This window comes from Platalea leucorodia, assembly GCF_965183815.1.
Source record: "Platalea leucorodia genome assembly, chromosome: 16".
NCBI lineage: Eukaryota > Metazoa > Chordata > Aves > Pelecaniformes > Threskiornithidae > Platalea > Platalea leucorodia.
Window position 1 is genome coordinate 7,716 of NC_138838.1, and position 70,304 is coordinate 78,019.

Sequence of the window (70,304 nt, forward strand, 5' to 3'; positions counted from 1 at the left end):
CCACTAAGCACCAGCCTCCCGTCCGCCTTCCTGCCAGGCGGCACAGGAATCCCTGCAGCAGCCTGATGGCTGTGGGCGCATGCATGGGGACACGGGGATAGCAGCCGGTAGGGAAATTAGGGCAGGAGAACAAAGGCTCCACGTCCCCCGCTCCGCCACCTCCTTTCCTGACTGGCCGAAACGCCCAGATGGCTTGGTAACCCTCTGGGCCTGCAAAGCTCCCCAGGCGGCCACCAGGCCCCTCCATGGCAGCGCTCTGCAGACCCCCATGGCTCGTGCAACAAACAAGCCACCATGGCTTCCTGGACTAGGCCCTGCTCACCGTCTCAGGTGTCTGCGACAGTGTGATGAGGCCTCTGAGCACCAGCGAGAGCAGCACCACGCTTGGACGCCTCAGGTACCGCTGGACTTTGTAGAGGCTAGCAAACTCCTCTGATTTAATGTCACTGGAGGCCAGCAGCTGAAACAGAGATGGCAGTGAAAGAGTGGCAGAGCCTGCAGAGCTCCCCGCACCCTGCGGCTCCTGCTTCCCACTGGCAGCTCAGGGCAAGGGCACCAGGGCCAGACAGCCCGTCCTGGGGGCAGCTCTGCCCGTGGAGGGCCGCTTGGCATCCCCGTGCCCTGTGCCTCGCCGCACACCACACGGTCCTCTGTGCCGGCTCCTCCTGTCCTCTGAGCATCGGCAGCCTCTTGCTCTCACGCCTCTGAGGAGCAACCCAACAGCAAGAGCGGGCACAAAGGAGGCACGACACGTGAGTGGTGACAATTGTCTTCTGTCCCCAACCTTGCAGCCTGTTCAGCCTGTGCAAAGGCCACGTCTCTGCCCCTGACCCAGCCCTTGCCCTGCCCCAGCCTTCCAGTCTGCAGAGCAGGGCAGGGGGGTGCAGGCAGGGGGGAAGCAGAGAGCCGCCTGGGCAGGCAGGGGCTGCCTGGGCTTCGTGTTTGTGCACCGGGGCCCAAGCAGCGTGGGGTGGCCCTGCATGGCTGGCACAGGGGAAACCTGCTGCTGGGCAGGTCCCTGCTGGCCCTAAGGGGCTCTGTCCCTGTGTCCTGGAGGAGGTGACCGTTTGGGGGCAGATGGGAGGAGAGGGCTGTGCCTGTTTTCCTGGAGAGGCAGGCACAGCCCCGAGGGTGAGCGAGGACTGCTCTGGTCACTCACAGCCAAGTGATGGATGCAGGCGTCCTCTGTGCTGGAGCTGAACACCCTGCGCAGCCACTGGTCCTGGAGCTGGCTGAGCAGCTCCCTCAAGACCTTCTTCACGGTGTGGGGCTGGGAAAGCATCACGTCCCACATGGCCAGAGCAGCACTGCAGGCCCAGAGCGCTCTGTCAGCAGGGCTGCCTCGGCCACCACACTGTGCCCGGGCCAGCCCCACAGGACCCAGGCTGTCCTGGCCCTTCCGAGCCCTCGCTTGGAGTGCCCGGGTCCCTGCCTGGGCAAGGAGGAGGGGGCTGAGATAGTCTTCCCCATGGGGCAGGGAGGAACCTCGTGGCGGGGCTCCGGGCTGCCTTGGCCAGCTTTGGCTACTGCAGGCCTGGCCCATCCGCCAGGGCTGGAAAGTGGGGTGGGCTGGAGGGCCCTGCTCCTCGGGGAATGTCCTGCGCTTTCCCCTGGCTCCAGCAGCCAGAAAGTCTCCAGGCCCCTCTCCCCACACGGCACAAGCCCACGGGGGCTGTTGGGCTCAGTACCTGTCACACGATGGAGAGAGCTTCAGCAGGCTCCTGACCACTTCCCTGGGGCACTGGTCGGTCATCAGGAGAAGCAGCAAGTCCAGGCTCTGCCGGGCTGACGCCGTGTGGATGCACTCCATGTTTTCATAGATGCACCTCACGATGCCTGGCACCTGGAGGGCACACAGGTGAGGATGGTGCTGCCACTGGAATGCAGCCATTTCCTCCGCTGCCTCTCAAACTGATGCTCTTCCCATCCTGCTCTGCTGGCTTCAAATGGCTTCAAGGTGCCTGAGGCACCTGCATGAGGGAGGGAGGGAGGGAGGAACAGGGCCTGAAAGGGCTTAAGGGCAGGGCAGCCACAGGCTGCTTACCTCTGTCAGCCAGGAGGCAGGCTCTCTCACAGCCACATCCAGGATGCTGCTCGCCTCCTCCTTGTCATAGACGCTGGAGTCTCTCATGGCCTCAATGGCCACGAGGACGACGTCTGTCTTCTCAGAAGGCTGCAGGTACTTTCCAAACGCCTATGGGAGGAAGGAAGGCGGGGAAGACATGGCACACCGAGCGCCCTGATGGTGCTGCTTAGCTGAGCAGTGAGAGCAGCTCTGGCAAGACATGGCCCGGCAGTGCTGGCAGCGGTGCCCGCAGGAAAGCTGGAAGCAGGGGCTGCAGTACTGCGTGGTGGAGGAGAAGAGAGGGCCCTCAGGGTGAGGGAGGAGGGTTGCGGTCGTGAGCACAGCGTGCCGGCCCTCCAGAGAACCAGGGCTTGCTGGTGGCCAGGCGGGCTGGAGATGCTGCTGGCACACTGGAGTGCAGCCCTTTCTAGTCCCTGCTCGGGGACAGCAGCAACCCTCTCACCAGGGACAGTGAGGCCATGCCAGCCTCGTTGATTCTGGATCTCTTTGCTCACACAAGTCTCCTGCTGATGCCACGCACAAGAGGCCCAGCAAGGGAAGAGCTCATTACCATTGCAATGTTGCTGGTGCTGGGCAAAGAAAGACAGGAGGTGTTCTCAGCTTCCCATTCCCTTTGACGCCACGGATGCTCTCGATTATCCTCTGGCAGCGTCGTGCCTAAACAGGAGGGGATCACAGACAAGTGGGCAGGACAAAGCGTCTTTGCCAACAAGCTTAGCAAATGGTGAAAAGAGCTTTGAACTAGGAATGGCTGAGGAAGGAGGTTACGACCCACAGTCAGGGGAGGAGGTGGTAGGCATGGGTATAAAGCAAAGGGTGACGACAGGCGAAGGGAACCAGCGGGACCTCAGGGACGATGGAGAAGGAGGAGAGGCACCTGCCTTCAAGCGTATGTGTGCAAACGCTCATGGCCTGGGAAGCTCAAAGGAACTAGAACTCTGCCCGCAGTCACACAACTAACACGTTGTTGGAATAACTGAGATGCGAGGGACAGAGAAGCCGGCAGGCTTTCCTGGACAGCCTCCAGCAAGCACAAGAATGGTCCGTTGCAACACTCAGGGCAACAAGCAGGCATCTGAGGAGATGCCTGCGTGTGGAGGGACGGAGCCCACCACAGCTCCTCTTACGTTTTTGCCACAGGATGAACCTGAAGAGGTGATGAGGAACATCCAAAGCCCCCCAGCTGATCTCCCAGCTCGTGCAAGTGCGGCAAAGGATGAGATGCCCCAGCAGCTGCCCCAGGATGGGGATACGGATCTCTGTCTGGCAGGCACGGCTGTCATCGTCTCCTACAAAGGTGCTCCGGACCTGGGCAAGGGAGGCAGGACAGGGAGAAGGGCTGAGGGGCGGCAGCTGCGACCCAAGAGTCTGCCCGGGGAAGGATCCCCGGGGAGTCACAGCTTTGGAAGGCCCTCCCAAAGCAGCCAGCTGGGCAGCAGGGCAGGGCGAGCTGCTAGGCCTGGGCTCCCGCCATGCTCCTTGGGCAGTGCTGTCCTGCACAGGACTGGGGGCTGAGATGGCTCCTGGCAGAGGGGGAACTGGGGAGAGAAGAGTATGGGAAAAAGAAAGAAACCAAGAGCCTGGCTCCAGGGCAGAGCCTTGCTGAATGCCTCAGTCGGTGCCCAGGCTTGCCTCGCAGGCATCTCTGAGCTGCAGGCTGCTCTGGTGTGCAGGCAAGGGGAGAGAGCGTGGCTGGAGGGTGTCTGGCTCCTTACCTTCACTGAGGAACAGCTGGCCAGCAAATCGCTCAGCCTCCCAATCCTCCCCACAGCCCTCTCACACGCAGCTGCACTCTGGCAGTTGACGAAGGTCTGGGAGGAGAGAAAGTGCTCACGTGCCCTGGGAGCTGGTGCCCGCACCAGTAGAAGCAGCACTGCTGAAGTCCTGGCTGGACTCACGCAGTCCTTGTGGCCAGGCAGGTGGGCAGATGGCACCCCCAGGGCAGTGCCTGCTCCCTTCCGTGCCCTCCCCACAACACAGCCCTGTGTCCCCTCTCCCATGAAGGCTGGGCTCTTGGGCAGGAGCCTGCCTGCGGGGTCTGCAATGGGGCAATGGGGATACGGCCCCCTGGGAAGCCAGGAGTACAGAGCTTCAGGGCTGGGCTCCCTGTGCAGGACAGGCAGGTCTCAGTGGCTCTCTGCCCCAGTCAGATCTGGGGAGGAATGCACGAGGGACGATGAGGCAGGGGAAGAGCAGCACCAGCTGCCACCGCTGCGCTGCCTAAGGAGAGGGCTCAAATGCCTCCCACTGCTTTGGTGCAAGGAAAGCTCTGGGGACGGAGCTGGCCCAGAAGTGCCATGGGCAAGGCTTTGCTGTGACACAGGAGGAGGCTGCAGAGGGGAAGCGACATTGAGTGCAGCCAGGGGACACGGGGCTCCCAGAAGAACAGCCCCTGCGAACCCCACTCTTTGCCAATGCCACACCTGTAAGATTGTCTGCAGCTCTGTGAAGCCAGGGGCAGGAGAGCTGTGCACCAACGTCCACAGCATGGTATCCATGGTATCCAGGGTCTGCAAGGAGGACAAAAGGTTGTGGCAGTCTTTCTGCAGTCCCTCTCAGCCCCGGAGATGGATCTGAACTCCCCACGCCAAGGGCTGGGGGTGAAGGGATGAGGGTCGGAAAGCAAAGCTGAGACGCTGCCCTGCCTTGGATCTCCGGGTTTCTCTCAGCACACGGCGGCCAGGGAGCAGCCCAGAGGGACTAGGGACTCCTGCCGCTCAGCCAGCACTTACCTTAAAGTAGAGAGTAGTGTCCAGGTCCTGCATGTCCGGTTTTGGAGGAAGCAAGAAGACACTCCTGAAGCAGGCCTGTAAGAGGCTTTTCTTTTTGCCCTCCAACACCATCTCCACTTTGCTGCAAAGAGAGAGAGGGGCCTGTTGCACACTGGTGCTGGGCGCCTCGATGCCTTGGGCAGGTGGCCACGGACCTCTGGAGCAGGGGTCCCCGAGAGGGATGGAGGGTGTGCAGGGAGCCCTGCCAGGAGGCACCTCCTCCCTCCCCAACACGGCCTGGGCCAAAGGACAGTCCTGGCAGGTAAGCTTCCCGCCTCCCGCTTTGGGGAAGAGCCAAGGCATGGCAGGCAGCTGCAGGATCCCTCTGGCCTCCCCTGCGCCCTCCCAACAAGCCGCGAGCAGGGCAGAGCAGAGGCCCTCTGACGGCACTACTGGACTCTGCCTGTTGCGGGACGGGGAGAGGTGCCAGCCAAACCAGGGGCTGGGCACCTACCTCAAGGCGGCGATGGCAAGCATGGCTTGCTGCCGCACCGCTGTGTGCAGGTGGTTCCTGGGCTCTTCTTCCAGCCGGGATGGCACCTGGCAGCCACCAGCAGCCAGTGCCAGCAGACCCAGCACCAGGCGGTGGGGCTGGCGGAGACCCTCTGCCCCCGCCCCAGCACCAACCCCAGCGTGCCCCCTGTCACTCCCGGTGGTGGGGTCTCTGCTGGCAGGGCTTCTCAGCGGCACCGGAGTCCCCTCAGGGCAGCTCTGCGTCCCCTCACACTTGTCCCTGCCCTACCCCTGCCCGTGCACTGCCCGCACACTGTGCCGGTGCCCAGGGACCTTGCCCCCGTCCCCAGACCTGCCGGCTGTCCCCTCACCTTGATATTCTCTGCCAACTCAAATCTGTGGCAGAACGCATTCAGGCCCTGTGACAAGCCCTTGCGCCTGGCAGCTTTGCACAGGGTGCAGATGGTCTCTAGGAACTGCATCCTCTGGGCCTCCTCCTGGCAGCCGGGGGACAGAGAGACAAACGAGGAGCGTGAGAAGGTAGACACATGGCCAGCAGCACTGGAGCCCTGGGGCTGCAGTGCTGTGCAGGAGACCTGGGGGGGGAGCAGCTCTGCCCAGCCACCAGACCCCCAGCAGCCCCGGCAGCAGGCAGCAGAGCCGGTGGCACCGTCAGGAGACCCAGGCATGGCTACCATGGAAATGGCCGCGCTTACCTTTTCTGAGCTCTTCACAAAAGCCTGGATGAACTGCATGGATTCTTTTTCCTCTTGGTACAGAGATCGCCAGCTGGACGCACCAGCAGGGGCACCTAGTAAAGGAGGAGAGCAGGGAGGGCTGTAGAGAGGGGCTGAAGGCAAATGCGAGGAGACGGAGGAGCTCTGCCCTCCGTCCAACCCCGTGCCCACTCCCCTGGCGCAGTCTCCCCATGGGTGTCTGGCCTGGAGGGTGCGCGGCAGATGGGCTGCGATGCTGCAGCGCAGTGCGGCACAGAAAGCCACAAGTGCACCGGGCTTAGGAACTCGCTTGCAGACAGGCTGGAAAGGTGCCTGTCCCCCACCACCGCTGCCTCCTGCCAGGCCAGCTGCCTCTTGCTGCCCATAGCCCAGAGCAGGAGCCCAGTCCCCTCTGCTCTCTCCCGCCCTGGGGGAGGCTGTGCTGGGGCCAGCTCCCAGCCCCGAGCAGCATTCCACCAGTGCCGTGCTCCCCGCCCGTGGGACCCCCACTGCCGCTGTGCCCGGCAATCAGGACCCTGGCGTCGATCAGGGTGCAGGCCCCAGCCCTGCCCAGCCCGGCGGGGCCCCTCACTTACCGGTCTGCAGCAGCCTGGGCACGCACGCCTGGTGGGGCCTTGGAGGAGAGCTGCTCTCCTGGGGAGCCCTCTTCTCCTCCCAGGCCACCCTGGGGCGGCTGGGGGGTCTCTCCGCCATCCTGCGGGACGTAGGAAAGGGCTAGGGGTGGGGAAGGGGGAAGCTTTGGCAAAATGCCTTGGCACCGCGGGGCTGCCGGGGAAAGACGTGGGCTGTGCTCAGGGGCTCCTCGCCAGCTCCACGCTCCCACCCTGTCCCGTCGCCGTCCTGCCGGACGCTGTGGGGTGGGGGCGTGACCGCATTGACCATATGCAGCGCTACAGGGTGTCACAGAGGCGGGTCACAAAGGGCACCACTGTGACCTGCCACCCAGGCCGGGAGGGGCAGGGTGTCCTCTGGGGGGTCACGAGGCCCACTCACCCCTGGGCACTTGGGTCCTCTTGGGGTGCCCCAAGCCCCACATTTGCCCTCCTGGTCCCTGCAGACCTCCCTGTTGCTCTCCAACTGGCCCAGAGCCCTGTGTTCACGCGTCCCAGCGTGCCCCCAGGACCTTCCCTTCCCTTCTGTGCACTCCAGAGCCCTGCTTCTCTCCCTTGGCAACGTTAGATTTAGTCAAACTTAACACAAGTCCTAGTTTTTGTCGCTTCATCTCTTCTCTTCCTCCTACCAAACAGGAAGAGCTTATGCAGAAAAGAGGGAAAAGAAAATGAAGCATCTTCCACGGAGTTTGCCCTTTTAGGAGTTGGGAACCTTTCACAAACGGAGATTGCTCTCTTGCTGCTTTTCTCTTGGTCTGGTTTTGGACCGTGAGCAAGAAGCCCTCCTCATTGCGCTGGTGCTGGCTGAGCACCATCTCCAACGCTCCATGGGCATCTTCGGGGCCACTTCTCCTGCCTGATGGCCTGCTCCCCCTCCCAGCTTTCAGAACGGTGGGAAGGCCATTGCTGTGCGGGCTGCACAGAAGTTTTACAATTGGAGTCTTTTGGCCTGTGGGGAATGGTAGCTCCAGGCAGGGCTGTCTTATGCTGGGTTTTTAGCAATGTGGAAACTTCTCCCCTGCAGCACAGCAGGAAATACCACTTTCTGCTTTCAGCTCGCAGCTGCATAAGAAAATGCAAGGCTAGGATCCTGACCGAGTGTTTCTATCCCAACTGACTTTTGATGTTGCTAAGGACATTTACCAATTCCTTTGGAATCTCATGCTAATCTTTCATCATTCCCATGAGGATACGACACTGGCCACAGCGCGGAGTTCCCCACAGATGTGACGAGATGCTCTCTTCACATTTCCACCATTTCTGGCATCTTACAATTCACAGCCTTTCCTCCGTTCTCAAAGTCTCTTTCAGCAAAAAGCTGTTTACACCTGCTCCTCTCCTCTGATCCTTGTTTGGTGTTACAACTGTCGACGGAATGTTAACATGCTGTATTGCTTACCAGATGCTATCAGAAGAGGAAACCGGAACAAAATATGCTCTCTTTCCTAAACTGTCTTAACATTTTCCACCAGTCCCCTCCTCTACAGGACGCCAGACAGAGAGCTTGAAGGGCGGTTCAGCAATTCTTCTTCTTTAAACATACGGATCTCGTTGGGATCCAAAGGAAAGGTGGCTGATCTGAACAGCATCGAAGCCGCTCCTGATTTGTGCCTTTAGAGATTTCTAGAGACTTCTAAGGTGGGCAGCAGCGAGGACAAACGCTATTTGATGATGTCTGCAGTCACAGATCACAGAATCACAGAATGGTTGAGGTTGGAAGGGCTCAGCCACCAGAGCTGTGCATTGATTTCAGGTGGTGTAGACTGGCCTCTACTGGTACGTCAACACGCACATCTTTGCCTACTCCGCAGCTACGTGCAGTGCAAATCAGTTTTGTTGCAGTAAGATGCAAAAAGAGCAAGTCTTCATGGCTACAGCGCAGTGTCAACCATCAAGAAAGCACAATTTAGCCTGAAGACAGTGAAGCTCAATTGTCAAATGCCACCTTAGTCTCTTCAACGTCACTACTTCTTTGGCAACCTGTCCAGGATGCAAGAGACTTGCACTGCAATCCGACATACCCGACTATTTAACCAACACTTCTAGCCAGATGTCCTAGCAAAATTTTGCACATACCTCTAGCTCTAAGCAAGGATAGTGACCGCATGTCAGGAAAAATCATACCTAAAAGCTGCTCAACTCAGCCTCTAGGAATTGGACTCAATGCCATGACTCGAGGAAAGATACCGACAGCATTACTAACAGAGAGCTCTCCAGACTCCTGCCCGAGTGATTTGGGGGGATAGAAAACATCAGCTACCCTGACTGTTTTCTTCACAAGTTCTTCTTTTATTGTTTTGAAAGAACCATTTCTCATTATTCCGCAGGTGTCCATTAGCATCATTCCTCTTCTCAAGGTCCTTCACCAATTTAAGGTTTCCTTACAAACAAGTCTCATCTTGTAATTCCTGAGAAAAGTTCAACAACGTCAACAAAATACTAGCCAAAGCCACCAGTTACCAGTCCAGGTTACAATCACCTTATCTCCTCCAAAGCGCTTTGAGGTAATGGTTACAATCCAAAGAGGCAGACACAGAACATCCAGCAGCTGCACCCATTCCGTTTCTAGCCTCTCGCGGCTGCCAGGAGGTGAAGGATGTCATTGCAGAGAAGCTTTAGGAACAGAGACCCCTGTTCCTTCACAACTGCTGCCAAATTAGAACTGTCAGTCAACTGTCATCTCTGCCACAGTGGAGCGAGGAACCTACATAGGAAACTCCTGTCCCTGCTAATCCCTTGACTCAGCCAATCCATCTAACGACAGAGACGTGGAGTGCCAATGCTCCCGATTCTTCTAGACAACCTGCTTCTCCATTTTGGGCGTGTAAAGCAGTGACCTGGAAAACGAACCTCTATGCTCCTTTTGAATCTTTTTATATTCCGTCCATTCCGTAGCAAAATCATCCGTGAACTCATCGAGAATGGACTTTTTCTTTTCCCGGTTAAAATAAGCTTGACATCATAGCTTACAATCATAGTTTGGGATGTTTACCATACACAACAACAAAGTGTACTGGAAAAAAATCTTTATATGTAATTAGGGTTTCCTCAAAAGGCGTTCATTTTTCAGAGTCCTCTTTTCAGTCATGTACTGGAGTTTTATTTCAACTCATCTTCCTGCAAGCACAGATCCCCTTTCTTAAAGCCAAGGCAAATTAAGCCATTTTAAAATTAATTACCACTTGTACTCTCCACAACTCTCTGTGCATACTCATTTCATTCTGAATCAGCTGTTGGCTACGTTCTGTGTTACGGCCTCGTTTAACAGGTTACAAGTAGCACTATATTGAATTGCTGCAGAATACTTACAGTTCGCAGCCTGGTCTGCCACCTGCTGAGCCAACTGTACTGGCTCTCATGGCATGACCTGTAGGAGAGGGGAGACAAAAAAGAAAAGAAATCCCATGCAGTTTATCTGAAGATTATTCTTTTAAAGAAATTCTCAAGTTATCATTACTTACCAGCTGTGGGTCTTGATTGTCCTTGGGGGCCCAGAAGACTTGGTAATGCTGGTTGCCTTAGTACAGGAACCTGACAGCCCTTGTCAATCAATGCAAACAAACAGTTGGAAAATAAGCTCTACTCAAGTGCAAGGATCACTGCATACGTTGAAATAACACTTCCCTTCTCTTCCAACAAACTGCTGACTGACAGAGAGGAAGATTTAGAAAGTTGAGCAGCAGTCACCAGAGCAGCAGGAGGTGTAACAGTCATGAGAGGTGGTGCAGGTGGTGGCGGTGGCGGCTGCTGCTGCTGTTGCTGCCGAATCTGCTTCCGGAGCCTTTTTGTGTAGCCAGCTCCATTTCTGAAGTTGTTCACAGCCTGGAGGCAGGAAAGCATTTGCAAAAAGGTAATATGAAACTTCAGCAGATGCAGCAACAAAAGCCTCCACGGAGTAGACTTACTTGTGTACTCCTATCAATGCTCTCAATCCTAAAAGAAACCAGCAGACAGATATATGAACACATCACGTTAAACGCTGACATTAATGATGGGTAACTCAGAGTATCTGTATTTCAAGTACCTCAGTGTTAACACCGAACCTGACAGTGAGGCGAGCCTGTTAAACAAATGCGTGACCTGAATTTCCCAGATGGTCTCTCAAGAGTTGTAAGCTTCTGTAACAACAGATAATGTATTTGAAAAGTACATTTAGCCTTACTCAGTTTAGCCTTGCTTAAGGAGATGTAAATTAATATTTTCTTCCCTTTCAGCTTTGTACAAATAGACTTTTCTTACAAACAGTTTACGTAAAAGCCATCGTGTTACCTGGCGTAGGAACTTGTTGGCAATTAAAGCCTCAGGAGAAAGAGCTGCCTGATGACACGTTGGGCAGGTATGCTCCTCAGAGTCCAGTCATGCTGTTCTAACACCTGTGTATAAGTAGAACCATCAAAATAGGTTTTAGCCAAACTAAGGACATTTTGGGCATTCTAATCGCTTATAAAACCACGTCGATGATTAATGGGTGAAGACGGTCTTGAAGTGAGAGCATGAAGCTAGAAATGTTCAACAGTGTAAAAAATTCATTGTATGCGGCAAATAACTCCACAGTCTTGGTATTTCACTGCTGTAACATTTGAGGATGCAGAGTAGGCTGTGTCTTGATGTTTCCACCAGTCTTTTTTCCACTATCTAGAACAGTGAGAAGTCACCAACCTCGAGGTTAATGAAGAAAAGTCATCTCAAAAAACCATCAGTGGGTTTGAGTTCCAAAGGTTTTAACCAGCTCTCCCGTGCAGAAGAATGTGGATTAAATGCCTAACTCTCCGTCTGTTGCAGACCACAGTAAGGCACCAGAGCTGGCTCTATAGTTCTCTATGAGAGAAAGGGCTGTGGACAAACTCAATGCCTTCCATAGCGAATACTGTAATCACCTGCACACTGATGCACTCTTCTCAGAATTGTCCTTCTGCACGTCAAGAGGATGTAACTAGATACGTAAAAAGGGAAAAAAAGCTTTCTGCCTTCTTTTTTCCTTAAAGAAAAAGTTAGAGATTGGGAAAAGAACCCTTTTCCAAGCTTTGGATTTTATCAAAGGAAGATAATAGATGGAATTCCTACCAATGGTGTGCAGGGTCATCCATAAGGAAAGCAATACAACCCATCAGCCCACGAGTCAGACGGGTACGGAGGGAGGGCAAAAGGAAGAAGGATGACAGTACATCAAGGGTGCAGAGAGGATAACGCGTGCTTGTCCACCTTAAAGCCAGCACCTACAGAGAGACCACCGCCATGGCCTCCATACAAGGACGCAGTCCATTCCACTTCCCACCCACCACCAAGCTCTCCCGTGTTCGCACTATACATTTTTAAGGCATTTTAACTTCTGTGTCTAACAGAAAACACCTGGCTAAGCCTGGCTGCCATCAGGGAACACCCCAGAATTCACTCTAGATTGTCAGCACACCAACATTCAGGGACGAGCACCAGCCACGTCCGTTGCCTTTGGGCATTCACAAAATCCAAGCCTGATGGTGAAGCCGTTACTGCTTACCTGTTGCCAGCGTTAGCAGCAGAGCCCTCTGGCTCTCCAGCCCTCACTTTCCCACTTTCTATCCAGGAGTGAACGGCTTTCTTAACTACTACCTTAACGGCTCTCTTGCCCGTGCTCCTTTTCTGTCTCGCTTCCCACCATATCACTCAGGGTGGGCTTCTTGTCGTTCTACACCGAGCCCAACTTCTCAGTAGGAGGACTACACTGCTGTCCCCACACTTACCTAGTGTAGGATATGGAAAAGAAATTAGAATGAGCAAATAGTAACTCCAGCCCCAGCCTACAGCTCTGAAGGTATAGAGCAGCCTACACTTCCATCCTGGATCTACCTTCTCTAGGATGTGTCCAGGAAGCCAAATCATCATTACCTCTAATAGAGATTGGAACTGGGGGGAAGCAGGGAGAAAGAAAAGTTCCCGAGAGTCCCTCTCCCTGGCCCGCTGATTACAGCCAGAGCCCAGCCTGGAAACGGCGAACGTCCAGGGATTCCTCCCACCCCAAAGGGGCCAGGACCAAAAGCTGCTGCTGCGCTTCAAGTATCCAGGGAACCCCACTCACAGCCCCACAAACGCTGGCGCTCTCTCTTCCTGGTGCCTCCGCACAAATGGATTAGCCCTAGAGCACCTTTCAGCAGCGCAGGACAGAGAATGTGCATTGTTGAATAACAGCTGCTGGGTTTTTATGTAAGTCAAGACCAGAAAAATGAAACTGACAGAAACAAGAGGAAGACTCATTTAAAAATACTACACGAAGTAAGGCAGGGCTCTCTCCTGAATCTGCTTGGGTGGCTAACCTCTTGGCTCCCAGACTTAGGTAGAGGCCTGTGAACTAAAAGGATTTGGGTTGTTGTACTCACTAGCTTGTTTGGCTTTGTAATTATCGAGGTGTGCGTTTACAGTGTTCTGCTACCTTATATGCTCAACATACGACTTAAAGAAGGAAGAGTATAGCGTGACCCTGATGGTCAAAAGAAAAGGAGGGACTGCTAGGAAAATCTCATTGCTAGGAAAAACTATTGTAGCAATTAGTCTCGAGAGTAGGAAATTGTATGACATTTCTTAAGATACATCTAGTTTACGTCGTATACTGCTCAGTCATGGTTCAGTCAGCATGACTGAAGGACCCCAGCTCATTGCAAGGAGGAGAAGGACAGTCTGAAGAAGAAAGGATACCCCTGGACTACCCAGATCACGCCAGCATCCCAGCCCTTCCGACTCCTCTGGGGAACCTTCCCCTTATCTGCCATCAGAGATAGGGAACTGCAGCAAGACCGACCGCCGGGATGTCTGGATCAAGAAAGATCAAGAAAGAAGCAGATGGGTGACGCCGCCACAAAATCAGAGCCGCTTTGCAAAGCAGCGGCCTGTGTGTGCGTGCTAAGTAGCGCTTGGTCAAATCGCGTTGCACCTGACTGCTTGAAAGGTGTAAGAACCATGTGTAAGACCGCATTCGGGGTGCCCCCATTTTAATGAGACAGCTCATGCATGCAAATGCAAGAATGCCTCTTGTCATGCTTTGTATACTTTGCATCCCGGCCTCTCTCCTCGGTCGGCACAGGCCAGTTGCCAGATTTTCCTGACAGCTCCCCATCCCGGCTGCACGGAACTGGCACCGGCACCGCTTCCACCACAGTTGGGAGCAGCGGTTCCCCTCCTGCCAGGGCAGAGAGGGGGAGGACCAAAACGACCTAAATGCGCCCCAACCCCCACAATCCCCACCACCGGGGCGGGATGGGCAGCACACACATGTCGGCATTGCAGGGACACCAGTGCCAGCCCCATCCCTTCCCTTTGGACAGGAAATTCACCTCCCCCCAAAAATCATGCTTGGGATCAGAAATCGTGGGGATGGGAGACCGTTGGGTTAGGAAACCATGACGGAGCTGAGAAATCCTCACTGGCATGGAAAACCATCATGCGGTTTAAAAGCCATTGTGCGGGTGGGAACCCATCATTCAGGACAGGAAACCTCAGCAGGATGGGAAATCCTTGAGATGGGAAGCTGTTGTGGTAGGAAAAATCAAACCAGCGCAAGGCCGGCTGCAGCAGGTGCTGGCGGAATGATCGCCATGGGGACGAGGGCTGCTTGCCCCCAACAAACCCCACCCTGACCAAGCGCCATGGCAGGTACAGCAGCAGGCTCCCACTCCTCCCGGTGCTCCTGCCCTCCAGGTAGCCCCCCAGACGGCTCTGCCCACCAATATCTCACCCCATTGCTCCTCTTCGCTTCCCCCAACAGAGAGGTTCCCTCTCCGGCTGCCGATGGCATTGGAGGTGCCCAGTGTGAGCGTCAGCGCCCCGGCCATGCCGCCACCGGTCACTGCCGGCGTGCTGCCCTTCTCTGGCCCGGGGCTGCCGGTGTCCCGCAGGCCTGCTCAGGTGCACACCGTCACCTCCCAGCTGGCCCAGGCCACCGTCTGGCAGGGGGTGCCGGGGCCACTGGGGGCCCCAGGCCACGTGGTGCAGCTCCCCGGCGTGGTGCCGCTTCCCCCTGTGGTGCAGCTCCCCCCGATGGCGTGGCTCCCCCCTGTCGTGCAGCTCCCTTGTGGGGTGCAGCTCCCCCAAGGGGTGCAGCTCCCCCCCATGCTGCAGCTTCATAGCGGGGTGCAGCTCCCCCCGATGGTGCAGCTCGCCCCTGTTGTGCAGCTCCCTCGTGTTGTGCAGCTCCCCTGCGGGGTGCAGCTCCCCACCGTGGCCGCTCCTTGTCCCCCTGCCTACGGCTGGGGACAGCAGGTGGCGATGGGGACACTGGTGCCCCACCAGCTGATGGGCCTGGGGCCGTGGGCCAGGGGGAGACCCTGGACCCCACAGGCCCCCCTGTGCTCCGCACCCCACCCGGCAGCACCCAGAAGCCATCGGAGGCCTCCAGCAAGGACGGGGCGGCCATCGAGGACAGTGTCCCTGCTGCCAGCCCCTGCCAGACCGCCCTGGCTCTGCCGACTGGCAGAACCACGACGAAGCCCAAAGGTGAGGTTTGGGGGGGGTGGCAGAGCCCATGGTCGGGTGGCCAAGCTTAGCAAAGCTGGCATCGCCCCGGGGTTCGATTGGTTTTGTTTCCTTTTTCAGCAGCGGTGACCACCCCGGGGGCCCCGGGGAAGCCTGCGGATCTGCCCGAGCAGGGGCCAGAATGCCTTCGCCGAGGCCTTTCCTGAGCAGGCAGAGGACACCACCGCCAGCCGTATGCTCGCCTGGCTCGACACCACGGACAGCGAGGACTCCGTCCCCGATGTCCCCGACAGCCCCAGCTTGAGCGCCTTCCTCCACGAGCTCCCCGACCTCTCCGAGTACGTGGCGGAGGGCGGCTGCCCCAAGGAGCGAGCGGTGGTGGCGGGGCTGGGGGACAGCAAGGACACTGTCCCTGATGGTCTTGATTTCCCCAACAGCCTCGCCAGTACGGCTCTCCTCAATGAGCTCCACGACTTCTCAGAGTACGTGGCAGACAGCGACTGCCCCCAGGACCAAGCCGTGGTGGTGCGGCTAGGGGACAGCGAGGACACCATCTTGACCGCCAACATCCCCAACTTGACCGCCGACGTCCTCAATGAGCTCCCCGACCTCTCCAAGTACGAGCGGTGGTGGCGGGGATGGGGGATGGGGAGGACACCGTCCCCAATGTCCCCGTCATCCCCAGCTTGACCACCTCCCTCAACAAGCTCCCCCACCTCTTGGAGTACAGGGCAGAGGGCGGCTCCAACAAGGAGCAAGTGGCAGCGGTGATGCTGGGGGACGGCAAAAACACCTTCCCTGATGTCCCCGACAGCCTCGCCAGCACTGCCTCCTTCAGCGAAGGCTTTTGGCTAGAACACAGTCAAGAAAATTGAAAACCAGAACTAACCTGCACTCCCTCCTTGACTGGCACCTCTTTCTTCATCACTTCTTTGCATTTCTATAGTTCCTGCGCAGTACATATCAAGATTTTCCTCATGAAAAGAAGCAAGAAAGCTCACTCACAACTACGCAGAAAACCTGCCATTCACATACACAGTGCCCACACAGGAGCATTCTCAAGGCCCTGCCTAGACACAAAAGATTAAATCAATGCACCAGGGAGGAGAGAGCAGGAACAGCACTCTGGCACCCACGATGAGTAACAATTTCTGCTCTGAACCGGGGCTTAGTCAAAGGGCAAGCACAGTACTGATCCAGACACGAAACGGAGCGTATCGCTCAATCCCGGGTGCCACACACACTGTACCTTCTTCCATCGCCTCCTGCCGACAAATTGTTTCCCAGGCTCTTCCATCTCATCGCAGCTGCACGCTGGCTCCGGGCTGACTGGGGGAACTTCTCAGCGCTTTAACTTTGCTTCGGGCTTGCTACGAGCACGAGGCTTCATCCCTTTGGCTTGGCCCCCAGCAGAAGCTGGGCAAGGGGCAGGTTTGCAAGTGGCTTGATGGAACGGAGCTTGGACACCTACCAGGGATTAAAAACCAACCAAAGAAATAGCCAGAGAAACTGTGTTAGAGAGCAGCAGAAAGAAACAGCGGGGCTCAGCACTGTTTAACACGCGGGGTTTGGAATTTGGGAGACTGGAGCTCCCAACAGACTCGCCTCTTGCAACGGAAACATCCTTTAGCTTTTGAGCCTGACAGAAATAGTACAGACTGCCCCCAGCTCTACACTGCAGTTGCCGCAAGCGTTTGCTTGTCCATGTCCAGTTCTCTTCCATGCTGACAAGGTACGTTTAAGCTGCAAAAGAGGCAGTCCTACAAACCGTCAGCCAAATGCCTCTTCTCTCACAGATGTGAAAACCGCAGTGAAAGACAACACAGGTACCAGGACAAGGCTTCTGCTCTGGCTTAGGTTTTAAAAAGCAAGGTCTTCCCAACCTCTCTTTTCCAGCTGCTGCCAACAGCTGCAGAAAGGGTCTGGTTTTGATCAGCTGATGATCAGTGCTAACTACCAAATCCCAGTACAGGATGTTACACCGCAGGCTGCAGATTTCCAGCCCAACCCCAGGGACTGAATAACCTCCCTCCTGCCATTGGGCTGACGGCAGTATTGCACATCCCCTGGCTTCTCCAGCTTCTCCTTCTGCAGACCTCTTGGCTGTTACCATGCCAAACTTGCCAGCCCCCTGGGTTTTGAGAAGGCTTGTTTTGGCTTGGACTAGAGTACCAGCTAACATCTGCACTGCTGAATCCTCGTAGACCTGAGCGTGCTCCTCACAGCTCCGTACCACTCTGCCCTGTGGGAAGTGGGGCCCAGGGTGAGCCGTGCTGCACAGATACGTGCTGGAAGGCAGCGCAATGGGAATACAGATACGAGACTGGTGGGGGAAAGGTCGAGTATCGACACTGGGAAACGTGATGCCAGTTCAGCGTCTGCAGCAGGATCCGGGCAGCCACAGAGCTGAGCAGCGACTCTCTTTGGAGACCATGAGGCAACGGGTACCCTCACTCCCACAACCCGCTCTCGATGACATCCCACTTCTTGCATCCTTGCCCTCCCTTTCCCCTCCAGCTTTCCAGACTGTGGCAGTCGTCCTCTGAGGGTAAGACAAGAGAAAGTGCCCCTTGCTGAACCGCCACCATTGCCTCCACTGGAACCACCCTGGCTCTGCACGCAAGGACATACGGCAGTGGCAGCAGGTCACTCCCGTTCTGCTCCCTACATCCCCCCTTGATGACTTGAAGGAAGTCTGCTCCCGGCATCTTCCTCGTGCCCACCCCAGCCTCCCTCAACAAGTCCACTATCGGCCACTTCTGCTTGCGCAGGAGCTTATGCAGCGTGACAAGACTGTAATCACCTGCGCACTGAGGTACTCTTCTCAGAATCGTCCTTCTGCACGTCAAGAGGATGTAACTAGATATGTAAAAAGGGAAAAAAAGCTTTCTGCCTTCTTTTTTCCTTAATAGGAGAAGAGTCCTTTCCCATTCAGGGTATACTTAAGTATGACACAGAACTGATAACAAAGTAATTTCGTTATCTCCTATTCCTGCTTTCAGAAGCTCAGCTGGGATGTTTTGAACTAGCAGACAGGGGAGTAACACTTACATTCGTCACAAGAACTGTCTGCGCAGCAGGGAATAACAACTGCGTCAGTCATTATCTCTTTACAAATGAGCCATAACAACTCCTCTGGAACAGGATCACCTGAGGAGGAGGACGGCTCCTCTGGTAAAAAAGGGAGGCTTTTGCTTCTCACCTCTGGCATACGCTTCCCTGGAGGGGGGTGGGGAAGGACAAAGAAAAACGTTAGAGATGGGGAAAGGAACCCTTTCCCAAGCTTGGGATTTTATCAAAGGAAGACAATAGATGGAATTCCTCTCCCTCCACATTAGCCTTCTAAAAGGTAGGCATTCCGTTTAAACTACTTTTCTATAGCCACAAGACTAGAAGAGGGAGACGGGAACAAGTTTCCTTCTGCAGAACTCTCCCATTCATTGGATCAGCTAAGAAATTAGCTCCGACTAGAACAATAATAATTTTGACAGCTAGAAATCGGGTGAAATGAATCCCACCTCTCCTTTGCCAGAGGCTAAATGTAAATTGCAGCCTCAGGATAAAGGGAGTCTCCGAGGAATTACGGTTTAGAGATGGAAGAAGTCTACCTTACAGCTTCTACAAAAGGAGAGCCATGGCAGAAGGACAGACGTGCTACCAAGTGCATTTTAAAACAGCCCCTCTGGTCAGCACACGGGAGCATTTTCTTAGTTTATCGCAAGAGGAAAACATCGGTCTGTTTCACCCATGGGATTTGATAACAGTCAGAGGGGGAGGAAATCTCAGTCCAACGGCGATTTGTCAGATTTGGCAAGAAGCCTTTGAAACACAAGCCAGAAGCCACACGAGCTTTCAAAGAGAACGACTCCACTGTAAACACGGCTGAAATGCTTTGCAGAAAAAATGCAGATTCTTAGCACAGCACAAGGTTAACCAGCTCCCAGGGGCATGAACGGTAGGGCCACCCTATTTTAATCTCAGAAAGTATCACAGAGTTTAAGGTTCCGATACAATGGCAATGCTTCCTCCCCCGTCATTACAGATGCTGGCCAACTCGGGTGCATTGCCCCTCAGACATTTCGGCATGGTTTCTCTCATTCGCTTTTTGCTCCGTCCCATTAATTCCATACTTACGCATTAATAGTTGGTATTGCGTATCTTGCAGCGTTGGTCAGCATAGCGCCCTTTGTATGGGGATCTTTCACCTCCATCATGAAACTCCTTGGGATTCCTGTGCTCTTTTTAATTCTGGAAACAGACGCAAAATTTTTGTCCTGTTGAGAAAAGAAATGCAGACATAGCTCCTCTTAAGACTCACACTTAAAAGTCATTTCAATGATTATTTTAGGCAGCAAAAGCCTTTAATCCTCTCCTTTCACCGAGTGTGTAAGGGCTGCTCGACTAATATACTGATTTTCCGAACTGAATATAGCCAGGATGTTCCAAAGGCTTGAGCAGTGTTTTGAACTCATTTGACATTCTTTGCCTTAACTTCAGGTTCCTTACCGGTGAAATATCCCTCAGCTCACCCTCCACTCAGAGAAGAGGCACAAACCCGCTCCTCCTCCACAGCGCAATTCAGAGCGAGAGCTTAATCCGGTGCTCCGAATCAGTCACTGGAGAAACTTATATTCACCATCTCTATAGGAAGGGTGAATTCCTGCCTCCTGCGTATACATTCAGTGACTAACCTTCAGTGGCATGAATACTCAGCCAGAGGCTTGTGTAATTAAAACACGCAAACATTCAACAGATGGGCTCAACAGAAACATCTGGGTTTCACAGGAAACACTAGAAACTGCAAACTCTCATTAAAAAGAGTGAAAACCAGAAACATTTCCAGTAACACTGCAATATATAAAGATATGCATGAAAGTTCACAGAGAGCGAGCTATGCACATATTTAACGTCCATGACCTAGAAAAAAGAACTTTTTCATTTATACTTCCAGGTTTCCCTTGAGTTTTGAAGGGCTTTGCAACATGGCCATATAACCTCTGTATTTCACCCCAAGAGAAACAATTCCTAATATGAGTATTCATCTCTCCGTTACGTAACTGCCAAGGGAAAAAAAATTAAAAACTAAGTAACACCAGAAGTCCCCCGCAGTCTTACCCCATTTGTTGGGCAGTGCTTTATATAGTGGCCAGGTTTTCCGCAACGAAAGCAAGTCTATGATGGTGGACCCAAGGCTTCCTTCATGTAACTAAACGGGTTTTGGAAAAAAAAGAAAAAGGTATGCCTGTGTCTCTCTTGTTAAAACAAACATCAGAAACACATTTCAGCCCACACAGCCAAAGGCAACACCACTCCCCCGATCCTGCAAAGAGCAGCACAACGCTGGCTGAGGCTGCATGAAAACAGCTGCTGACAGAAAACAGAGCCGTGCTGAAGATGTTCTGGGGAGTCCTTACACCATCGCATGGGGTTTACGGGCCTGGGAACCTCCTTGAAAAGAGCCTTCTTGGGCACTCAAAACCTGGGGCTCTCTTTGTACCTTACATAAAGATTCCTGTAACCAATCCCATTTGCTTCCAAGTGGACTGAAGCTCTGTGGAGAAAAAATTACACTATCCAGTATTTTTAGACTGATTTTTAAGCCCCAGACTATTTGAAGGAGAAGATACCCACTGTACATTGCTTTGAGAAAGACGTATGCAAGCATTGTTATTAACATTTTGCAGCATTAAAAGGACACCCAGCTGAAGAGTCGGGGAAGCTGTTTCTGCTTGCTGAAATTCAGCTTCAGACACAGCAGCATTAAAAGGAACCAAGCTGTTTCTAATCCCCCAGCAAGACAAAAGATTCTTATGCACCGTTTTCTTCTCAACTGTAACATCATCCAGATCGACCGCTATGAAATCATTTCCATTAACATTTACAGGAAACTTTACCGATCCTTGACTAACTTGTTTGAACCCAAACGGTTTACAGAACCAAGCACACGTTTAGGGACAGCACTTATGGAGACCAATTTCTTTTGGTAGCTGCCTTCCAAACAAAGTATTTGGGGCTTTGGGGTGATTTTTTGTTTTTCCAAATGTAGAAGGTAAGAAAGATGACAGGCATTTTACCCACAAATGCACCAAGCTCTAACCTTGTGCCAAAGCCTGTACACTGGGTTTCAGGTATTTTCATTTGCAGACAAACTGTTAAACTAAACTGCTTCATCAGGTAAAGCGGAAAGATCAAATGCAGAGCTCTAGGATACCACTTTGCATAGCAACGCTATTGAAATTCACGGCAAGGTATGCAAAACACTTATGTACCCAGAGGGGCCCAAACAATAGCACTTCAATTTCACAGCTCTAGGAACAAATACCCAGGTACTTAAGGACACGAAAAGGAATCATGCAGCTGCACAGAACTGTCCTCCAAACATAAGGGATATGGTGGTTTCGGTATTTGTTTGAACCCCCAAGGCAAAAGTAAGAAACAGTCCCAACTTTAACAATCCTGGTTTCTCAGTGGCTTTTGGTAACATTTTCATAAACCATGAGGCCAAAACGGATTTAAAACCAAAAGCTAAGTGATACACGGTGAAAATGGCAAAAAATACACTCCAAACCATTTTTATTGCAAGAAACAAAAAGCACACGACCCCCTATACAAACATGCATGTTGCTAGCCAGAGACAGACAGAGGTAGAACAGGGCACCATGTTCAGTTGGGCAAACCGCGCACCTACGGGATCTCAAAATGATCATACATTATCTGTACAACTCAAAGTCATTCAGGAAATGTTCCATAGGAAATGTTCAATAGGAAATACAATGCACTCCTAGGCACAAATACCAGTATTCACATTAGAACTGTGCGAACGATGGCATTACTCAGTTTTTACTATGCTGAGTCAAATCCATTCTATTCCCAACATATGCTGTCTTTTACTGGAAAATACATAAAGGTAATGTCTGGAAAATTAATACAGGGCTACATTGTTTAGAATGAAGTGCAGTGTCTAGCAAAAAGTCTGCGTTTTTACGTACTGCTCTTGATGTGCCGCTCAGTGGCTCAGTTGGACTTCTGGAAGAAGAAATACAGGTGATCAGAACTTAAAACACAGCACTTGTACCCAACATAAAGCGGTGAAAAGAGATTCGAAAACCTGAACATCCAAACATTATGTTCTGATAGTCTAGCGAATGTGGGCATTTCGTCGTACACAGAAACTGTTCTCTCTTGGTACATGCAGTGCAGCTAAAAAGCAGCCCAACAATGACATTTCTACTTTGTCACAAATTACTCTGAGACTGACAGAGATAGAACACAACAGTGCAAGAGGAAGTCCTCAGGTATTTTGTCACTGCTACATCAGTATCAAAAAGATGAAGTCTGTCCTACCGCTTTGTGTTCTTCAATCATCAACCATCAAAACACAAAGGTCACTTTAGCCAATCTCTATACCCCTAGTATTGCAAATAGGTACCAGATAGAGTACTTGAGTGTCAGAGAAAGAACAGTCATAGCCTAGACACGTCCAAGTGCAAGTCTACTTCAGTGAAAAAAATCAAGAAATAACAGAAATGTCAGCAGCAGAGTCTTTAGAACAGTGTTTCTTTGTGGGAGCCCAAGCCCTGTGTTCAGATATCTACCACACTTGGCCAGGAAAGGGCCAAAATACTACATGTGTTCCATAGGCTGTATCTACTAAAAATAGCAGTAGGTATGTCACCTGAAAGCAGTTCCTGGGCTTTTGTGCGATTTAGGAGCCCTGTGACAAAACAAAAAAAAAGGTCTTCATTGCCAGAATTTCCTTGAAGATAATCTTGAAAATGCTACAATATTCTAGGCAATATTTATTACGTTTGAAAACTTGCTGAGATTCCACACACTCATTCATCTGTAGCGGTGGGACCCAAGAAAAGACCGGTAACCTTTTTAGTCGACACGGGGGCGCAAATCACTGCACTGAGTCGAACAGACGCAGAACAATGTGGGATCTCGGCACCCTCTAGAAACGTGATTGTTTCAAATGCTCTGGGAAAAACACAATCGGTACCTATGACCCCAGTGCCGCTATGGTTACCAGGGGAGGACGGCCCTGTTAATACTATGGTGGCCATAGGATCTTTCCAAATGAATCTCTTGGGCATAGACCTTTTAAAGGGCAGACGGTGGCGCGGCGCCCAGGGAAACTTGTGGTCTTTCGGCGTCCCCCAGATCAGGCGGTTGGCCGAAGCCCCCGGTGCGGGGGTGCGCCTGTTGCAAACAGCGCCTGCCCTCCCCCCTTCCAAACTGACAAACGTGAAACCCTACCCGCTACTGATAGGAGCCAGGGATGGAATCGCGCCAGTGCTGGAGGACTTAAAGGGGCAGGGGATTATAGTTCCCACCCACTCCCCCTTTAACTCCCCCGTTGGAAAACCAAAGGGCAAATGGAGGTTAACGGTAGATTACCGGAGGCTCAATGCCAACACCGGCCCATTAACAGCCGCTGTGCCGAACATTGCTGAGCTCATAGCCGCCATTCAAGAGCAATCACACCCTATTATGGCGACTATTGACGTTAAAGACATGTTCTTTATGGTCCCCCTGCAGCCACAGGACTCGGACCACTTTGCCTTTACCTGGGGGCGGCAACAGTACACCTTTACGCAGCTCCCTCAGGGATACAAGCACTCCCCCACCTTAGCCCACCACGCTCTAGCACAGGAGCGGGAAGCAATTCCCACAAGGGCGGGGGCGAAGATTTACCAATGCATAGCAAAATTCACGCTAAATGGACTCCTCCTTCCTTCTGACCCGAGAAGCGGGTTTGCTTCTACTTTTGTTTTTCAGGAGGGAGCAGCTGATCCGGACACACACCACCCGAAGATCAAGATGCGCATGTTATTCGTGGTTGTACTAGTTTGGGAACGTACCTATAAAAGCAGCGGAGGACTAATTCCTTCACCCTCCCCCGACCCGTTTGATCCCTTTAAGAACAATGAATTGGTATTATTAGCCAAAGCTGTAAGCCGAGCTTTTAAGTTATTGCTGGGTTTGCGGGGGACCTCTGGGGCTGTCAAGTTGGCTGTGGACGTTCACACCCCTCACCCCAGCCCAAATTGTGAGTAATTATAGTGAAACCACGAATGACACTTGGGGTGATAGTGGAATATGGCCAGTTCAATTTCCTGCTGTGGGGCAATATTGTTTAAATCGTACTCAAAAGGGAGGGGTCTGTGTGGGAGGAAGCAAGTGTCAATGGACACTTACAAACAAGTTGGTAAATGCAGATGAGGTATCTCCATATGGGCATGGCTTGATAGTGCCGGACGCAGTCGAGGGTTCAAAGGGTACTGGGCAAATAAAAATGAAACGTTAATTTTCCAACAATCTAGGGACCACGCTTACAAGCAAACCTGTGAATGGAAAAGCAGCGTTGGGGCCTGGTATTGCACCGGCCGGATGAATAATAACCCAACCGTCTTTTTTAGCCCTGTGGGCAACGATAAAACAATGTATTTCCAGTTCCCCGAGGATGCAGCGGGACCATTTGCCAATGGGGCCACAGCTAAAAGGGGCCATTATTGGATTTGTGGACATACTGCCTATAAACGACTGCCAGCACGTTGGTCAGGGGTCTGTTATGTGGGAATTATCTGGCCGTTATTCTTCCTTCTTCCACAAACGGGTGGCTCTCAGTTGGGGATAAGATTGTACGATAATCTGGAAGATGGAAGGATTGCCCGCCGCAAGCGAGCTGTTGAGGTGAACATAGGTGGAACACAAAAATGCGGGGAAAATGAGTGGCCTCTTGAAAGAATAATCCAACATTACGGGCCTGCCACCTGGAACCCCAATGAACTGATATCAGGGGCAAGGGAACCAATCTATAATTTGAACCGTATAATCCGATTACAAGCGGTTTTAGAAATTGTTACCAATAAAACTGCCAGTGCTATCGATCTTTTAACTCAACAGTCTCAACAAATGCGCACGGCAATCCTTCAACACCGTATGGTTTTAGATTATTTACTGGCTGAAGAAGGAGGGGTATGTGGGAAATTAAATGTTGTTTAGAAATAGACGATGTAGGCGAAGTAGTCCTCCAATTAACCAAAGACATTAGGAAAATAGCCCACGTCCCTGTCCAGGCCTGGAACGGTTGGAATGGTAATCTATGGTCCTGGCTGCCGGGGGCACCCTGGGTGAAACAGTTGCTGCTATATTTGCTATGTGCGTTTGCCACTTTAATGTTTTTACCCTGTGTAATACTGTGTTTTGTTCAGCTAATACGACATGTGGTATCTAATATGCAGTTTGTACATACCACCTCACCCGATGGCATAAAACAAATCTGTGCCATTCATCCGGGTAGAACCCACCACAATAACCATTGTTTAGACCTCAAAAAAAAAAAAAAAAAAAAATTGCATATTCCTACCCATGTCATACTCACCAGTTGTTCTGTACTTTTTATAATGGGGAACTACCTCGCCCAATGGATTTCTCAGGGTTGTTCTATAAAGTCGAACATTGTTAAACTTAGAAAGGTTAAGGAAAAAGAGTGTTTACATTGGACAATGTTCCTGTTTGTTTGCAATTGAGCACTCTCTTACCATGTCTCATGTCACCTTTCTCCTCCACACCTCCCCTTTTCTCTGCTTCTGTCCCTACCTCTGCTCTGTTCTCTCTCTCTCTCTCTCCCTTCCCACGTCTCCTACCACTGTGAAGACTGCAATGTCGAGCCACAGGGTGGTGTCGAGGATTGTTATAGAACCAGAATTGTCTCGACATTGCCATTCTACCGCCATCTTCTGGTTTCGACATCCAGCCCCCGACGAAACCACCACAGGATGCCCATGCAGAGACCAGGACACGAAAGGCGGGACCATGAACTGCACGCACGCCTGCACAGAGACCAGGGTGCGAAAGGCAGGGGCTGGGATGTGAAAGGCAGGGCCATGGACTGCACATACGCCTGCGCAGACACCAGAGCGCGAAAAGCGGAGGCCAGGACGCGAAAGGCGGGGCCACGAACTGCACGCACGCCTGCGCAGACACCAGGGCGCGAAAAGCAGAAGCGTAAACTGCATGTACGCAGACCCATTCTGCGCATGTGCATGGCCCTATAAAAGGACTGCGTGCGCCTTTTGAGGCTCTCTCTCTTCGCCCTCTGCTCCCTCTTTTTCTCTTCTCGTCCTACACCGTGCACCTCCTTGGAAGCTGCTCTTGCGGACACAGAGACTGGACTTTTGATTGACGGGACAACGCCGGACTCGGAGTGGCGGTAGCTAGTTCCCCTACGTGGCTCTTTTCTCACCCGCCTGAGCATGCTCTTTCTATTTTTCTCTCTTTTTCTCTCTCTCTTTTTTTTTTTTCCTTTTTTCCCCCCATCTCCCTACCCGGTCCTCACCCCTTCGTTCGCCAAAATCAAGTCAAAAGGTTGTACGGCATTTGACCTCGTTTGCATCTTAATCTCGTCCTTGGGATCGTATTGAAACCTCTCCTGACACTGGATCGGGACACCAGCTTAGGGTAAAAACAGACTTAGAAAGTGTCCAGATGATGTGTCCAGAAAGCCAAATCCTAATTACCTTTAACAGAGAATGCAACTGGGAGGGAAAGGGGAAGAAAGAAAAGGTGGAGAAAAGGAAAAGGGTAGGCACGCAACTGAAAAAGAAAGCTATCCTGAAGACCAGCTCAGCCCCCCTCGCTCTTTGATGCACACAGATGTCTGAGTTCTGATGTGAAACAGCCGAAAAACCCTGACAGGGCTCCTTTTCACTGTCCTCCTCCCTGGGTGCGTGCTGGGACCTCCTCGTTTCCCTGAAGTCCTCCCAGACTAACAGGGGGGAGCAAAGAACTGCATCTGCAGAAGCAAAGGGGCGGACGTGCCTCGGCTTTGGAGAGGCCCAAAGCCGCCCTGGGCCCCAGCAGCCCCTGGCGCCCCGGCATTTGCTTGGCCCCGAGGCCCCGCGGGGCCTGCCAGCACCGGGGACCCCCGGGGACAGAACCCAAGGACAGCGGTCAGCCCCTGTGGGCAGAGGGACCCGGCTCTGTCCTCCCTTCTGGCCGCAGGAGGATGCCCTGGGCCGCGCCAGCACAGGGCGCCTCTCCTCCTCAGCGCCCGGGGGCAGCGAGGCCTGAGGTAGGCCCTGGGTGCTGGGCTCAGCCTGGCCGCTGCCAGCGGCTCCCGGCACGCAGCTCCTCCTGCCCAAGGCGGTGGCTGCAGCACAGCCAGAGCCACCGTTTGGGAAAGCCTTGCCGGGGCCCAGCAAACCCCAGGCAGCTCCCCTCCGGCCCTGCCCCCGCCCCTGCCCCTCGCCCTGTCCCTCCCCTCCCTCCCTGCGCAGGCCCGGTCCCCCCAGCCGCGCCATTGGCCACGGCTGAGCCAATCAGCGGAGCTGGAGGCGGCCTGTCAGTCACAGCCGGGTGGGGCGGCGCTGGAGGGCGCCCAGGCCCAGGGGCCTGAGGAGAAAGGGGTGAGAGCTGGGCTGGGGGCAGCCGGGGCCCGGGGGGAGCAGGGCCAGGCCAGGGCCGGGGGAGCTGCAGGAGCAGGAGCAGGCATCTGCCAGTGCGGATGGGCCTGGGGGCAGGGGCCTGGAGGTCTCACCGCCCACGGGCCCCACCAGGGCCCAGTCGCCAGCCCTGGGCCCGAGGGCTCAGCCCCAGGGCCAGCCCCAGCAGCAGGGTGGGAGCGGTTCCTGCTGCTGCCCCGAGGGTCGCCAGCCCCAGCCCTGCCAGCTGGAGGTGGGTGTTTGATGTCCGCAGGCCAGGGGAAGGCAGAGTGGCCTCCTCTCTCCAGGCGGCTCCAGGCTTTGGAGCAGGCGTGCTGTGGTGGGGACAGGCCAGGGGCCTTTGCTGTCCCCTCCTGTGGGTCTGGTGCTGATGGACAGGCCCGTCTCTGCCGACAGCCTTTGATGAATGGGGATTTCCAGACACGGAGCTGTTTCTGCCTCCTGGTGGGAGCACGCGCCGGGGCGTTGTTGTCAGAGCAGCCGGTGGGAGCGCTCCGGGGTGGAGGCAGCTCCCTTGGCAGCTGCTTGTGCTACTGCCAACCGGTCCAAAAACTTTCTAACGCCAATTTGGCATCCCTTCTATGGGGACAAATTTGTTCCTGCAAATTGAAGCGTTTTCAAGGAGAGGCAGTAAGGGTCTTCCCTTCCGAATTGATCTGATTGTTAGACTGTTCGCAAGAGATGAGAGATACAGATTTACAGCCTCTCAGGCAAAGGAAGAAAATGGTCCTGGTTTTTGGTTATCTTGGTGAGAATTTAAAATACTGAGATGCTAGATAAAAGAAAGTTACTGTATCTGTCTCCTTACACACAGTTTATCTAACAGTCCCCTCATAAAGTGGATACTTGGAGAGAACTTGAAGAGGAAGAATCAGACTTGTGAAACCCAGGATAAATTGTTTAAGGCCAAGACAAGAGCAGACCAATTTATTTTTCACTGTTTCCTGTGGCTGATTCCTGCTCTGCACGCGTCGGTATCATCCTGGGTATCTTGATTCTTCTCATGCACCACAGAGGAAGCCAGGGCTCCCAGCTCAGGACCGTGGTTTTTCTGGGAGAGACCAAGTGCCCTCAAGGTTACCTGTTGCACTACAAAGTGTTGTACAGCCAGACGCACTTTTATGTTTCTAGATTTGAACTTGGTTGCAGTAATAGTAATAATAATAATAATAACAACAACAGCAACAACAATAATAATACTACTACAAAGAAGAAGCCAGGTTTTATTAGGTGGACTGATATGGCTAGGAAAAAAAAAGGCTAAAGTCCCAGATCCATAAGCTGTCCCAGTCTAATATATTCCTTCTCCTTACAAACCTTGCTGACTATATTCTTGGCAGTGGTGCAGTCTCACCAGGAGATTTGGAACGGATCTAAAGAGTTGTCATGCTTTTTTAAGTAAATTGGGCACAGACAGGTTGTCCCCTAGCACCTAGGTTTGTGACAGCTCCTGGCCATTCCTGGAGGCTGTAACACACAGGCAATGCCCCTCTGGCAGTGCCTGATGAGGTGGTGGGATGCCCAGACAGCCAAGGAGTGACCTACGCTGGAGAGGAATATGCTGGGAAACAGAGGTGAGATCAGCCTCATGGATAACGCTGGCAGTGCAATGGTAGGGCCAGCACTGGAGAAAAGTGTCAAGGGGGCTGATGAACTTCAGGGCTGTGACAACACTGAGCCCCGCAGCCGGGTTTGCAGGGGGGGATTTCAGCAATAGACGTGCCTCATTATTAGGAGTAACCCCTGTGGTCTGCTCTGAGGGGAGAGGGGTGCAGTTCATTTCCACTGTGAGGATGCTAAAAGCAGCATTTGTAATGGATGCATGTCCAAATGGTACTTAAAAATATGTTTGGCGGGGTCAAGGGTGCTCTGTGCGGGGCATGGATAACAAGGAGTGAGCAGCGGGAGCTGCAGCGGGAGCTGCGGCGGGACCTGTGTGGGAGTGGGTGAGGTGCTGCCGGGGTCAGAGACGGTTCCAACCAGCTCCAACAGAGGTGTGAGCAGCCATCGCCTGCCAAAGCTCCAGCAGTCAGGGGAGCCCGCAGCTCCCCGCTGCAGACACTTTGGGTAGGAGAGGCAGGAAGAAGCAGGGAAGGGTAGATGGAAGCCCCTAAGCACTTACAGCCCAGTGTGGCCATGTGGGGACATGGCAGGGGTGAGCCCCAGCCTGGGAAACCCCTCCTGGACAGGAGAGAGTGAGATGGGGGCAGCTCCCTGAAGCCCCTGCCCACTGTGGAGCCCCTCTGGCAGGGTCTGGGCGGGTGGGGAGAGGGGACGGGTGTGTGCAGCCCCTCTGTGACACGGTCTGGGGTCACAGTGGGGCAGCCCCGCATCACAGTGGTGACAGCCCCCCTTTCCCCATCGTGACCAGCATCCGCCCCACAAACTGCCGAGGGGACTCCAGGCGCTGGGGGCTGCTTGTGCCACTGCTCTGCTCCAGACGAGCTGCTCTGCAGTGAGGAGGAGAAGGCAGAGGCAGGCGGCACAACAGCACTGGGATCAGTGAAGGGCGGAGGAGGAGGAGGAGAGCAGAGAGGAGAAGGAGGCTTTTTGCAGGAAGCAAGAGAGCCATCGGCCAGCCACCTGCTGCAGTTGTTGACCTGGAGCAAAGGTGGAACTAAGATGGCAAAGGACCTCTTCTTGCAGCCTGGCTTGTTTCCAACAACTGAGAAGCTCAGGAGTTCTGGTAAGGCCTTCAGACCCAATTTCATGAGTGTTGTCGGGTCAAGGCCATCTCTGAAAACAGGTGTGGAAACACTGAGGGCTGTGGGGGTGGCTGCTCAGGACTGGTGACTGCAAGGCGGGACCTACTTGACCATCCCTAAGGGCTGAGGGGCTGACTTGGCAGCCAGGGCTCCTGTTTCTCTTCCCGATGCAGCCCGTGCCTTCCTGGGCCACCCCAGGCAGAAGTCCCTGGCCCTGAAGGGCTGCTCCTTGCCTGGCGGTGGGCATTGCCCAGCCGGAGCTCAGGTCTGAATGGAAGAGCTGAAGGTGCCCATGGGCCGTGCGGAGTAGGTGTGTTTGGAGCTGCGACACAGGGAGACTGGCCCCTGCTGGGGAGCCACCAGGGCCTGCCCTGAGCCTCTGAACTTTTCGTGGAGCACAGCACTGTGCCCTCACTGGCGTGGCAATCCACTGCCGGTTTCCTGTGGGAGTGGGTCACACCCTGGAGAGCTGCACCTCTTGCAGGCAGGCTGAGGTGTCCTTTGGCTCTTGCCGGGCTCTAGAGAGACCATCTGAAATGCTTGTGTTAGAAATGCATTGGTCCTTGGACAGGAGCAGGCTGAATGGTTTTGAGGTTGCCACCTCAGAGCATGACATGTCTTTCCCTTGTTTTTCCAGAGTTCACTAAGATTTGGGCCAGCGCATCATGGTACCTCAGCCAACAGCTGGCTCTCCACCAGGTGGGAGTTACCTCCTTCTCCTCCCCTCACATCCTGACGAAGGCTGATGAAGTCCTGACAACCCTTTGCCATGGAGTGCCATTGTTCTTCCCCTCCTTTAAAAGCATGACACTGCAATGCACAGGTGTGCAACGGACCAGCTCCTCTGTGCCTTCAGATGTACCATAAGGTCCAGGCGTAGTGTGAGAAAAAGGGTTGGACTTTTTCTGAGGCTTCTGGAGTCCCCACAGTCAGATCTGCATGACAAAACTTGGGACACTTGATGGTTTATTCCAAGTGTGGGACTGCACCCCCCGCCTTGCCTTTTATCTTAATGAGCCAAAGGATGTTTGTCAGCTTTTTCTGACCTGTCTGTTTCTTCATGGGTGAAGGGGAGTGAGAGGCAAAAGTGCAGACCCTGTTTGTCTTCTCCCAAGGTTTCCAAGGAGCCCGTCTTGCTCCTTTGTAGGAGGCAGGGCCTGGGCAGGGCACTAAGCACCATCACCATTCTCTGACAAGTCATTCGTCTGTCCCTCCAAGACTTCTTCTGATCCACCATCTCTGTTTCAGGCTGTCCGCATTCCTGGACTTGGGACTTTTGCAGTTGTCAGAGAGCGAGTAGCCAGCAAGGAGCAGGATCTGGTGGTTGTGGAGAGACCCGTGTTTCATCTTGCAAAGGCTATTGCGCAGGATCATCACCTCCGATATGGTTACATAGACATTCTTGGTAAGCAGACAGACTGAAAGCGGTGCTTGCCCTTGAGCAGAGTGGGGAGGTGTGCTCTGGTGTCCAGAGGTGACTGAGCGGAGTACCAAACTCCCGCCGCAGTCCTCAGAACAGCTTCAGCATGACAAAACCAGCCTGCTCGGAAAAAAAGGACCCTGCCTACCTACTCATTTTAAATAATCACCAGAGGACAATCCAGCCTAACAGCACACTCTCTTTGACCTGCTTCAACAACAGGTTCCCTTCCAGTTTTATTGGTGCTGTGTCTTCTCGTTACCCGGTGTTTCAACTCTCGCTCCCTCTTTCTGCACACTAGACCTCGTGCAGGCAAAGGCCAGGACTCTTCCCGGCTCTCACAGCCTCTTTGCAAGGGGGAAAAGTGGGGGAAACCCAGCGGGGAAAGACGGTTCGTTCCAAACCCCAGTGACCACGATGCCTGTGCTTTCTAGTCACTGCTGCCATCGCAGCAGCTGCCGTAGGACCCTGGGGGGCACCAAGAGCTTGGGTCTGTGTTTGCGGTGCCTTTCTCTCTAATGACAAAGAGGGCCCCGAGGGTGGGCATGGCTCCAATGGCCTGGCACCCTCCAGTTTACTGTGGGACCTGGCGCCTATCTCCCACCTTGTCCTGCAGCCATGGCTCTTCTTCCTGCCAAGTGCCTCTTGGGCGCTTTCTTTCCCTTTCCATATCAGAGAAAGGATAGCCGTCTGCTCCACGCCTCACTTTCCCCTTGTAACAGGAAGGGACGACCCGAGCTTCTCTTCAGAGGTGCTGTACCAGCTAGACAACTCAGTAGCAATATATTGCCTGAGCGCCTGGAAGCTGCAGACCTTTGGTTGTAGCCTGCTTAGCAGCTCTGCAAGTTCACATGTTCCTCTTATTTTTCAGGTCATCAACATTTTGAGCAGCTGCCGTATGCTCGCATAGCCTCGGACAACGCTGTCTCTGAGAGCACGGTGCAGCTTTGCATGGAAAGGACCATGCGTCTTTTCCGTGTCTGCCTAGAGAACAGGAAGAACGTTGCCCTCGTTTGGAGGGACATGGGCATGCTGATCACCCAGGGAAGAGATGTAAAAATGAGTTTTTACACCGACTTTTTGAAAAGGCTGAATGGGACTGACAAGGCGTTGCAAGCTGTTCTCGAGGTAGGATTTTCATTTTCACAGCGCCACTCCCGCTTCTTCTGCAACGCGTTCTGGGGCTGGGGGGCTGCTTTCTGCTGGCCTGCCGTGCCTTGTTCAGCCACTCGGGCTCCTCGTGGCCTACAGTGCAGCAGGCTCTCTGTAGAGCACTTCCCTTGCATGCAACAGTCTGGCTTTGCAAGAGGTACCCGCAGAGGGGCCTCGCTTTGTGACAAAAGGCCAGCACTGGTGGTGGGGAGCGCTGCTTGCCCCGCTCTTGGGGTAGGGAGCAGAGGCAGAGGCAGCACAAGGCTTGCTGAGGCCCGAGCCCTTTGGCTGCTCTGTCTCTTTGCTTGTGATGGTCTAAGGTGGACTGAGCAGCCAGCCCTTCCCAGCATCCCCACCTCCCATCATCTGTCTCCATCCTTGTTGCAGATGCCAGAGATGAGGGACTCGGTCATCTCACGCCATGACACTGCTGCTGCCCAGACCTCTTCTGGACGTGTTATCGTCCTCCCATGGTATGTTTGCTCCTGCAGCCCTCGGCTGAGCAAGCGAGCAGCTTCTCAGCTCGTGCTTGGGAGGGCTGCCTTGCCAGGCGCTGAGAACTGTACTCGTGATGGCACTGAGGAGTGTTTCAGAGGCCTTGTTGGCAGCAAGCAACTCCCTGCTTGCTCTTGTTCAGTTTGACTTTGTTTGGAGGGACAAGGGACAGCAACAATGCTTTATGCGTCTGTCCTACTGTGGACCTAGAGGGGCATTTAGGCAACATTTTCCACCAGGTTTCTCCTGCTCGTTTTCTTTCCTGTGCGTGAGACTGCCTTTTGCTTGGGGCCAAGGGGTAGAGGGGTGGTTTCTTGTCCAAACAGGAGCTTGCATCTGGTGGGGTTCTGCAGGGCTCTGTCTCGTGCCAACATTGCTGTGCAGTGCCATCGACGACTGAGGGGAGGGAGGTGAATCCTTATAGCTGCAAAGGCATTAATCTGCGAGGCGCAGCAAAAAACTTAGAGAACAAGCTCAGAATTCAAAAGGGTGCTGGATCATCAGAGCACTAGAGATCAGTCTGCTCTCCACGGGCACTATGAGTGAGAGAGGAATCATTTTCCCCAGAAGCAGCAAGGGCGTTTTGTGGGAGGACGACCGTTCTGACGGGAAGGACGGAAGGCCACTGGCACAGGCTGATGGGGTCTGGCCTGCCCCTCCAGGCACTGGAGTTCCTACTCCGGTCCTCCGGGATGGGCTGCCTTGGGAAACAATGCGGTGTCCTTTCTTCAGCCTGGTGCCTTCTTCCTCTTTCCAGGTACAAGCTTGAGACTGTGCCTAAAACGGCAACAGTGAAGGCAGACCTGACAGGACATAGGAAGGCTGCCCCAGAGCGGGGCTGGGGAAAAGGTGATGGCACTGGAAAGAAAGGTAAGGGACCAGCGGGATGCTGGCAGGGGCTGTAGGTTTTCCTTGCTCCGTGTCTGGAGGGGATTAGAGCTGAGGTTACCCCAGGATGCCTGGAAGAGGGAGAGGCACCTCCTGTGACTCGCTGTACCCATTATGGTAAAGCTGCAGTGAGCCATTGTGGAACAAGGTCTCAGGACAGCCCTGCACCACAAACGGCCACTGGGACTGCTAAAGGACACCTTCCCAGTGGCCTCCACTCCTCAGCCTGTGCTCCAAACAGTGCAAAGCTCTAACGCTGCTGCGTCTCCTTTCCATCGTATTCTCAGATATTTCCGAAGCAATGCCTTTGGTGTGAACCTGCCCCAGCAGCAAATCTGTGCGCCTGGGACCAACGCAGAAACCCAAAAGCCGGCTGCTCTTGTGCTAAATGATTGCCCTCCCCAGAATGACTCTTGGAGACCACCAGCATCTCCCAGGGAGCCCCCCCATCTCAGCACACGGATGAGAGAAAGCCGTCAAAACAGTTTTCCCCAGGGAATAATGGTGCACTGTAGGCATGAGGAGCTGGACAAAACAACAGTGTCGGAAGAGGCCTGAGACCTCCCAGGAAACATGGCTTTCATCCAAAGGGATGAAAAGGACCACTTTGATCAGTGTTAGCACAGGCTTGAGCAGACCTGCCCGTCACTCTTGTTGGAACCGGGACACAACAGGCACCCAGCTCCCAGAACAACACCGAGATGCTGTTCTAAGGAATCGTCTCATTTCCTGTTTCTAGAGGATCTTGCTGAGAAGCGTCTCCTCTGTCGAGCAAGGCTTTCTCCAAAGCGGTTACCTGCCATGACTGTAAAGCCAGAGGAGGGTGAGAAAGCTGACGGGAGTGAGCCTCGTGCTAGGTGAGACACAGGCATAAATGTGCAATGATGCAAAGATGACCGCGTGCTCTCGTCTCTGTGGGAGCGAGATGTTTCTCCTGGACACAGAGGCTAGATGAACTCAAAGTGTGGTTATCCATGTCCCACTAACGAATGGTTTCTTGGTGCATGGCAAGCATCTTGGAGCTTCTTGGGAGACTCTGCTGGCAGCGTCATTTCTTTCTTTGCTCCTGCTGTGCAGATGTGCTAACTAACTGCAAATGCTCATTCCAGGAGCGGAAGGTCTTTTTGGCTTTCCCTTCAGATTGAAACGACCCCGACCTTTCTGTTTGCTGAGGACAGAGTTCTGCAGTTAGTTACTGCAGAGGATTCCTCTGATTAACCAGAAGCCTCTTCTGTGCTAAAGCCTGCCTTATGGCCTGCAAAAGAGAAGGGCCGAAGAGAGCTCAGTGGCAGGCCTGCTTTTCGCATGGGGTCATGTCCTCGTCCTTTTGACACTGCGTCCCCAGCACCCAACCTGCTCGTAGAGCCCGTGAGCACTCTGTATTTCAGACCACTGAGCAGACTTCAGTGCACTGACCCGGAAGGTGTAGCGGTATCTCCGGGCATAGGACCCTGTTCCTTTCATTGCTGCAGCAAGAGAGGGCCTAGACTGGGGCATCCTGAGTTTTAGTGGGGCTGTTGGGCACATCTGAGTCTGAAGCTTGGGGTCTTCTCTGTCTCTGTGCACTTGATCAGAAGGAGGCAAGCAGAGCACATTCTGCTGCAGAAGCAGGTGCGCCACTTGGAAGCACAAGACGCAGAACCAGCTCCTCCTGCCCTCCTGCCAACGCACCCTGTTGTGTCTTTGCAGGCAGCTACCGGCCATCCAGGGGAGCTCCTTGAAGGCAAAGGAGGAGAAAGAGAAACTAATTCCTCTGGTTGAAGTAGACTTCATTGCCAGAGCTATTGAGAGGAGAGAAAAGGTACCTGACAGAGGCTGCTGCAGTGAGCGTGTCATAGGGGACTGTAGAGAAGCGTTGCTCCGTGCACGCTGATTCTCACAAGATTCGTCACTGTGTGTTCACGGGGCCACTGACTAGTTGCTTTGGTGCTTCCTTGAAGAGAGGCAGGTTACTCTGCCCTTTGAGAATAGCCTTTTCACTTCCATTGGCCTCATGAAGCACACCCAAAGACCTTACTTGTGGATGTTTCTGTCGGCAACGTGACTGCAAGGCTTGTCAGGGATAGCCAGCTGCCAGGTGGTTTTTAGCCTGGTGGTCACTTAGCTGCCTGCTCTCTACAGGCAGGCTCTTTGTTGGAGCCTACAGGAACCTGGGAGCAAAGCAGCGTGGACAGAAAGGCAGAAGAGAAGGGGCAGAAGGGAGGGTAGGAATGAAACCAGCTCAGCCCTAAGCAGGGGAGACTAATGCTGCCTGCTGTTGCATTTTGGTTGCCCTCCAGAATAAACACTCCAAGAGGAAGGAGAAGCTTCCAGAACACCTCCAGAAATACTTGGATGAACGGAAAAAGAGTAAAACAGAGCTGGCGGAAGAGAAACAGAGGAAACGGCATACCCCACCAGCAATCAAAGGGAAGGCTAAGAGAGAAAAGGGGACACCCAGAGCAAAAGCTAAGAGACGAGAGTCGCAGAGGAGCCAGGTACTCTGAATTCCTGCAGAAAAAGAGCACTTTCTCCTCCAGGGGGGCTGAGATTGCAAGGTGCCTCTAGCACCCAAGCCGTCATAGCAGCGTTGCTGCAGCCGATCTGGGCGGGTGACTGCTGCCTTTCCTGAGCAAGAGGGGTGACAGGGAGTTGTCGTGAAACCCTGGTGCCACTCAGGGGCATGCTGAGGTCCTTCTCCTGGTTTTCCCTGTCCCGCTAGGGTTTGTGCCAGAAGTGGTTTGGGGGTGTGCATGCTGGGAAGCAGCACCCTCTGGGTGCAGGGCTGTTGTAGAAGAGTCTCTTCCTGTGCAGGAATCCGGTTCCTCTGTGCAATCATCAGTCAGCGTCCCGACTAGCACGGAGTCAGGGGAGTCCAGCCCCGACCTCCTGGAGATGATGATGAAGGAGTGGGAAGAGGCCAGAGAAGAGGCTGGGGCCGAAGAAGAGGAAGACACTGTCCCTCCTAAGCGGTAAGAGTGCGCCAGCTCCAGCCAAGGCCTGGGGCAGTGGGGTGGTGGTGAGCCACCGGTGGTGGGTCAAGGAAGCCAAGCCCTGAGCCATGGGGCCGCATGGAGCGCTCGGGGATTTCTCCAGCCACGGGCATGAGCTGGGTTAGAAAGCAATGGCAGGGGCCAAAGCAGGTGCTTGAAACTCATCCTGCCCCAAAGGGGCTGTGGGGCCAAATGGGGCCACGTATGTGTGGGGCTGGATGTGGGAAGAGGCAGGAGGGTCACAGCTGCAGGGTCAGAGAGACTTTGTCCTTGCTGGTGCAGGAGCCTTTCCCCACGGACACACCAGGCCCTGCAGGAGGTGGTGACGTGCATCCTGGGGCAGGTTGCCCGCAAGCGCAGGGGGCAGAGAGACGATGAGATGGATCTGCAGGACAAGCTCCAGTGGTAAATCTCTCCAGACACGGGCAGTGCTTCCTCTCCCGCAGTGCCCTTCCTCCCGCTCCCCGCAGCACCGGGGGAGAGAGGCGCTTTCCTGGCACCGGCCTCTCAGCAGAGCCACCTTCTGCGGGCGTGGCCGGCACCCAGCTTGGGAGCCCCCACTGCAGAGCAGTCTCCCTGTGCTGACACCACCTCCTCCCGCCGTGTGTCTGCAGTGAGCTGGCAGTGCTGCAGTGGCATCGGTCGGGGAAAGAGGCAGGCAGCAGCCACCAACTGCGGGAAGCTGGACCCCAACCCGCACCCCCTGCTAGGCCAGGGAAGAGGAGGGCAGGACCGGTATGTGGCGTGGGCTCCTGGACTGTGTCGTATCCACCTGTAGAAAAGCACAGTTATACGGATGTGACGTCTTACAAGACCCCTCACCATGTGCTTAGCTGAAGGCTGAAGCACTTCTCCCAAGGCTTTCTGGAGAGGCAACAGGTTGTTCTGTCCATTTAGAAGACAGCCTTCACTTCTGTCATCTCCAGAAACACCCAAAGACTTGATGTGGTGGTGTTTGTAATGGCAATGGCAGCGCCAGGCTTGTCTGGGAGAGCAAGCAGCTGGGTTGCTTTCAGCCCCACGGTTGCTTGGCTCAGGGCTCATTGCAGAAGGGCTCTGCAGTGGGGCCTGTGAGAACTGCAAGCAAAGCAGGGCTGATGGAGAGGCTGAAAAGAAAGGGCAGGAGGGAGAGGGAGAGCTAAAATCCCCCCAGACCTCTGTCGGGGAGAATAACGCTGCCTGCTGCTGCATTGCCATGGCCCTGCAGGCACAGCCCCACGTGTGCACGGAGGAGGAAGGAGGCAAGCTGTGGGACTCCTTGCGCAAGAAGTGCCAGCAGAAGGCAAGGGCAAAAGTGGACCCCCCGAAGGCCTGGAAAGAAGAGCAAGAGCAGGTACTGCAGGTAGTGAAAACCACTTAGGAAAAGAGCATTTTTCTGCTGCCGGGGAGCCAAGGTGGGAAGGTCCCTAAGCCCTAGGAGCGTGGGGGCTGACTGTTCTGTGTGGGGCTGTACCAGGTGGAGGCACCTTCCCTGCTGCCCAGCGCCACCTCTTGTGCTCACCCCTCTCTCGCTGTGCAGGGCTCCTGCATTTGCGGCACTCCAGAGTGGTGGGGAGAGGGCAGAAAAGAGCCCTCCGTGGAGGACGAGGACAGCCCAGAGGACGAGTTGAGTCTTTACCTTTCGGAGTCCTCATCTCTGAAAAGGTGAGTGTGGGCCAGCTTCAGGCCAGACGTGGGCCAGCTGGGGGCTGGTGACTGAGCTGTGGGGGCGGGGAGCAAATCCCAGCGCCACGGGACTGGACATGCACAGCATCCTCTCCTTTCTCATGCCATGGCAATGGTACAGGTCAGTCCCCAATGCCAGGTGCCTCTCTGCAGCCCCAGGCACAGCCGGCACTGAGGGGGCTGTGGGGTTGAATGGGACCGTGGGGGTGGGAGCGACTGGGAGAGGGGAGAGGCAGGAGGATCTCAGTTGAGATGTGAGACTTTGTCCTTGCTGCAGTAGAAGCCTTTCTCCACGGACCCACTGGGCTTTGCGAGGAGCAGCGACCCGCCTCCTCGAGAAGATAGAGAGAAGAGCCCATTGCTGTGGTGGCGAGGAGGAGTCCCTCAGGTAAGGATCTCCAAACATGCGTGGTGTTTGCTGCTGCCCAGCAGTGCCCTTCCTTCCTTCGACTCCCCGCAGCCCCTGGGCAAAGAGGGTCTTTTCCTGATGGCCCTCGTGGCTTGGAGAGCGGCAGGCTGGTATTGCATTGCAGGGACCTTGAGTCTGCTCTCTCCAGACAGAAGCAGATCCCACCACATGTGTCCTGACTAGACTTGTAGTGGTGCTCTGCACCTCTCTTTTTTTGTATTCAACTCCTCAGCGTCGGGGAGCAGATCTAGTCCACATCGGCAAGTGCCAGGAGAGCCTCTCGGGCACAGAGGCTCCCGAGAGAGATGTCCAGCAAGAGCCTCCTCCAGCATGCCGAGAGCCAGTGCCAACCAGCCAGGCTGTTAACACCAACGCTTCCTTCTCTTCAGTAAAGCCCCGTCCGCAAACAACTGGGTCTGACACTGTGGGTCTTTCCTCGGTGGCTGTGAAATCTGTACTTGGCAGTGGGTGAGCTTTGGTGGGGCAGGGAAAGGCCGCTGCAGGCAAGAGGGCTGGAGCTTCAGTCCTGCTCCAAGGGCAGCCCTCTCCCAAGGCTTTGCTGTACCTGCTGGGCTGCAGCCCTGCTCTCTGTGGCCCGTGCACCTCCTGGTCCCTGGCACTGTGCCCTGCCGCAGCTGCACATCCCTGCTGAGGAGGGGATTTTCCCCAGGGGAAGAGAAGAGGGGAGGAGGAGGATGCGGAGGAGGAGGAAGAGTAGTGCTGGGTACCCGGTGGAGCAGAGCTGCAGGGGGAAGCATGCGGGGGCTCGCACAGCCAGGGCACTGCGGGGCACCCAGGCCAGCACTGTCAGGGGTACCCAGAGCTGTGCAGGCACCACCGTGTGCCGCAGGGCCAATGAAACCCCAGGCAGGAACGGTGCCTGGGGAGAGGGAAGTTATGGGGGGCAGCTTTTCAGTTGGGTAGCTTGACTGCCAAAGCTCTGCTGGGGCTCCTGAGCCTTTTGTTCGACACGTCCTGGTTAGAAGGGCAGGGAGGAGCTGAGGTGAGATGGGGACACCTCCAAAAACTCCTCTCCAGACACCTGGGTTGGCGTAATGCATGCAAGAGGGGGCCTGAGAGCGGGCCGTGCAGTAGGAGGGAAGGAAGCCCGAAACTGCTGGGCACCCACAGTGCTGAAACCTCTCCCGACACTGGATCGGGACACCAGCTTAGGGTAAAAACAGACTTAGAAAGTGTCCAGATGATGTGTCCAGAAAGCCAAATCCTAATTACCTTTAACAGAGAATGCAACTGGGAGGGAAAGGGGAAGAAAGAAAAGGTGGAGAAAAGGAAAAGGGTAGGCACGCAACTGAAAAAGAAAGCTATCCTGAAGACCAGCTCAGCCCCCCTCGCTCTTTGATGCACACAGATGTCTGAGTTCTGATGTGAAACAGCCGAAAAACCCTGACAGGGCTCCTTTTCACTGTCCTCCTCCCTGGGTGCGTGCTGGGACCTCCTCGTTTCCCTGAAGTCCTCCCAGACTAACAGGGGGGAGCAAAGAACTGCATCTGCAGAAGCAAAGGGGCGGACGTGCCTCGGCTTTGGAGAGGCCCAAAGCCGCCCTGGGCCCCAGCAGCCCCTGGCGCCCCGGCATTTGCTTGGCCCCGAGGCCCCGCGGGGCCTGCCAGCACCGGGGACCCCCGGGGACAGAACCCAAGGACAGCGGTCAGCCCCTGTGGGCAGAGGGACCCGGCTCTGTCCTCCCTTCTGGCCGCAGGAGGATGCCCTGGGCCGCGCCAGCACAGGGCGCCTCTCCTCCTCAGCGCCCGGGGGCAGCGAGGCCTGAGGTAGGCCCTGGGTGCTGGGCTCAGCCTGGCCGCTGCCAGCGGCTCCCGGCACGCAGCTCCCCCTGCCCAAGGCGGTGGCTGCAGCACAGCCAGAGCCACCGTTTGGGAAAGCCTTGCCGGGGCCCAGCAAACCCCAGGCAGCTCCCCTCCGGCCCTGCCCCCGCCCCTGCCCCTCGCCCTGTCCCTCCCCTCCCTCCCTGCGCAGGCCCGGTCCCCCCAGCCGCGCCATTGGCCACGGCTGAGCCAATCAGCGGAGCTGGAGGCGGCCTGTCAGTCACAGCCGGGTGGGGCGGCGCTGGAGGGCGCCCAGGCCCAGGGGCCTGAGGAGAAAGGGGTGAGAGCTGGGCTGGGGGCAGCCGGGGCCCGGGGGGAGCAGGGCCAGGCCAGGGCCGGGGGAGCTGCAGGAGCAGGAGCAGGCATCTGCCAGTGCGGATGGGCCTGGGGGCAGGGGCCTGGAGGTCTCACCGCCCACGGGCCCCACCAGGGCCCAGTCGCCAGCCCTGGGCCCGAGGGCTCAGCCCCAGGGCCAGCCCCAGCAGCAGGGTGGGAGCGGTTCCTGCTGCTGCCCCGAGGGTCGCCAGCCCCAGCCCTGCCAGCTGGAGGTGGGTGTTTGATGTCCGCAGGCCAGGGGAAGGCAGAGTGGCCTCCTCTCTCCAGGCGGCTCCAGGCTTTGGAGCAGGCGTGCTGTGGTGGGGACAGGCCAGGGGCCTTTGCTGTCCCCTCCTGTGGGTCTGGTGCTGATGGACAGGCCCGTCTCTGCCGACAGCCTTTGATGAATGGGGATTTCCAGACACGGAGCTGTTTCTGCCTCCTGGTGGGAGCACGCGCCGGGGCGTTGTTGTCAGAGCAGCCGGTGGGAGCGCTCCGGGGTGGAGGCAGCTCCCTTGGCAGCTGCTTGTGCTACTGCCAACCGGTCCAAAAACTTTCTAACGCCAATTTGGCATCCCTTCTATGGGGACAAATTTGTTCCTGCAAATTGAAGCGTTTTCAAGGAGAGGCAGTAAGGGTCTTCCCTTCCGAATTGATCTGATTGTTAGACTGTTCGCAAGAGATGAGAGATACAGATTTACAGCCTCTCAGGCAAAGGAAGAAAATGGTCCTGGTTTTTGGTTATCTTGGTGAGAATTTAAAATACTGAGATGCTAGATAAAAGAAAGTTACTGTATCTGTCTCCTTACACACAGTTTATCTAACAGTCCCCTCATAAAGTGGATACTTGGAGAGAACTTGAAGAGGAAGAATCAGACTTGTGAAACCCAGGATAAATTGTTTAAGGCCAAGACAAGAGCAGACCAATTTATTTTTCACTGTTTCCTGTGGCTGATTCCTGCTCTGCACGCGTCGGTATCATCCTGGGTATCTTGATTCTTCTCATGCACCACAGAGGAAGCCAGGGCTCCCAGCTCAGGACCGTGGTTTTTCTGGGAGAGACCAAGTGCCCTCAAGGTTACCTGTTGCACTACAAAGTGTTGTACAGCCAGACGCACTTTTATGTTTCTAGATTTGAACTTGGTTGCAGTAATAATAATAATAATAATAATAATAATAACAACAACAGCAACAACAATAATAATACTACTACAAAGAAGAAGCCAGGTTTTATTAGGTGGACTGATATGGCTAGGAAAAAAAAAGGCTAAAGTCCCAGATCCATAAGCTGTCCCAGTCTAATATATTCCTTCTCCTTACAAACCTTGCTGACTATATTCTTGGCAGTGGTGCAGTCTCACCAGGAGATTTGGAACGGATCTAAAGAGTTGTCATGCTTTTTTAAGTAAATTGGGCACAGACAGGTTGTCCCCTAGCACCTAGGTTTGTGACAGCTCCTGGCCATTCCTGGAGGCTGTAACACACAGGCAATGCCCCTCTGGCAGTGCCTGATGAGGTGGTGGGATGCCCAGACAGCCAAGGAGTGACCTACGCTGGAGAGGAATATGCTGGGAAACAGAGGTGAGATCAGCCTCATGGATAACGCTGGCAGTGCAATGGTAGGGCCAGCACTGGAGAAAAGTGTCAAGGGGGCTGATGAACTTCAGGGCTGTGACAACACTGAGCCCCGCAGCCGGGTTTGCAGGGGGGGATTTCAGCAATAGACGTGCCTCATTATTAGGAGTAACCCCTGTGGTCTGCTCTGAGGGGAGAGGGGTGCAGTTCATTTCCACTGTGAGGATGCTAAAAGCAGCATTTGTAATGGATGCATGTCCAAATGGTACTTAAAAATATGTTTGGCGGGGTCAAGGGTGCTCTGTGCGGGGCATGGATAACAAGGAGTGAGCAGCGGGAGCTGCAGCGGGAGCTGCGGCGGGACCTGTGTGGGAGTGGGTGAGGTGCTGCCGGGGTCAGAGACGGTTCCAACCAGCTCCAACAGAGGTGTGAGCAGCCATCGCCTGCCAAAGCTCCAGCAGTCAGGGGAGCCCGCAGCTCCCCGCTGCAGACACTTTGGGTAGGAGAGGCAGGAAGAAGCAGGGAAGGGTAGATGGAAGCCCCTAAGCACTTACAGCCCAGTGTGGCCATGTGGGGACATGGCAGGGGTGAGCCCCAGCCTGGGAAACCCCTCCTGGACAGGAGAGAGTGAGATGGGGGCAGCTCCCTGAAGCCCCTGCCCACTGTGGAGCCCCTCTGGCAGGGTCTGGGCGGGTGGGGAGAGGGGACGGGTGTGTGCAGCCCCTCTGTGACACGGTCTGGGGTCACAGTGGGGCAGCCCCGCATCACAGTGGTGACAGCCCCCCTTTCCCCATCGTGACCAGCATCCGCCCCACAAACTGCCGAGGGGACTCCAGGCGCTGGGGGCTGCTTGTGCCACTGCTCTGCTCCAGACGAGCTGCTCTGCAGTGAGGAGGAGAAGGCAGAGGCAGGCGGCACAACAGCACTGGGATCAGTGAAGGGCGGAGGAGGAGGAGGAGAGCAGAGAGGAGAAGGAGGCTTTTTGCAGGAAGCAAGAGAGCCATCGGCCAGCCACCTGCTGCAGTTGTTGACCTGGAGCAAAGGTGGAACTAAGATGGCAAAGGACCTCTTCTTGCAGCCTGGCTTGTTTCCAACAACTGAGAAGCTCAGGAGTTCTGGTAAGGCCTTCAGACCCAATTTCATGAGTGTTGTCGGGTCAAGGCCATCTCTGAAAACAGGTGTGGAAACACTGAGGGCTGTGGGGGTGGCTGCTCAGGACTGGTGACTGCAAGGCGGGACCTACTTGACCATCCCTAAGGGCTGAGGGGCTGACTTGGCAGCCAGGGCTCCTGTTTCTCTTCCCGATGCAGCCCGTGCCTTCCTGGGCCACCCCAGGCAGAAGTCCCTGGCCCTGAAGGGCTGCTCCTTGCCTGGCGGTGGGCATTGCCCAGCCGGAGCTCAGGTCTGAATGGAAGAGCTGAAGGTGCCCATGGGCCGTGCGGAGTAGGTGTGTTTGGAGCTGCGACACAGGGAGACTGGCCCCTGCTGGGGAGCCACCAGGGCCTGCCCTGAGCCTCTGAACTTTTCGTGGAGCACAGCACTGTGCCCTCACTGGCGTGGCAATCCACTGCCGGTTTCCTGTGGGAGTGGGTCACACCCTGGAGAGCTGCACCTCTTGCAGGCAGGCTGAGGTGTCCTTTGGCTCTTGCCGGGCTCTAGAGAGACCATCTGAAATGCTTGTGTTAGAAATGCATTGGTCCTTGGACAGGAGCAGGCTGAATGGTTTTGAGGTTGCCACCTCAGAGCATGACATGTCTTTCCCTTGTTTTTCCAGAGTTCACTAAGATTTGGGCCAGCGCATCATGGTACCTCAGCCAACAGCTGGCTCTCCACCAGGTGGGAGTTACCTCCTTCTCCTCCCCTCACATCCTGACGAAGGCTGATGAAGTCCTGACAACCCTTTGCCATGGAGTGCCATTGTTCTTCCCCTCCTTTAAAAGCATGACACTGCAATGCACAGGTGTGCAACGGACCAGCTCCTCTGTGCCTTCAGATGTACCATAAGGTCCAGGCGTAGTGTGAGAAAAAGGGTTGGACTTTTTCTGAGGCTTCTGGAGTCCCCACAGTCAGATCTGCATGACAAAACTTGGGACACTTGATGGTTTATTCCAAGTGTGGGACTGCACCCCCCGCCTTGCCTTTTATCTTAATGAGCCAAAGGATGTTTGTCAGCTTTTTCTGACCTGTCTGTTTCTTCATGGGTGAAGGGGAGTGAGAGGCAAAAGTGCAGACCCTGTTTGTCTTCTCCCAAGGTTTCCAAGGAGCCCGTCTTGCTCCTTTGTAGGAGGCAGGGCCTGGGCAGGGCACTAAGCACCATCACCATTCTCTGACAAGTCATTCGTCTGTCCCTCCAAGACTTCTTCTGATCCACCATCTCTGTTTCAGGCTGTCCGCATTCCTGGACTTGGGACTTTTGCAGTTGTCAGAGAGCGAGTAGCCAGCAAGGAGCAGGATCTGGTGGTTGTGGAGAGACCCGTGTTTCATCTTGCAAAGGCTATTGCGCAGGATCATCACCTCCGATATGGTTACATAGACATTCTTGGTAAGCAGACAGACTGAAAGCGGTGCTTGCCCTTGAGCAGAGTGGGGAGGTGTGCTCTGGTGTCCAGAGGTGACTGAGCGGAGTACCAAACTCCCGCCGCAGTCCTCAGAACAGCTTCAGCATGACAAAACCAGCCTGCTCGGAAAAAAAGGACCCTGCCTACCTACTCATTTTAAATAATCACCAGAGGACAATCCAGCCTAACAGCACACTCTCTTTGACCTGCTTCAACAACAGGTTCCCTTCCAGTTTTATTGGTGCTGTGTCTTCTCGTTACCCGGTGTTTCAACTCTCGCTCCCTCTTTCTGCACACTAGACCTCGTGCAGGCAAAGGCCAGGACTCTTCCCGGCTCTCACAGCCTCTTTGCAAGGGGGAAAAGTGGGGGAAACCCAGCGGGGAAAGACGGTTCGTTCCAAACCCCAGTGACCACGATGCCTGTGCTTTCTAGTCACTGCTGCCATCGCAGCAGCTGCCGTAGGACCCTGGGGGGCACCAAGAGCTTGGGTCTGTGTTTGCGGTGCCTTTCTCTCTAATGACAAAGAGGGCCCCGAGGGTGGGCATGGCTCCAATGGCCTGGCACCCTCCAGTTTACTGTGGGACCTGGCGCCTATCTCCCACCTTGTCCTGCAGCCATGGCTCTTCTTCCTGCCAAGTGCCTCTTGGGCGCTTTCTTTCCCTTTCCATATCAGAGAAAGGATAGCCGTCTGCTCCACGCCTCACTTTCCCCTTGTAACAGGAAGGGACGACCCGAGCTTCTCTTCAGAGGTGCTGTACCAGCTAGACAACTCAGTAGCAATATATTGCCTGAGCGCCTGGAAGCTGCAGACCTTTGGTTGTAGCCTGCTTAGCAGCTCTGCAAGTTCACATGTTCCTCTTATTTTTCAGGTCATCAACATTTTGAGCAGCTGCCGTATGCTCGCATAGCCTCGGACAACGCTGTCTCTGAGAGCACGGTGCAGCTTTGCATGGAAAGGACCATGCGTCTTTTCCGTGTCTGCCTAGAGAACAGGAAGAACGTTGCCCTCGTTTGGAGGGACATGGGCATGCTGATCACCCAGGGAAGAGATGTAAAAATGAGTTTTTACACCGACTTTTTGAAAAGGCTGAATGGGACTGACAAGGCGTTGCAAGCTGTTCTCGAGGTAGGATTTTCATTTTCACAGCGCCACTCCCGCTTCTTCTGCAACGCGTTCTGGGGCTGGGGGGCTGCTTTCTGCTGGCCTGCCGTGCCTTGTTCAGCCACTCGGGCTCCTCGTGGCCTACAGTGCAGCAGGCTCTCTGTAGAGCACTTCCCTTGCATGCAACAGTCTGGCTTTGCAAGAGGTACCCGCAGAGGGGCCTCGCTTTGTGACAAAAGGCCAGCACTGGTGGTGGGGAGCGCTGCTTGCCCCGCTCTTGGGGTAGGGAGCAGAGGCAGAGGCAGCACAAGGCTTGCTGAGGCCCGAGCCCTTTGGCTGCTCTGTCTCTTTGCTTGCGATGGTCTAAGGTGGACTGAGCAGCCAGCCCTTCCCAGCATCCCCACCTCCCATCATCTGTCTCCATCCTTGTTGCAGATGCCAGAGATGAGGGACTCGGTCATCTCACGCCATGACACTGCTGCTGCCCAGACCTCTTCTGGACGTGTTATCGTCCTCCCATGGTATGTTTGCTCCTGCAGCCCTCGGCTGAGCAAGCGAGCAGCTTCTCAGCTCGTGCTTGGGAGGGCTGCCTTGCCAGGCGCTGAGAACTGTACTCGTGATGGCACTGAGGAGTGTTTCAGAGGCCTTGTTGGCAGCAAGCAACTCCCTGCTTGCTCTTGTTCAGTTTGACTTTGTTTGGAGGGACAAGGGACAGCAACAATGCTTTATGCGTCTGTCCTACTGTGGACCTAGAGGGGCATTTAGGCAACATTTTCCACCAGGTTTCTCCTGCTCGTTTTCTTTCCTGTGCGTGAGACTGCCTTTTGCTTGGGGCCAAGGGGTAGAGGGGTGGTTTCTTGTCCAAACAGGAGCTTGCATCTGGTGGGGTTCTGCAGGGCTCTGTCTCGTGCCAACATTGCTGTGCAGTGCCATCGACGACTGAGGGGAGGGAGGTGAATCCTTATAGCTGCAAAGGCATTAATCTGCGAGGCGCAGCAAAAAACTTAGAGAACAAGCTCAGAATTCAAAAGGGTGCTGGATCATCAGAGCACTAGAGATCAGTCTGCTCTCCACGGGCACTATGAGTGAGAGAGGAATCATTTTCCCCAGAAGCAGCAAGGGCGTTTTGTGGGAGGACGACCGTTCTGACGGGAAGGACGGAAGGCCACTGGCACAGGCTGATGGGGTCTGGCCTGCCCCTCCAGGCACTGGAGTTCCTACTCCGGTCCTCCGGGATGGGCTGCCTTGGGAAACAATGCGGTGTCCTTTCTTCAGCCTGGTGCCTTCTTCCTCTTTCCAGGTACAAGCTTGAGACTGTGCCTAAAACGGCAACAGTGAAGGCAGACCTGACAGGACATAGGAAGGCTGCCCCAGAGCGGGGCTGGGGAAAAGGTGATGGCACTGGAAAGAAAGGTAAGGGACCAGCGGGATGCTGGCAGGGGCTGTAGGTTTTCCTTGCTCCGTGTCTGGAGGGGATTAGAGCTGAGGTTACCCCAGGATGCCTGGAAGAGGGAGAGGCACCTCCTGTGACTCGCTGTACCCATTATGGTAAAGCTGCAGTGAGCCATTGTGGAACAAGGTCTCAGGACAGCCCTGCACCACAAACGGCCACTGGGACTGCTAAAGGACACCTTCCCAGTGGCCTCCACTCCTCAGCCTGTGCTCCAAACAGTGCAAAGCTCTAACGCTGCTGCGTCTCCTTTCCATCGTATTCTCAGATATTTCCGAAGCAATGCCTTTGGTGTGAACCTGCCCCAGCAGCAAATCTGTGCGCCTGGGACCAACGCAGAAACCCAAAAGCCGGCTGCTCTTGTGCTAAATGATTGCCCTCCCCAGAATGACTCTTGGAGACCACCAGCATCTCCCAGGGAGCCCCCCCATCTCAGCACACGGATGAGAGAAAGCCGTCAAAACAGTTTTCCCCAGGGAATAATGGTGCACTGTAGGCATGAGGAGCTGGACAAAACAACAGTGTCGGAAGAGGCCTGAGACCTCCCAGGAAACATGGCTTTCATCCAAAGGGATGAAAAGGACCACTTTGATCAGTGTTAGCACAGGCTTGAGCAGACCTGCCCGTCACTCTTGTTGGAACCGGGACACAACAGGCACCCAGCTCCCAGAACAACACCGAGATGCTGTTCTAAGGAATCGTCTCATTTCCTGTTTCTAGAGGATCTTGCTGAGAAGCGTCTCCTCTGTCGAGCAAGGCTTTCTCCAAAGCGGTTACCTGCCATGACTGTAAAGCCAGAGGAGGGTGAGAAAGCTGACGGGAGTGAGCCTCGTGCTAGGTGAGACACAGGCATAAATGTGCAATGATGCAAAGATGACCGCGTGCTCTCGTCTCTGTGGGAGCGAGATGTTTCTCCTGGACACAGAGGCTAGATGAACTCAAAGTGTGGTTATCCATGTCCCACTAACGAATGGTTTCTTGGTGCATGGCAAGCATCTTGGAGCTTCTTGGGAGACTCTGCTGGCAGCGTCATTTCTTTCTTTGCTCCTGCTGTGCAGATGTGCTAACTAACTGCAAATGCTCATTCCAGGAGCGGAAGGTCTTTTTGGCTTTCCCTTCAGATTGAAACGACCCCGACCTTTCTGTTTGCTGAGGACAGAGTTCTGCAGTTAGTTACTGCAGAGGATTCCTCTGATTAACCAGAAGCCTCTTCTGTGCTAAAGCCTGCCTTATGGCCTGCAAAAGAGAAGGGCCGAAGAGAGCTCAGTGGCAGGCCTGCTTTTCGCATGGGGTCATGTCCTCGTCCTTTTGACACTGCGTCCCCAGCACCCAACCTGCTCGTAGAGCCCGTGAGCACTCTGTATTTCAGACCACTGAGCAGACTTCAGTGCACTGACCCGGAAGGTGTAGCGGTATCTCCGGGCATAGGACCCTGTTCCTTTCATTGCTGCAGCAAGAGAGGGCCTAGACTGGGGCATCCTGAGTTTTAGTGGGGCTGTTGGGCACATCTGAGTCTGAAGCTTGGGGTCTTCTCTGTCTCTGTGCACTTGATCAGAAGGAGGCAAGCAGAGCACATTCTGCTGCAGAAGCAGGTGCGCCACTTGGAAGCACAAGACGCAGAACCAGCTCCTCCTGCCCTCCTGCCAACGCACCCTGTTGTGTCTTTGCAGGCAGCTACCGGCCATCCAGGGGAGCTCCTTGAAGGCAAAGGAGGAGAAAGAGAAACTAATTCCTCTGGTTGAAGTAGACTTCATTGCCAGAGCTATTGAGAGGAGAGAAAAGGTACCTGACAGAGGCTGCTGCAGTGAGCGTGTCATAGGGGACTGTAGAGAAGCGTTGCTCCGTGCACGCTGATTCTCACAAGATTCGTCACTGTGTGTTCACGGGGCCACTGACTAGTTGCTTTGGTGCTTCCTTGAAGAGAGGCAGGTTACTCTGCCCTTTGAGAATAGCCTTTTCACTTCCATTGGCCTCATGAAGCACACCCAAAGACCTTACTTGTGGATGTTTCTGTCGGCAACGTGACTGCAAGGCTTGTCAGGGATAGCCAGCTGCCAGGTGGTTTTTAGCCTGGTGGTCACTTAGCTGCCTGCTCTCTACAGGCAGGCTCTTTGTTGGAGCCTACAGGAACCTGGGAGCAAAGCAGCGTGGACAGAAAGGCAGAAGAGAAGGGGCAGAAGGGAGGGTAGGAATGAAACCAGCTCAGCCCTAAGCAGGGGAGACTAATGCTGCCTGCTGTTGCATTTTGGTTGCCCTCCAGAATAAACACTCCAAGAGGAAGGAGAAGCTTCCAGAACACCTCCAGAAATACTTGGATGAACGGAAAAAGAGTAAAACAGAGCTGGCGGAAGAGAAACAGAGGAAACGGCATACCCCACCAGCAATCAAAGGGAAGGCTAAGAGAGAAAAGGGGACACCCAGAGCAAAAGCTAAGAGACGAGAGTCGCAGAGGAGCCAGGTACTCTGAATTCCTGCAGAAAAAGAGCACTTTCTCCTCCAGGGGGGCTGAGATTGCAAGGTGCCTCTAGCACCCAAGCCGTCATAGCAGCGTTGCTGCAGCCGATCTGGGCGGGTGACTGCTGCCTTTCCTGAGCAAGAGGGGTGACAGGGAGTTGTCGTGAAACCCTGGTGCCACTCAGGGGCATGCTGAGGTCCTTCTCCTGGTTTTCCCTGTCCCGCTAGGGTTTGTGCCAGAAGTGGTTTGGGGGTGTGCATGCTGGGAAGCAGCACCCTCTGGGTGCAGGGCTGTTGTAGAAGAGTCTCTTCCTGTGCAGGAATCCGGTTCCTCTGTGCAATCATCAGTCAGCGTCCCGACTAGCACGGAGTCAGGGGAGTCCAGCCCCGACCTCCTGGAGATGATGATGAAGGAGTGGGAAGAGGCCAGAGAAGAGGCTGGGGCCGAAGAAGAGGAAGACACTGTCCCTCCTAAGCGGTAAGAGTGCGCCAGCTCCAGCCAAGGCCTGGGGCAGTGGGGTGGTGGTGAGCCACCGGTGGTGGGTCAAGGAAGCCAAGCCCTGAGCCATGGGGCCGCATGGAGCGCTCGGGGATTTCTCCAGCCACGGGCATGAGCTGGGTTAGAAAGCAATGGCAGGGGCCAAAGCAGGTGCTTGAAACTCATCCTGCCCCAAAGGGGCTGTGGGGCCAAATGGGGCCACGTATGTGTGGGGCTGGATGTGGGAAGAGGCAGGAGGGTCACAGCTGCAGGGTCAGAGAGACTTTGTCCTTGCTGGTGCAGGAGCCTTTCCCCACGGACACACCAGGCCCTGCAGGAGGTGGTGACGTGCATCCTGGGGCAGGTTGCCCGCAAGCGCAGGGGGCAGAGAGACGATGAGATGGATCTGCAGGACAAGCTCCAGTGGTAAATCTCTCCAGACACGGGCAGTGCTTCCTCTCCCGCAGTGCCCTTCCTCCCGCTCCCCGCAGCACCGGGGGAGAGAGGCGCTTTCCTGGCACCGGCCTCTCAGCAGAGCCACCTTCTGCGGGCGTGGCCGGCACCCAGCTTGGGAGCCCCCACTGCAGAGCAGTCTCCCTGTGCTGACACCACCTCCTCCTGCCGTGTGTCTGCAGTGAGCTGGCAGTGCTGCAGTGGCATCGGTCGGGGAAAGAGGCAGGCAGCAGCCACCAACTGCGGGAAGCTGGACCCCAACCCGCACCCCCTGCTAGGCCAGGGAAGAGGAGGGCAGGACCGGTATGTGGCGTGGGCTCCTGGACTGTGTCGTATCCACCTGTAGAAAAGCACAGTTATACGGATGTGACGTCTTACAAGACCCCTCACCATGTGCTTAGCTGAAGGCTGAAGCACTTCTCCCAAGGCTTTCTGGAGAGGCAACAGGTTGTTCTGTCCATTTAGAAGACAGCCTTCACTTCTGTCATCTCCAGAAACACCCAAAGACTTGATGTGGTGGTGTTTGTAATGGCAATGGCAGCGCCAGGCTTGTCTGGGAGAGCAAGCAGCTGGGTTGCTTTCAGCCCCACGGTTGCTTGGCTCAGGGCTCATTGCAGAAGGGCTCTGCAGTGGGGCCTGTGAGAACTGCAAGCAAAGCAGGGCTGATGGAGAGGCTGAAAAGAAAGGGCAGGAGGGAGAGGGAGAGCTAAAATCCCCCCAGACCTCTGTCGGGGAGAATAACGCTGCCTGCTGCTGCATTGCCATGGCCCTGCAGGCACAGCCCCACGTGTGCACGGAGGAGGAAGGAGGCAAGCTGTGGGACTCCTTGCGCAAGAAGTGCCAGCAGAAGGCAAGGGCAAAAGTGGACCCCCCGAAGGCCTGGAAAGAAGAGCAAGAGCAGGTACTGCAGGTAGTGAAAACCACTTAGGAAAAGAGCATTTTTCTGCTGCCGGGGAGCCAAGGTGGGAAGGTCCCTAAGCCCTAGGAGCGTGGGGGCTGACTGTTCTGTGTGGGGCTGTACCAGGTGGAGGCACCTTCCCTGCTGCCCAGCGCCACCTCTTGTGCTCACCCCTCTCTCGCTGTGCAGGGCTCCTGCATTTGCGGCACTCCAGAGTGGTGGGGAGAGGGCAGAAAAGAGCCCTCCGTGGAGGACGAGGACAGCCCAGAGGACGAGTTGAGTCTTTACCTTTCGGAGTCCTCATCTCTGAAAAGGTGAGTGTGGGCCAGCTTCAGGCCAGACGTGGGCCAGCTGGGGGCTGGTGACTGAGCTGTGGGGGCGGGGAGCAAATCCCAGCGCCACGGGACTGGACATGCACAGCATCCTCTCCTTTCTCATGCCATGGCAATGGTACAGGTCAGTCCCCAATGCCAGGTGCCTCTCTGCAGCCCCAGGCACAGCCGGCACTGAGGGGGCTGTGGGGTTGAATGGGACCGTGGGGGTGGGAGCGACTGGGAGAGGGGAGAGGCAGGAGGATCTCAGTTGAGATGTGAGACTTTGTCCTTGCTGCAGTAGAAGCCTTTCTCCACGGACCCACTGGGCTTTGCGAGGAGCAGCGACCCGCCTCCTCGAGAAGATAGAGAGAAGAGCCCATTGCTGTGGTGGCGAGGAGGAGTCCCTCAGGTAAGGATCTCCAAACATGCGTGGTGTTTGCTGCTGCCCAGCAGTGCCCTTCCTTCCTTCGACTCCCCGCAGCCCCTGGGCAAAGAGGGTCTTTTCCTGATGGCCCTCGTGGCTTGGAGAGCGGCAGGCTGGTATTGCATTGCAGGGACCTTGAGTCTGCTCTCTCCAGACAGAAGCAGATCCCACCACATGTGTCCTGACTAGACTTGTAGTGGTGCTCTGCACCTCTCTTTTTTTGTATTCAACTCCTCAGCGTCGGGGAGCAGATCTAGTCCACATCGGCAAGTGCCAGGAGAGCCTCTCGGGCACAGAGGCTCCCGAGAGAGATGTCCAGCAAGAGCCTCCTCCAGCATGCCGAGAGCCAGTGCCAACCAGCCAGGCTGTTAACACCAACGCTTCCTTCTCTTCAGTAAAGCCCCGTCCGCAAACAACTGGGTCTGACACTGTGGGTCTTTCCTCGGTGGCTGTGAAATCTGTACTTGGCAGTGGGTGAGCTTTGGTGGGGCAGGGAAAGGCCGCTGCAGGCAAGAGGGCTGGAGCTTCAGTCCTGCTCCAAGGGCAGCCCTCTCCCAAGGCTTTGCTGTACCTGCTGGGCTGCAGCCCTGCTCTCTGTGGCCCGTGCACCTCCTGGTCCCTGGCACTGTGCCCTGCCGCAGCTGCACATCCCTGCTGAGGAGGGGATTTTCCCCAGGGGAAGAGAAGAGGGGAGGAGGAGGATGCGGAGGAGGAGGAAGAGTAGTGCTGGGTACCCGGTGGAGCAGAGCTGCAGGGGGAAGCATGCGGGGGCTCGCACAGCCAGGGCACTGCGGGGCACCCAGGCCAGCACTGTCAGGGGTACCCAGAGCTGTGCAGGCACCACCGTGTGCCGCAGGGCCAATGAAACCCCAGGCAGGAACGGTGCCTGGGGAGAGGGAAGTTATGGGGGGCAGCTTTTCAGTTGGGTAGCTTGACTGCCAAAGCTCTGCTGGGGCTCCTGAGCCTTTTGTTCGACACGTCCTGGTTAGAAGGGCAGGGAGGAGCTGAGGTGAGATGGGGACACCTCCAAAAACTCCTCTCCAGACACCTGGGTTGGCGTAATGCATGCAAGAGGGGGCCTGAGAGCGGGCCGTGCAGTAGGAGGGAAGGAAGCCCGAAACTGCTGGGCACCCACAGTGCTGAAACCTCTCCCGACACTGGATCGGGACACCAGCTTAGGGTAAAAACAGACTTAGAAAGTGTCCAGATGATGTGTCCAGAAAGCCAAATCCTAATTACCTTTAACAGAGAATGCAACTGGGAGGGAAAGGGGAAGAAAGAAAAGGTGGAGAAAAGGAAAAGGGTAGGCACGCAACTGAAAAAGAAAGCTATCCTGAAGACCAGCTCAGCCCCCCTCGCTCTTTGATGCACACAGATGTCTGAGTTCTGATGTGAAACAGCCGAAAAACCCTGACAGGGCTCCTTTTCACTGTCCTCCTCCCTGGGTGCGTGCTGGGACCTCCTCGTTTCCCTGAAGTCCTCCCAGACTAACAGGGGGGAGCAAAGAACTGCATCTGCAGAAGCAAAGGGGCGGACGTGCCTCGGCTTTGGAGAGGCCCAAAGCCGCCCTGGGCCCCAGCAGCCCCTGGCGCCCCGGCATTTGCTTGGCCCCGAGGCCCCGCGGGGCCTGCCAGCACCGGGGACCCCCGGGGACAGAACCCAAGGACAGCGGTCAGCCCCTGTGGGCAGAGGGACCCGGCTCTGTCCTCCCTTCTGGCCGCAGGAGGATGCCCTGGGCCGCGCCAGCACAGGGCGCCTCTCCTCCTCAGCGCCCGGGGGCAGCGAGGCCTGAGGTAGGCCCTGGGTGCTGGGCTCAGCCTGGCCGCTGCCAGCGGCTCCCGGCACGCAGCTCCCCCTGCCCAAGGCGGTGGCTGCAGCACAGCCAGAGCCACCGTTTGGGAAAGCCTTGCCGGGGCCCAGCAAACCCCAGGCAGCTCCCCTCCGGCCCTGCCCCCGCCCCTGCCCCTCGCCCTGTCCCTCCCCTCCCTCCCTGCGCAGGCCCGGTCCCCCCAGCCGCGCCATTGGCCACGGCTGAGCCAATCAGCGGAGCTGGAGGCGGCCTGTCAGTCACAGCCGGGTGGGGCGGCGCTGGAGGGCGCCCAGGCCCAGGGGCCTGAGGAGAAAGGGGTGAGAGCTGGGCTGGGGGCAGCCGGGGCCCGGGGGGAGCAGGGCCAGGCCAGGGCCGGGGGAGCTGCAGGAGCAGGAGCAGGCATCTGCCAGTGCGGATGGGCCTGGGGGCAGGGGCCTGGAGGTCTCACCGCCCACGGGCCCCACCAGGGCCCAGTCGCCAGCCCTGGGCCCGAGGGCTCAGCCCCAGGGCCAGCCCCAGCAGCAGGGTGGGAGCGGTTCCTGCTGCTGCCCCGAGGGTCGCCAGCCCCAGCCCTGCCAGCTGGAGGTGGGTGTTTGATGTCCGCAGGCCAGGGGAAGGCAGAGTGGCCTCCTCTCTCCAGGCGGCTCCAGGCTTTGGAGCAGGCGTGCTGTGGTGGGGACAGGCCAGGGGCCTTTGCTGTCCCCTCCTGTGGGTCTGGTGCTGATGGACAGGCCCGTCTCTGCCGACAGCCTTTGATGAATGGGGATTTCCAGACACGGAGCTGTTTCTGCCTCCTGGTGGGAGCACGCGCCGGGGCGTTGTTGTCAGAGCAGCCGGTGGGAGCGCTCCGGGGTGGAGGCAGCTCCCTTGGCAGCTGCTTGTGCTACTGCCAACCGGTCCAAAAACTTTCTAACGCCAATTTGGCATCCCTTCTATGGGGACAAATTTGTTCCTGCAAATTGAAGCGTTTTCAAGGAGAGGCAGTAAGGGTCTTCCCTTCCGAATTGATCTGATTGTTAGACTGTTCGCAAGAGATGAGAGATACAGATTTACAGCCTCTCAGGCAAAGGAAGAAAATGGTCCTGGTTTTTGGTTATCTTGGTGAGAATTTAAAATACTGAGATGCTAGATAAAAGAAAGTTACTGTATCTGTCTCCTTACACACAGTTTATCTAACAGTCCCCTCATAAAGTGGATACTTGGAGAGAACTTGAAGAGGAAGAATCAGACTTGTGAAACCCAGGATAAATTGTTTAAGGCCAAGAGCAGACCAATTTATTTTTCACTGTTTCCTGTGGCTGATTCCTGCTCTGCACGCATCGGTATCATCCTGGGTATCTTGATTCTTCTCATGCACCACAGAGGAAGCCAGGGCTCCCAGCTCAGGACCGTGGTTTTTCTGGGAGAGACCAAGTGCCCTCAAGGTTACCTGTTGCACTACAAAGTGTTGTACAGCCAGACGCACTTTTATGTTTCTAGATTTGAACTTGGTTGCAGTAATAGTAATAATAATAATAATAACAACAACAGCAACAACAATAATAATACTACTACAAAGAAGAAGCCAGGTTTTATTAGGTGGACTGATATGGCTAGGAAAAAAAAAGGCTAAAGTCCCAGATCCATAAGCTGTCCCAGTCTAATATATTCCTTCTCCTTACAAACCTTGCTGACTATATTCTTGGCAGTGGTGCAGTCTCACCAGGAGATTTGGAACGGATCTAAAGAGTTGTCATGCTTTTTTAAGTAAATTGGGCACAGACAGGTTGTCCCCTAGCACCTAGGTTTGTGACAGCTCCTGGCCATTCCTGGAGGCTGTAACACACAGGCAATGCCCCTCTGGCAGTGCCTGATGAGGTGGTGGGATGCCCAGACAGCCAAGGAGTGACCTACGCTGGAGAGGAATATGCTGGGAAACAGAGGTGAGATCAGCCTCATGGATAACGCTGGCAGTGCAATGGTAGGGCCAGCACTGGAGAAAAGTGTCAAGGGGGCTGATGAACTTCAGGGCTGTGACAACACTGAGCCCCGCAGCCGGGTTTGCAGGGGGGGATTTCAGCAATAGACGTGCCTCATTATTAGGAGTAACCCCTGTGGTCTGCTCTGAGGGGAGAGGGGTGCAGTTCATTTCCACTGTGAGGATGCTAAAAGCAGCATTTGTAATGGATGCATGTCCAAATGGTACTTAAAAATATGTTTGGCGGGGTCAAGGGTGCTCTGTGCGGGGCATGGATAACAAGGAGTGAGCAGCGGGAGCTGCAGCGGGAGCTGCGGCGGGACCTGTGTGGGAGTGGGTGAGGTGCTGCCGGGGTCAGAGACGGTTCCAACCAGCTCCAACAGAGGTGTGAGCAGCCATCGCCTGCCAAAGCTCCAGCAGTCAGGGGAGCCCGCAGCTCCCCGCTGCAGACACTTTGGGTAGGAGAGGCAGGAAGAAGCAGGGAAGGGTAGATGGAAGCCCCTAAGCACTTACAGCCCAGTGTGGCCATGTGGGGACATGGCAGGGGTGAGCCCCAGCCTGGGAAACCCCTCCTGGACAGGAGAGAGTGAGATGGGGGCAGCTCCCTGAAGCCCCTGCCCACTGTGGAGCCCCTCTGGCAGGGTCTGGGCGGGTGGGGAGAGGGGACGGGTGTGTGCAGCCCCTCTGTGACACGGTCTGGGGTCACAGTGGGGCAGCCCCGCATCACAGTGGTGACAGCCCCCCTTTCCCCATCGTGACCAGCATCCGCCCCACAAACTGCCGAGGGGACTCCAGGCGCTGGGGGCTGCTTGTGCCACTGCTCTGCTCCAGACGAGCTGCTCTGCAGTGAGGAGGAGAAGGCAGAGGCAGGCGGCACAACAGCACTGGGATCAGTGAAGGGCGGAGGAGGAGGAGGAGAGCAGAGAGGAGAAGGAGGCTTTTTGCAGGAAGCAAGAGAGCCATCGGCCAGCCACCTGCTGCAGTTGTTGACCTGGAGCAAAGGTGGAACTAAGATGGCAAAGGACCTCTTCTTGCAGCCTGGCTTGTTTCCAACAACTGAGAAGCTCAGGAGTTCTGGTAAGGCCTTCAGACCCAATTTCATGAGTGTTGTCGGGTCAAGGCCATCTCTGAAAACAGGTGTGGAAACACTGAGGGCTGTGGGGGTGGCTGCTCAGGACTGGTGACTGCAAGGCGGGACCTACTTGACCATCCCTAAGGGCTGAGGGGCTGACTTGGCAGCCAGGGCTCCTGTTTCTCTTCCCGATGCAGCCCGTGCCTTCCTGGGCCACCCCAGGCAGAAGTCCCTGGCCCTGAAGGGCTGCTCCTTGCCTGGCGGTGGGCATTGCCCAGCCGGAGCTCAGGTCTGAATGGAAGAGCTGAAGGTGCCCATGGGCCGTGCGGAGTAGGTGTGTTTGGAGCTGCGACACAGGGAGACTGGCCCCTGCTGGGGAGCCACCAGGGCCTGCCCTGAGCCTCTGAACTTTTCGTGGAGCACAGCACTGTGCCCTCACTGGCGTGGCAATCCACTGCCGGTTTCCTGTGGGAGTGGGTCACACCCTGGAGAGCTGCACCTCTTGCAGGCAGGCTGAGGTGTCCTTTGGCTCTTGCCGGGCTCTAGAGAGACCATCTGAAATGCTTGTGTTAGAAATGCATTGGTCCTTGGACAGGAGCAGGCTGAATGGTTTTGAGGTTGCCACCTCAGAGCATGACATGTCTTTCCCTTGTTTTTCCAGAGTTCACTAAGATTTGGGCCAGCGCATCATGGTACCTCAGCCAACAGCTGGCTCTCCACCAGGTGGGAGTTACCTCCTTCTCCTCCCCTCACATCCTGACGAAGGCTGATGAAGTCCTGACAACCCTTTGCCATGGAGTGCCATTGTTCTTCCCCTCCTTTAAAAGCATGACACTGCAATGCACAGGTGTGCAACGGACCAGCTCCTCTGTGCCTTCAGATGTACCATAAGGTCCAGGCGTAGTGTGAGAAAAAGGGTTGGACTTTTTCTGAGGCTTCTGGAGTCCCCACAGTCAGATCTGCATGACAAAACTTGGGACACTTGATGGTTTATTCCAAGTGTGGGACTGCACCCCCCGCCTTGCCTTTTATCTTAATGAGCCAAAGGATGTTTGTCAGCTTTTTCTGACCTGTCTGTTTCTTCATGGGTGAAGGGGAGTGAGAGGCAAAAGTGCAGACCCTGTTTGTCTTCTCCCAAGGTTTCCAAGGAGCCCGTCTTGCTCCTTTGTAGGAGGCAGGGCCTGGGCAGGGCACTAAGCACCATCACCATTCTCTGACAAGTCATTCGTCTGTCCCTCCAAGACTTCTTCTGATCCACCATCTCTGTTTCAGGCTGTCCGCATTCCTGGACTTGGGACTTTTGCAGTTGTCAGAGAGCGAGTAGCCAGCAAGGAGCAGGATCTGGTGGTTGTGGAGAGACCCGTGTTTCATCTTGCAAAGGCTATTGCGCAGGATCATCACCTCCGATATGGTTACATAGACATTCTTGGTAAGCAGACAGACTGAAAGCGGTGCTTGCCCTTGAGCAGAGTGGGGAGGTGTGCTCTGGTGTCCAGAGGTGACTGAGCGGAGTACCAAACTCCCGCCGCAGTCCTCAGAACAGCTTCAGCATGACAAAACCAGCCTGCTCGGAAAAAAAGGACCCTGCCTACCTACTCATTTTAAATAATCACCAGAGGACAATCCAGCCTAACAGCACACTCTCTTTGACCTGCTTCAACAACAGGTTCCCTTCCAGTTTTATTGGTGCTGTGTCTTCTCGTTACCCGGTGTTTCAACTCTCGCTCCCTCTTTCTGCACACTAGACCTCGTGCAGGCAAAGGCCAGGACTCTTCCCGGCTCTCACAGCCTCTTTGCAAGGGGGAAAAGTGGGGGAAACCCAGCGGGGAAAGACGGTTCGTTCCAAACCCCAGTGACCACGATGCCTGTGCTTTCTAGTCACTGCTGCCATCGCAGCAGCTGCCGTAGGACCCTGGGGGGCACCAAGAGCTTGGGTCTGTGTTTGCGGTGCCTTTCTCTCTAATGACAAAGAGGGCCCCGAGGGTGGGCATGGCTCCAATGGCCTGGCACCCTCCAGTTTACTGTGGGACCTGGCGCCTATCTCCCACCTTGTCCTGCAGCCATGGCTCTTCTTCCTGCCAAGTGCCTCTTGGGCGCTTTCTTTCCCTTTCCATATCAGAGAAAGGATAGCCGTCTGCTCCACGCCTCACTTTCCCCTTGTAACAGGAAGGGACGACCCGAGCTTCTCTTCAGAGGTGCTGTACCAGCTAGACAACTCAGTAGCAATATATTGCCTGAGCGCCTGGAAGCTGCAGACCTTTGGTTGTAGCCTGCTTAGCAGCTCTGCAAGTTCACATGTTCCTCTTATTTTTCAGGTCATCAACATTTTGAGCAGCTGCCGTATGCTCGCATAGCCTCGGACAACGCTGTCTCTGAGAGCACGGTGCAGCTTTGCATGGAAAGGACCATGCGTCTTTTCCGTGTCTGCCTAGAGAACAGGAAGAACGTTGCCCTCGTTTGGAGGGACATGGGCATGCTGATCACCCAGGGAAGAGATGTAAAAATGAGTTTTTACACCGACTTTTTGAAAAGGCTGAATGGGACTGACAAGGCGTTGCAAGCTGTTCTCGAGGTAGGATTTTCATTTTCACAGCGCCACTCCCGCTTCTTCTGCAACGCGTTCTGGGGCTGGGGGGCTGCTTTCTGCTGGCCTGCCGTGCCTTGTTCAGCCACTCGGGCTCCTCGTGGCCTACAGTGCAGCAGGCTCTCTGTAGAGCACTTCCCTTGCATGCAACAGTCTGGCTTTGCAAGAGGTACCCGCAGAGGGGCCTCGCTTTGTGACAAAAGGCCAGCACTGGTGGTGGGGAGCGCTGCTTGCCCCGCTCTTGGGGTAGGGAGCAGAGGCAGAGGCAGCACAAGGCTTGCTGAGGCCCGAGCCCTTTGGCTGCTCTGTCTCTTTGCTTGCGATGGTCTAAGGTGGACTGAGCAGCCAGCCCTTCCCAGCATCCCCACCTCCCATCATCTGTCTCCATCCTTGTTGCAGATGCCAGAGATGAGGGACTCGGTCATCTCACGCCATGACACTGCTGCTGCCCAGACCTCTTCTGGACGTGTTATCGTCCTCCCATGGTATGTTTGCTCCTGCAGCCCTCGGCTGAGCAAGCGAGCAGCTTCTCAGCTCGTGCTTGGGAGGGCTGCCTTGCCAGGCGCTGAGAACTGTACTCGTGATGGCACTGAGGAGTGTTTCAGAGGCCTTGTTGGCAGCAAGCAACTCCCTGCTTGCTCTTGTTCAGTTTGACTTTGTTTGGAGGGACAAGGGACAGCAACAATGCTTTATGCGTCTGTCCTACTGTGGACCTAGAGGGGCATTTAGGCAACATTTTCCACCAGGTTTCTCCTGCTCGTTTTCTTTCCTGTGCGTGAGACTGCCTTTTGCTTGGGGCCAAGGGGTAGAGGGGTGGTTTCTTGTCCAAACAGGAGCTTGCATCTGGTGGGGTTCTGCAGGGCTCTGTCTCGTGCCAACATTGCTGTGCAGTGCCATCGACGACTGAGGGGAGGGAGGTGAATCCTTATAGCTGCAAAGGCATTAATCTGCGAGGCGCAGCAAAAAACTTAGAGAACAAGCTCAGAATTCAAAAGGGTGCTGGATCATCAGAGCACTAGAGATCAGTCTGCTCTCCACGGGCACTATGAGTGAGAGAGGAATCATTTTCCCCAGAAGCAGCAAGGGCGTTTTGTGGGAGGACGACCGTTCTGACGGGAAGGACGGAAGGCCACTGGCACAGGCTGATGGGGTCTGGCCTGCCCCTCCAGGCACTGGAGTTCCTACTCCGGTCCTCCGGGATGGGCTGCCTTGGGAAACAATGCGGTGTCCTTTCTTCAGCCTGGTGCCTTCTTCCTCTTTCCAGGTACAAGCTTGAGACTGTGCCTAAAACGGCAACAGTGAAGGCAGACCTGACAGGACATAGGAAGGCTGCCCCAGAGCGGGGCTGGGGAAAAGGTGATGGCACTGGAAAGAAAGGTAAGGGACCAGCGGGATGCTGGCAGGGGCTGTAGGTTTTCCTTGCTCCGTGTCTGGAGGGGATTAGAGCTGAGGTTACCCCAGGATGCCTGGAAGAGGGAGAGGCACCTCCTGTGACTCGCTGTACCCATTATGGTAAAGCTGCAGTGAGCCATTGTGGAACAAGGTCTCAGGACAGCCCTGCACCACAAACGGCCACTGGGACTGCTAAAGGACACCTTCCCAGTGGCCTCCACTCCTCAGCCTGTGCTCCAAACAGTGCAAAGCTCTAACGCTGCTGCGTCTCCTTTCCATCGTATTCTCAGATATTTCCGAAGCAATGCCTTTGGTGTGAACCTGCCCCAGCAGCAAATCTGTGCGCCTGGGACCAACGCAGAAACCCAAAAGCCGGCTGCTCTTGTGCTAAATGATTGCCCTCCCCAGAATGACTCTTGGAGACCACCAGCATCTCCCAGGGAGCCCCCCCATCTCAGCACACGGATGAGAGAAAGCCGTCAAAACAGTTTTCCCCAGGGAATAATGGTGCACTGTAGGCATGAGGAGCTGGACAAAACAACAGTGTCGGAAGAGGCCTGAGACCTCCCAGGAAACATGGCTTTCATCCAAAGGGATGAAAAGGACCACTTTGATCAGTGTTAGCACAGGCTTGAGCAGACCTGCCCGTCACTCTTGTTGGAACCGGGACACAACAGGCACCCAGCTCCCAGAACAACACCGAGATGCTGTTCTAAGGAATCGTCTCATTTCCTGTTTCTAGAGGATCTTGCTGAGAAGCGTCTCCTCTGTCGAGCAAGGCTTTCTCCAAAGCGGTTACCTGCCATGACTGTAAAGCCAGAGGAGGGTGAGAAAGCTGACGGGAGTGAGCCTCGTGCTAGGTGAGACACAGGCATAAATGTGCAATGATGCAAAGATGACCGCGTGCTCTCGTCTCTGTGGGAGCGAGATGTTTCTCCTGGACACAGAGGCTAGATGAACTCAAAGTGTGGTTATCCATGTCCCACTAACGAATGGTTTCTTGGTGCATGGCAAGCATCTTGGAGCTTCTTGGGAGACTCTGCTGGCAGCGTCATTTCTTTCTTTGCTCCTGCTGTGCAGATGTGCTAACTAACTGCAAATGCTCATTCCAGGAGCGGAAGGTCTTTTTGGCTTTCCCTTCAGATTGAAACGACCCCGACCTTTCTGTTTGCTGAGGACAGAGTTCTGCAGTTAGTTACTGCAGAGGATTCCTCTGATTAACCAGAAGCCTCTTCTGTGCTAAAGCCTGCCTTATGGCCTGCAAAAGAGAAGGGCCGAAGAGAGCTCAGTGGCAGGCCTGCTTTTCGCATGGGGTCATGTCCTCGTCCTTTTGACACTGCGTCCCCAGCACCCAACCTGCTCGTAGAGCCCGTGAGCACTCTGTATTTCAGACCACTGAGCAGACTTCAGTGCACTGACCCGGAAGGTGTAGCGGTATCTCCGGGCATAGGACCCTGTTCCTTTCATTGCTGCAGCAAGAGAGGGCCTAGACTGGGGCATCCTGAGTTTTAGTGGGGCTGTTGGGCACATCTGAGTCTGAAGCTTGGGGTCTTCTCTGTCTCTGTGCACTTGATCAGAAGGAGGCAAGCAGAGCACATTCTGCTGCAGAAGCAGGTGCGCCACTTGGAAGCACAAGACGCAGAACCAGCTCCTCCTGCCCTCCTGCCAACGCACCCTGTTGTGTCTTTGCAGGCAGCTACCGGCCATCCAGGGGAGCTCCTTGAAGGCAAAGGAGGAGAAAGAGAAACTAATTCCTCTGGTTGAAGTAGACTTCATTGCCAGAGCTATTGAGAGGAGAGAAAAGGTACCTGACAGAGGCTGCTGCAGTGAGCGTGTCATAGGGGACTGTAGAGAAGCGTTGCTCCGTGCACGCTGATTCTCACAAGATTCGTCACTGTGTGTTCACGGGGCCACTGACTAGTTGCTTTGGTGCTTCCTTGAAGAGAGGCAGGTTACTCTGCCCTTTGAGAATAGCCTTTTCACTTCCATTGGCCTCATGAAGCACACCCAAAGACCTTACTTGTGGATGTTTCTGTCGGCAACGTGACTGCAAGGCTTGTCAGGGATAGCCAGCTGCCAGGTGGTTTTTAGCCTGGTGGTCACTTAGCTGCCTGCTCTCTACAGGCAGGCTCTTTGTTGGAGCCTACAGGAACCTGGGAGCAAAGCAGCGTGGACAGAAAGGCAGAAGAGAAGGGGCAGAAGGGAGGGTAGGAATGAAACCAGCTCAGCCCTAAGCAGGGGAGACTAATGCTGCCTGCTGTTGCATTTTGGTTGCCCTCCAGAATAAACACTCCAAGAGGAAGGAGAAGCTTCCAGAACACCTCCAGAAATACTTGGATGAACGGAAAAAGAGTAAAACAGAGCTGGCGGAAGAGAAACAGAGGAAACGGCATACCCCACCAGCAATCAAAGGGAAGGCTAAGAGAGAAAAGGGGACACCCAGAGCAAAAGCTAAGAGACGAGAGTCGCAGAGGAGCCAGGTACTCTGAATTCCTGCAGAAAAAGAGCACTTTCTCCTCCAGGGGGGCTGAGATTGCAAGGTGCCTCTAGCACCCAAGCCGTCATAGCAGCGTTGCTGCAGCCGATCTGGGCGGGTGACTGCTGCCTTTCCTGAGCAAGAGGGGTGACAGGGAGTTGTCGTGAAACCCTGGTGCCACTCAGGGGCATGCTGAGGTCCTTCTCCTGGTTTTCCCTGTCCCGCTAGGGTTTGTGCCAGAAGTGGTTTGGGGGTGTGCATGCTGGGAAGCAGCACCCTCTGGGTGCAGGGCTGTTGTAGAAGAGTCTCTTCCTGTGCAGGAATCCGGTTCCTCTGTGCAATCATCAGTCAGCGTCCCGACTAGCACGGAGTCAGGGGAGTCCAGCCCCGACCTCCTGGAGATGATGATGAAGGAGTGGGAAGAGGCCAGAGAAGAGGCTGGGGCCGAAGAAGAGGAAGACACTGTCCCTCCTAAGCGGTAAGAGTGCGCCAGCTCCAGCCAAGGCCTGGGGCAGTGGGGTGGTGGTGAGCCACCGGTGGTGGGTCAAGGAAGCCAAGCCCTGAGCCATGGGGCCGCATGGAGCGCTCGGGGATTTCTCCAGCCACGGGCATGAGCTGGGTTAGAAAGCAATGGCAGGGGCCAAAGCAGGTGCTTGAAACTCATCCTGCCCCAAAGGGGCTGTGGGGCCAAATGGGGCCACGTATGTGTGGGGCTGGATGTGGGAAGAGGCAGGAGGGTCACAGCTGCAGGGTCAGAGAGACTTTGTCCTTGCTGGTGCAGGAGCCTTTCCCCACGGACACACCAGGCCCTGCAGGAGGTGGTGACGTGCATCCTGGGGCAGGTTGCCCGCAAGCGCAGGGGGCAGAGAGACGATGAGATGGATCTGCAGGACAAGCTCCAGTGGTAAATCTCTCCAGACACAGGCAGTGCTTCCTCTCCCGCAGTGCCCTTCCTCCCGCTCCCCGCAGCACCGGGGGAGAGAGGCGCTTTCCTGGCACCGGCCTCTCAGCAGAGCCACCTTCTGCGGGCGTGGCCGGCACCCAGCTTGGGAGCCCCCACTGCAGAGCAGTCTCCCTGTGCTGACACCACCTCCTCCCGCCGTGTGTCTGCAGTGAGCTGGCAGTGCTGCAGTGGCATCGGTCGGGGAAAGAGGCAGGCAGCAGCCACCAACTGCGGGAAGCTGGACCCCAACCCGCACCCCCTGCTAGGCCAGGGAAGAGGAGGGCAGGACCGGTATGTGGCGTGGGCTCCTGGACTGTGTCGTATCCACCTGTAGAAAAGCACAGTTATACGGATGTGACGTCTTACAAGACCCCTCACCATGTGCTTAGCTGAAGGCTGAAGCACTTCTCCCAAGGCTTTCTGGAGAGGCAACAGGTTGTTCTGTCCATTTAGAAGACAGCCTTCACTTCTGTCATCTCCAGAAACACCCAAAGACTTGATGTGGTGGTGTTTGTAATGGCAATGGCAGCACCAGGCTTGTCTGGGAGAGCAAGCAGCTGGGTTGCTTTCAGCCCCACGGTTGCTTGGCTCAGGGCTCATTGCAGAAGGGCTCTGCAGTGGGGCCTGTGAGAACTGCAAGCAAAGCAGGGCTGATGGAGAGGCTGAAAAGAAAGGGCAGGAGGGAGAGGGAGAGCTAAAATCCCCCCAGACCTCTGTCGGGGAGAATAACGCTGCCTGCTGCTGCATTGCCATGGCCCTGCAGGCACAGCCCCACGTGTGCACGGAGGAGGAAGGAGGCAAGCTGTGGGACTCCTTGCGCAAGAAGTGCCAGCAGAAGGCAAGGGCAAAAGTGGACCCCCCGAAGGCCTGGAAAGAAGAGCAAGAGCAGGTACTGCAGGTAGTGAAAACCACTTAGGAAAAGAGCATTTTTCTGCTGCCGGGGAGCCAAGGTGGGAAGGTCCCTAAGCCCTAGGAGCGTGGGGGCTGACTGTTCTGTGTGGGGCTGTACCAGGTGGAGGCACCTTCCCTGCTGCCCAGCGCCACCTCTTGTGCTCACCCCTCTCTCGCTGTGCAGGGCTCCTGCATTTGCGGCACTCCAGAGTGGTGGGGAGAGGGCAGAAAAGAGCCCTCCGTGGAGGACGAGGACAGCCCAGAGGACGAGTTGAGTCTTTACCTTTCGGAGTCCTCATCTCTGAAAAGGTGAGTGTGGGCCAGCTTCAGGCCAGACGTGGGCCAGCTGGGGGCTGGTGACTGAGCTGTGGGGGCGGGGAGCAAATCCCAGCGCCACGGGACTGGACATGCACAGCATCCTCTCCTTTCTCATGCCATGGCAATGGTACAGGTCAGTCCCCAATGCCAGGTGCCTCTCTGCAGCCCCAGGCACAGCCGGCACTGAGGGGGCTGTGGGGTTGAATGGGACCGTGGGGGTGGGAGCGACTGGGAGAGGGGAGAGGCAGGAGGATCTCAGTTGAGATGTGAGACTTTGTCCTTGCTGCAGTAGAAGCCTTTCTCCACGGACCCACTGGGCTTTGCGAGGAGCAGCGACCCGCCTCCTCGAGAAGATAGAGAGAAGAGCCCATTGCTGTGGTGGCGAGGAGGAGTCCCTCAGGTAAGGATCTCCAAACATGCGTGGTGTTTGCTGCTGCCCAGCAGTGCCCTTCCTTCCTTCGACTCCCCGCAGCCCCTGGGCAAAGAGGGTCTTTTCCTGATGGCCCTCGTGGCTTGGAGAGCGGCAGGCTGGTATTGCATTGCAGGGACCTTGAGTCTGCTCTCTCCAGACAGAAGCAGATCCCACCACATGTGTCCTGACTAGACTTGTAGTGGTGCTCTGCACCTCTCTTTTTTTGTATTCAACTCCTCAGCGTCGGGGAGCAGATCTAGTCCACATCGGCAAGTGCCAGGAGAGCCTCTCGGGCACAGAGGCTCCCGAGAGAGATGTCCAGCAAGAGCCTCCTCCAGCATGCCGAGAGCCAGTGCCAACCAGCCAGGCTGTTAACACCAACGCTTCCTTCTCTTCAGTAAAGCCCCGTCCGCAAACAACTGGGTCTGACACTGTGGGTCTTTCCTCGGTGGCTGTGAAATCTGTACTTGGCAGTGGGTGAGCTTTGGTGGGGCAGGGAAAGGCCGCTGCAGGCAAGAGGGCTGGAGCTTCAGTCCTGCTCCAAGGGCAGCCCTCTCCCAAGGCTTTGCTGTACCTGCTGGGCTGCAGCCCTGCTCTCTGTGGCCCGTGCACCTCCTGGTCCCTGGCACTGTGCCCTGCCGCAGCTGCACATCCCTGCTGAGGAGGGGATTTTCCCCAGGGGAAGAGAAGAGGGGAGGAGGAGGATGCGGAGGAGGAGGAAGAGTAGTGCTGGGTACCCGGTGGAGCAGAGCTGCAGGGGGAAGCATGCGGGGGCTCGCACAGCCAGGGCACTGCGGGGCACCCAGGCCAGCACTGTCAGGGGTACCCAGAGCTGTGCAGGCACCACCGTGTGCCGCAGGGCCAATGAAACCCCAGGCAGGAACGGTGCCTGGGGAGAGGGAAGTTATGGGGGGCAGCTTTTCAGTTGGGTAGCTTGACTGCCAAAGCTCTGCTGGGGCTCCTGAGCCTTTTGTTCGACACGTCCTGGTTAGAAGGGCAGGGAGGAGCTGAGGTGAGATGGGGACACCTCCAAAAACTCCTCTCCAGACACCTGGGTTGGCGTAATGCATGCAAGAGGGGGCCTGAGAGCGGGCCGTGCAGTAGGAGGGAAGGAAGCCCGAAACTGCTGGGCACCCACAGTGCTGAAACCTCTCCCGACACTGGATCGGGACACCAGCTTAGGGTAAAAACAGACTTAGAAAGTGTCCAGATGATGTGTCCAGAAAGCCAAATCCTAATTACCTTTAACAGAGAATGCAACTGGGAGGGAAAGGGGAAGAAAGAAAAGGTGGAGAAAAGGAAAAGGGTAGGCACGCAACTGAAAAAGAAAGCTATCCTGAAGACCAGCTCAGCCCCCCTCGCTCTTTGATGCACACAGATGTCTGAGTTCTGATGTGAAACAGCCGAAAAACCCTGACAGGGCTCCTTTTCACTGTCCTCCTCCCTGGGTGCGTGCTGGGACCTCCTCGTTTCCCTGAAGTCCTCCCAGACTAACAGGGGGGAGCAAAGAACTGCATCTGCAGAAGCAAAGGGGCGGACGTGCCTCGGCTTTGGAGAGGCCCAAAGCCGCCCTGGGCCCCAGCAGCCCCTGGCGCCCCGGCATTTGCTTGGCCCCGAGGCCCCGCGGGGCCTGCCAGCACCGGGGACCCCCGGGGACAGAACCCAAGGACAGCGGTCAGCCCCTGTGGGCAGAGGGACCCGGCTCTGTCCTCCCTTCTGGCCGCAGGAGGATGCCCTGGGCCGCGCCAGCACAGGGCGCCTCTCCTCCTCAGCGCCCGGGGGCAGCGAGGCCTGAGGTAGGCCCTGGGTGCTGGGCTCAGCCTGGCCGCTGCCAGCGGCTCCCGGCACGCAGCTCCCCCTGCCCAAGGCGGTGGCTGCAGCACAGCCAGAGCCACCGTTTGGGAAAGCCTTGCCGGGGCCCAGCAAACCCCAGGCAGCTCCCCTCCGGCCCTGCCCCCGCCCCTGCCCCTCGCCCTGTCCCTCCCCTCCCTCCCTGCGCAGGCCCGGTCCCCCCAGCCGCGCCATTGGCCACGGCTGAGCCAATCAGCGGAGCTGGAGGCGGCCTGTCAGTCACAGCCGGGTGGGGCGGCGCTGGAGGGCGCCCAGGCCCAGGGGCCTGAGGAGAAAGGGGTGAGAGCTGGGCTGGGGGCAGCCGGGGCCCGGGGGGAGCAGGGCCAGGCCAGGGCCGGGGGAGCTGCAGGAGCAGGAGCAGGCATCTGCCAGTGCGGATGGGCCTGGGGGCAGGGGCCTGGAGGTCTCACCGCCCACGGGCCCCACCAGGGCCCAGTCGCCAGCCCTGGGCCCGAGGGCTCAGCCCCAGGGCCAGCCCCAGCAGCAGGGTGGGAGCGGTTCCTGCTGCTGCCCCGAGGGTCGCCAGCCCCAGCCCTGCCAGCTGGAGGTGGGTGTTTGATGTCCGCAGGCCAGGGGAAGGCAGAGTGGCCTCCTCTCTCCAGGCGGCTCCAGGCTTTGGAGCAGGCGTGCTGTGGTGGGGACAGGCCAGGGGCCTTTGCTGTCCCCTCCTGTGGGTCTGGTGCTGATGGACAGGCCCGTCTCTGCCGACAGCCTTTGATGAATGGGGATTTCCAGACACGGAGCTGTTTCTGCCTCCTGGTGGGAGCACGCGCCGGGGCGTTGTTGTCAGAGCAGCCGGTGGGAGCGCTCCGGGGTGGAGGCAGCTCCCTTGGCAGCTGCTTGTGCTACTGCCAACCGGTCCAAAAACTTTCTAACGCCAATTTGGCATCCCTTCTATGGGGACAAATTTGTTCCTGCAAATTGAAGCGTTTTCAAGGAGAGGCAGTAAGGGTCTTCCCTTCCGAATTGATCTGATTGTTAGACTGTTCGCAAGAGATGAGAGATACAGATTTACAGCCTCTCAGGCAAAGGAAGAAAATGGTCCTGGTTTTTGGTTATCTTGGTGAGAATTTAAAATACTGAGATGCTAGATAAAAGAAAGTTACTGTATCTGTCTCCTTACACACAGTTTATCTAACAGTCCCCTCATAAAGTGGATACTTGGAGAGAACTTGAAGAGGAAGAATCAGACTTGTGAAACCCAGGATAAATTGTTTAAGGCCAAGACAAGAGCAGACCAATTTATTTTTCACTGTTTCCTGTGGCTGATTCCTGCTCTGCACGCGTCGGTATCATCCTGGGTATCTTGATTCTTCTCATGCACCACAGAGGAAGCCAGGGCTCCCAGCTCAGGACCGTGGTTTTTCTGGGAGAGACCAAGTGCCCTCAAGGTTACCTGTTGCACTACAAAGTGTTGTACAGCCAGACGCACTTTTATGTTTCTAGATTTGAACTTGGTTGCAGTAATAGTAATAATAAT